We start from the raw sequence: 72,089 nt of genomic DNA, 5'->3' as shown, positions 1-72,089 counted from the left end.
AGGTGTGGGGGGGAACGGACGGGCGGCAGCAGCACATTCTCTGCTAGAAACCAACTCACCGCCCGTATGTTTAAACGTCTCCACTCCTGCTCACACACAGCCCCACCTCCTCCTAAGCCCACGCTGTAATAGACAAAACACATCAGCGCATTGGACGCGCATTCTGTCTATCACAGCGTGGTTAAGAGCAGGCGGGCTGTGTGCAAACAGAGCGGAGACAATTTCAATGTGTTTTTTACTGCTTTGCTCTGCAGTCCCGCGGCACGCCACGGATCACGTCATTGATCCATGCGGATCACGGATCAATGACGATCCGTTGCACCCCTACTCTTCATGCACCTCGATCTACACTTCCGTGGCACCCGCGGGCCATTTAAAACCGGTCCGCGGGTCGGTACTTTGAGACCCCTGGGTTAAACCTTTATTAGGGAATATTAGGTCCCTATCTGGGACCAACACTAACTGCCTAATGCTAAAGGGTTAACTGGGGGAGGGGGGTGATCAGGGGGTGAAAATATGTGCCTACGTGTACTGGTGTCAGTGTAATGTAGGTGCTTTCTCCTCGCTCGCTGGAACCGAAAAGGGCTTCACGAGGGGAGATTGCATCACTTCCTGTGCCTGTGTTAAAATTACACAGGCATATGAGGTTTGTACATTGATCAGCAGGTCCAGGTCATTGGCATGGACCGTATGAGTTATCGGTTCTGAACCAAATCGGATCGCCACGGTGATGGCGGGTGCGTGCGCCCCTGATCCACGGGCACGAATCACGTACCTGTAGGTGACTTTGCGCAGCCCAGCCATTCTGCTGCAGTATATGTACGTGGGGCAGTCTGGAACCGGTTAAGGATGATCTCAGTTCCAAGTAGACTGAACAGCAATAAGCGGATATTCTTCAAAAAAATATTATGCACTACATTCAAGGTTTGCTTACAAACATTGCCATTTGTCCTTTGTACATGGAAGAAACACTAATAGATTATAATGAACATTTGTTCCCTCCAGTATTCCAGCTTACGCTCTACTTATCCTCCTTTTCCAGAACCCATCTTGTACTGCTACTTCTTTTATAGTAATCCCTTCTATTAATTTACTTCTTTCCCTTTATCTACCCCCTGTCTTCTATTTTTATGAAGTCCGCCATTGTACTGTGCGTTTCCTCCTATTATAGTGCCCCTTCTATACTGCACCTATCCCCAATGATTCATGGCTGCGACCTGCTGATTGGCTATGTCAAATCACAGCCTAGAGCTCTGTTAGTAAACAACACAGAGCGAGCAATCACTTTGTTTCTTTTCCCTGCTAGGTAGGGAAAATAAATCGATAGTACAAAGCAGCACACAGTTAACATATTAACACTTGCTGGGCACAAAATGAACCCCTTGATGTTCCTGGCCAGTGTCATTAGTACAGTGACAGTCTATATTTCTAGCACTGATCACTATTAGTGTTACTGATGATGTCAGTTAGTCAGTGCCCACAAAGTTAGTGTCAGATTGTCCGCTGCACTATCACAGTCCTATTATAAGTCGCTGATCGCTGCCATTGCTAGTAAAAAAAAAAAAAAAAAATCAGTATATATCCTATAGTTTGTAGACACTATGGCCCGGATACACAAAGCACTTACGCCAACGTATCTCGAGATACGCCGCGTAAGTCTAACTATGCGCCGTCGTATCTGTGCGCCGTGCCCACAATCTGAGATACGCCTAGAAATAGGCTTCCTACGACCGACGCAACTTGCCTACGCCGTCGTATCGTGGACGCATATTTACGCTGGGCGCATTTGCCGCTCCCATTGATTTTCTATGTACATATGCAAATGAGGGAGATACGCCGATTCACGAATGTAGTTGCGCATAATATACGCGGTTTGCGTAAGTCGTACATTCGGCGTAAATGTATTCCCCATATAGGAGGCGCAACTCATGCAAAGGTATGGACCAGGGAACACAAGCCGCCGTATCTTTGTCGTTTACGTTGTACGTGAATATGACTAGGTGTAGGTTACGTTCACGTCGTAGGCAGTGATCCGTCGTATCGCAGGGAGTAGTTCCGACGTGATTCTGCGCATGCACACTGGGATGCGTCCACGGCACGGCGCATGCACCGTTCGTTTTAAGTACTTCTATGGCGCTTGGCCTATCATTTGCATGGGGTCACGCCTCATTAGCATGGCTCACGCCCACTTCCACCTACGCTGGCTTACGCCGAGGAAACCCAGCATATATTTGAGAGCGAGTGGGAGCACTGGCTTCCTGAATACTGTGCTTGCCTCTGTGCGCTGCGTTGGCGTAGCGTATATTAGATACGCTACGCCTGCATAAATATGCGCCGATGTATGTGAATCCGGGCCTATAACTTTAACGCAAACCAATTTATATACACTTATTGTGGGTTTTTTTCACCCAAAAATACAGTATCTCACAAAAGTGAGTACACCCCTCACATTTTTGTAAATATCTTATTATATCTTTTCATGTGACAACACTGAAGAAATAACACTTTGCTACAATGTAAAGTAGTGAGTGTACAGCTTGTATAACGGTGTAAATTTGCTGTCCCCTCAAAATAACTCAACACACAGCCATTAATGTCTAAACCGCTGGAAACAAAAGTGAAAATGTCAAAATTGGGCTCAATTACCATTTTCCCTTCTCGGTGTCATGTGACTTGTTAGTGTTACAAGGTCTCAGGTGTGAATGATGAACAGGTGTGTTAAATTTGGTGTTATCGCTCTCACTCATATCATACTGCTCACTGGAAGTTCAGCATGACACCTCATGGTAAAGAACTCTCTGAGGCTCTGAAAAAAAGATTTGTTGCTCTACATAAAGATAGCCTAGGCTTTAAGAATATTGTCAAGGTCCTGAAACTGAGCTGCAGCATGGTTGCCAAGACCATACAGCTGTTTAACAGGACAGGTTCCACTCAGAACAGGCCTCACCATGGTCGAGCAAAGAAGTTGAGTGCACATCATATCCAGAGGTTGTCTTTGGGAAATAGACGTATAAGTGCTGCCAGCATTGCTGCAGAGGTTGAAGGGGTGGGAGGTCAGCCTGTCAGTGCTCAGACCATTTGCTGCTCACTGCATCAAACTGGTAGGCATGGCTGTCATCCCAGAAGGAAACCTCTTCTAAATATTATGCACAAGAAAGCCCACAAACAGTTTGCTGAAGACAAGCAGACTAAGAACATGGATTACTGGAATCATGTCATGTGGTCTGATGAGACCAAGATAAATTTATTTGATTCAGACGGTCAAGCTTGTGCGGCGGCAACCAGGTGATTAGTACAAAGACAAGTGTGTCTTGCCTACAGTCAAGCATGGTGGTGGGAGTATCATGAGATGGGCTGCACGAGTGCTGCCGACACTGGGGAGCTACAGTTGATTGAGGGAATCATGAATGCCAACATGTACTGTGACATACTGAAGCAGAGCATGTTCCCCTCCCTTTGGAGACTGGGCTGCAGGGCAGTATTCCAACATAATAACCCCAAACACATCTCCAGGACGACCATTGCCTTGCTAAAGAAGCTGAGGGTAAAGGTGATAGACTGGCCAAGCATGTCTCCAGACCTTAACCCTCTAGAGCATCTGTGGGGCATCAAACAGAAGGTGGGGGAGTGCAAGGTCTCTAACATCCACCAGCTCCGTGTTGTCGTCATGGAGGAGTGGAAGAGAACTCCAGTAGCAACCTGTGAAGCTCTGGTGAACTCCATGCCCAAGAGAGTTAAGGCAGTGCTGGAGAATAATGGCGGCAAAACAAAATATTGACACTTTGGGCCAAAATTGGACATTTTCACTTAGGGGTGTACTCACTTATGTTGCCAGTGGTTTAAACAGTAATGGCAGTAATGTGTTGAGTGATTTTGAGTAGACAGCACATTTACACTGTTATACAAGCTGTATACTCACTACTTTACATTGTAGCAAAGCGTTTTCTTTTCATTATTGTCGCATGAAAAGATAATAAAATATTAACAAAAATGTGAGGTTACTTTTGTGAGATACTGTATGTAGCAGAACACATTTTGGCTTAAAGGAACACTAAAGGTACAATTTTTTTTTTTTAAATAACATACATGTTATACTTACCTCCGCTGTGCAGATCGTTTTGCACAGAGTGACCCGGATCTATGTCTTCTGGGGTCCCTCGGCAGCTGTCTCGGCTCCTCCTTGCAAAAGCTTTCCATGTTCATGCGAGCTCCCTCGCATGGTGGAAAGCTTTTGCGAGCGTGCTCCCGTGATACAGCAGCGGCCATAGCCGCCGACTGTATCACTCAGCCCCGCCCCCCGGCGCGCCGCGTCATCCGTTGTGATTGACAGCAGCGCCAGCCAATGGCTGCGCTGCTATCAATCCACCCAGCCTAGCCAATCAACGGCCAGGCTGGGAACGGTGCTGTCAGATGTTTTTTTACCCTAATGCATAGGATGCATTAAGGTAAAAAAAACTTTTACCTTCACAACCCCTTTAAATGTATGAATTATTGAATATATTTAATAGCAGAAAGTAAAAATATTGTTGTTTTTTTTCTCCAAAGTTTACAGTCTTTTTTCCTTTATATATAAAACAACTGTGGTTTGTGGGAAAACATTATATAAATTTCATTTGGTTACAGTGTTGCATGACAGCTCATTTGTCAGTTAAAGTCGTGCAGTGCCATAAAGCAAAAAAACTACCTTGTCATGAAGGGGGTAAAATCTTCCAGAGCTTAAGGTCTTTTGTAACTGCTTTTGTGAGTTTATTGTTTACAGAGCTCAATAGCTGAAGCTTGGTTTACACACATACCCGACTTACATAATTAATACAAATAAATAAATGTTTAACACACTAATATTCAAACTTAAAATTTTTTAAATAAAACTGATCCTCAGAACAGTATCGTTCCCCATTAATTGCAACTGATCATCTCTATAAATTGTTACATTAAATACTTACTCAAGTCAAAATGTTTTAGTAGATCTTGATGAAGGATCTGTCATTATGTGGACCAAGCCTGTTTTCTGTTCTGCAAAGCTAGGATACCTAAATTAGTGAGTTAGCTGCCTGCCAGAAATAATTGCATGGCATCCTCAAATGGACTGGCAGCTTTGGGAGTATTGTGATTTGGGTGCTTTATTGAAATGCTTACCCTTAAAATGCACTGTTTTTATAAATAGAATTCTCTACAGCCTCTTAGCATTTTACAGTTAGATCCCAGTTCTATATTGTCATCAGTGGTGGTAGTTTATGGCTTAACTTTAAGAGGATATAATTAAATCCACTGACCTGGTGCTTTTTATATACCAGTAATAGTGATGTTCCGATAAAATAAGGGTATTATAGATATTATGGATAATTGTAAATGTTTGGAGAACATTAGAGAAATGAGATCCTGCCGTTTTGTGACTCACCATCATCAATTTCAGTATGCAACAGTTGTCCAGTACATTTTAGAACTCAATGTCAGCATACAAACTCTGATGGAGGGGGAGTTTTGTGCCCCAAAAGTGCTTTGGATCTTCGATCTTTTATTGTGTAAAATAAAAATCTCTACTGGACTTGTTCAAGCTTTATGGCACTCTCATATTTCTAGTGTTCTCCAGACAACTCCACTGACTCTCTGGGACAATATGGTGGACCCACAACTGCCTCTGAAAATTGGATACCGATTCCTGATTTTTTCATACTTTAGCGTACCACCAACACACATTATCTGTATATGTTGGAAGTAATCTTTGATGTGTGATCATTAAGAATGTGGAGCTAATATGATAAAGCAGGAATCACTGTGTTCATCTTAAAGAGTAATCTGTAACATTGTTTTTCGATGCAAAGTTCCACTTTAATCCCAGTGGCAGTACATACCTAAATATACCTGGAATATTTTATATAACATTTTTCACTTTAAGAAATTGTGCTTTCTCTTTGTTTTGGAACTTATATGGGCTGATTTATGAAGTCTGGAATAAAGGAAAATGAACACATCACTATTCATTTTATGAAATATTTAAAGAAGAATTCTAGCTGGATGCTATAGGCAATTGGCCCGGATTCAAATACATTTTTGTATCTATCGGCGGGCGTAGCGTATCTCAGATACACTACGCCGCTGTAACTTAGGGCGCAAGTTCCGTATTCAGAAAGAACTTGCGCCCTAAGTTACGGTGGCGTAGTGTAAATGTGTCGGCGTAAGCCCGCCTAATTCAAATGTGGATGATGTGGGCGTGTTTTATTTAAATTACTTGTGACCCCACGTAATTGACGTTTCTTGCGAAGCGTAGTGAACGTTTCCAAGTGCGCATGCTCCAAATTACGCCGCAAACTGTCAATGCTTTCGACGTGAACGGAACTTACGTACAGCCCTATTCACGAACGACTTACGCAAACGACGTAAAATACGACGCTGTTCGTTCGTTTCCGACGTCCATACCTAACATGACTTACCCCTGCTTTATGAGGGGTAACTTTACGCAGGAAAAGCCTTACGTAAACGACGTAAAAAAATGCGCCGGGCGGACGTACGTTTCTGAATCGGCGTATCTACCTAATTTGCATATTCAACACGGAAATCTACGGAAGCGCCACCTAGCGGCCAGCGTAAATATGCAGCCTAAGATACGACGGTGTAAGAGACTTACGCCAGCCGTATCTTAGTAAAATTCGGGCGTATCTTGAATACAGAAAGAAGATACGCCGGCACTTCGTAGAACTTACGCGGCGTATCAATAGATACGCCGACGTAAAGGCTATCTGAATCCGGGCCAATAACTTTTTCTTTTGTACTCGTGGTTTTTAACCACTTGCTTACTGGGCACTTAAATACCATCTCCTGACCAGACCCATTTTAAGCTTTCGGCGCTCTCAAGCCTCGTACACACGCACGTGTTTCTCGTCAAGACAGCTGCTGGCAGAGCTATCTTGCAGAGTAAACTGCGCGAACGTCCGAGGCTTTGAGGTTTCTCGTTAAAAAAACTGGCCAGAATCTGGACAAAAAAAATAGAGAACCTGCTCTCTATTTTCTTGTTGTGATTCTCGCCAGTGTTTTCCTGCCGAGAAACCCAAGCGTCTGTATACTTACCTGTCACCATGGATACCCGCGCATGCTCGAAATGACTTTGACGCATGTGCGGTAGCTTCCAAGGCATAGGTAGGGTGTAGCAAGATGGCGACAACGGCATCGATTGCGATGAGCGCATGCTCGTCGCAGTCGATGACGTCACCACGTTCATGCCATTCAAAAGCCGGGAAGAGATTCTTGCCAAGAATCTCGTCAGGAAAAACACAGTGGCCCAGATTCAGGTAGAACCGCACAATATTTGCGTGGGCAAAGGGCAACGATTTTTGCTCTGCGCCCACGCAAATATTTCGATTTGCCCGCGATTCACGGAGCAGTAGCTCCGTAAATTGCGCGGGCGCTATGCTAATTTGCCCTGCGTAAGGGCGCCTAATGTAAATGATCCCACCGGGGGCGGGAATCATTTAAATTAGGCACGCTCCCGCGCCGAGCGAACAGCGCATGCTCCGTCGGGAAACTTTCCCGACGTGCATTGCGGCAAATGACGTCGCAAGGACGTCATTTGCTTCTAAGTGAACGTGAATGGCGTCCAGCGCCATTCACGAATCACTTACGTAAACGACGTGAAATTTAAATTTCACGAGCGGGAAGGGCGGCTATACTTTAGCATTGGCTGCACCTACTATGAGTAGGAGCAGCCTTACGCTAAAGTCGCCTTACGGAAACTCCGTACCTTGCGTGCGCAGGGCCGGCGCAACTTTTGTGAATCGGTGGTAGTATGCAATTTGCATACTATACGCCGATCACAATGGCCGCGCCCCCTAGCGGCCAACGCAAGAATGCAGCCTGAGATATGAAGGCATAAGGAGGCTTATGTCTGTCATATCCTAGGCTGCAGTCCGCGTAGCGATGTTCCTGAATCAGGGGCATTCGCTACGCGGGAGCAAAACAGCTATTGCGCCGCGCAACCTATGGTTGCGCGGGCGCAATAGCTTCTTGAATCTGGGCAATTTTTTTTCCTGACGAGATTCTGGGCCGTGTGTACAGGGCTTAACTGTTTGAATGACAAGTGCACGTCATACATCACTGTACCCAAATTAAATTTTTAGAATTTTTTCCCCACAAATAGAGCTTTATTTTGGTGGTATTTGATCACCTCTACCGTTTTTATTTTGTATTTTATTTTTTAAAAAGACCGGTTTAAAAAAAAAAATACAAAACCGTTTTATATTTTGTTATACAATTTTGCAAACAGGTAATTTTTGTCATTCATTGATGTATGCTGATGGGGCTGCACTGATGGGCACCGATAGGCTGCACTGATGGGCACTGATGGGCACCGATAAGGCGGCACTGGTGGGCATCGATAAGGTGGCACTGGTGGGCACTGATAAGGTGGCACTGATGGGCATTGATAGGTGGCACTGGTGGGCACTGAGAAGTGGCACTAATAGGTGCCACTGATAGGTGGCAGTGGTGGGCACTGATGGGTGGCAGTGATGGGCACTGATTGGCACTGGTAGGTGGCACTGATAAGGGAATGATTGGCACCACGGGTGGGCAATGATAGGTGGCACTCCTGGGCAGTGATAGGTGGCACTTTTTTGCACTGGTGGGCACTGGCAGGTGGCACTGACAGGCAATACTGGTGGATACAGATGAGGTGCCTGTGTCCTTTTCTCTTTGAGATCGATGTCCCTTGCACAAGAGCCGGTGGTCGGCTTTTTTTTTTCTCCTCATGCTGTCAGCGTGAGGAGAAAAAGAAACAGATTACCGAGCATTTGTTTACATCACATGATCAGCTGTCATTGGCTGACAGCTGATCATGTGGTAAGGGACCAGGAACGGCCCCTTAATCGGATCTGTGATCACCCGAGTCTCAGTGACTCAGTGATCACAGTACACGCCGTACGTCATACCGACAAAGCAGGTCCGCGTTTTAGCCGTCATTCGGCTATAGCACGGATCTGAAGGGGTTAATCAGTCTATGTTTTCTGTGTTTTCTTTTTTCAAGTATTGGGCATTGCTACTTACTTGATATGATCCCATGTATTGTTTTTTCTGCATATTGTTGCTTAAGTAACTAATGATCATTTGTATGTTGCATTCAAATTGATGGGCTTATCGTTTTGATGTGGTGTGCTTCGGGTTATATAAGATAATAAAACAAAAGAGAGCAATTCAGTTCTTGTATAAATTCTAAGACTTTAAGGATGACAGCTTCCAAATGACAAAGACCGAGCAGTGTCAGAAGACTCCGGGGCTAAAAGATTGGACTTTGCTAGAAACTGACACCAAGTAACAGAAGGAAAATTAACATATCAAAGGCAAATGTGGATTTGAAATTGGAATTTTTCATGGCCAAATAAGTCTGTAAGCATATTGCTTGGTTATGTGTCCAGTATAGTTTGCCAGACTCATCTCTACGTTACCAGAATCAATTATCTTACTCACTACTAACAGGCAAGTCTTTTTGAATAAAGTATATATGCAGGTGTATATATATATAGATATATAGATAGATATCTATCTATATATCTATATAGATAGATAACTATACTTATCTATATATATATCTATATATAGCTATAAAATTGTCAGGGGTTAGCTCATAGGGGATCACCTTCCCTGGGGAAAAAGGTGCAAAATGGCAGGCTTTCTTAAAGTCTGAAGCCTCGTACACACAACCGGTTTTCCCGGCAGGAAAACTGCCAGGAGAGCATTTGATCGAGAATCCCGGAAAATAGAGAACCTGCTCTCTATTTTCCCGTCGGGTTTCCCGGCAGAGTGTTTCCTGCCGAGAAAACCGGTCATCTGTATGCTTACCTGCAGGGTAGAAAAACCATGCATGCTCGATAACACTTTGACACATGCGCTGTAGCATACAACGATAGTGTTGGGGTGTAGCAAGCTGGCGGCAAAAGAATCGAATGTGACGAGACACCGGCTTGTTATAGTCCATAACGTCACCGCGATCTTGCCATTCAAAAGAGTGGCGGGTTTTTGTGTGGCCGTGTGTATACACAGCTTTTCAGGGCAAACCTGTAGCCAGTTTTATTGTAAAAAGGTTTTCTCTCAGAAAAGCAACCTTCATATAAACAGCTCTCTCAGGTTTTTGGTTTTCTGAGGCCCCATACACACGAGAGGATCCATCCGCTGAAAAATCTCAGCGGATCGGTTTCAGCGGATAGATCCCCTGGTGTGTACGTCTTAGCGGATATTTATCCGCGGATATTTCTGATTTCCAGCAGATAAAAATTTGTAGACATGCTAACAAATCTAAAAAACAAAAAAAGGGGGGTGAATCCGCGCTTAGGATTTGTTTTATTTGCTGCTGCCTCCCTAGGTAATCACAATAAGCGATTAATGTTAAATAGTGCTGGTAATAGGATGATGGCGCTGCAATTGAAATTCCACTGAGTTGATTCCAAATACTATGGGAAGTAACACATATTGGGTAATCCGATTCAGGGGTAGATCCAATATAGTGAACCTCCCCTATTGGAGAACGCAAGTGGATTTTTGTTACCCTGTTTGCTGGTGCCAAAAGTGTATGGCTACCACATAAGTGGTGGGTGGAAAAAAGGAGAGGCCCTATCCAAGTCCTTACATTAGTCTGGTACCCCAGTAGTGTGGGCGTTCGTTGTGAATGTTATTACAAGTGATTAGTATGTGCCAGAATTGTGTAATCGAAAAGAAAAAAGAAAAAAACAAAACATGAATGAGTGTCTGTTAAAGACTCGACCCTATGTGGGTATCCTGGAGATCACTAGTGGTAAATGCACTGTGTTAATATATATAATATAAAATGCCTTAAGCTAGGTGCATCTGCATGCACTGCAAGATAAATAATTGAATCACGCGCAATAAGTGGTCCCTAAGTGCTTAAGGGGTGTCCAAGAGGTAGGGCACACCTTAATGTGAATCCCTATTACCTAATAATATCCTAAGCGGTGCTTATTAATTAGGTGTAGCTATACCATAAAAAATATATATATATAGGTGGATATCAAAAACATATAAAAGAAATATTGTGTAAAAATGAAAGTGTAAATCCTACTGTCCCTCCTGGGACTAGAAGATTAAGCAAAAAATGTGTCAAAAATCACAAAACGAAAAAAAGAGTATAGAAAGAGACACAAGTCCCATATATTCAATGCTAGTAGCAGGTGTAGTAATTAACATCCACTCTAGAGTCCGATCAATCAAGAGCGGTGTTTAAACTAATTGCATAGGAGCTCAACAAAGTCTATCAAGGCAGTTTTCTTCCTTTAAGATGTTATTCCTGCATGCGAGTTGACAGATTCAAACTTGTGACTTTAGGGTGTCGCTACACATGGTTAGGGCGGTGACATCTGTGCTCCCCCACATAGGTCCCCACTTACCGAATGTCGTCACCCCCCAGGGGGCAAAAAGCGGATGGTAGTGGTACCTCGATGTCTATGGTGTCATGACCTTTTGGCTTAGATCCTCAGCTATCTCCTTATCCAGGGGCTGCAAGGTGAATGTGATCCTTTCCAAGTTGTCCTCCAAAGTCACTCAGTGGTTAAAAAGGAAAAAACAAAGGGAACCACATAGTGTGATATGTTTTTAGAGTTTAATTGGGTAATACCCAAAAACTGTATTTATTTAAAAATGAAAAAGTGACAAAGGCAGTAGTATGCCTCCACTGGAAGCCCTGCGCAGAGGGGGGCTCCAATGAGCCGATATAAAATATACGTGCACAAGAAAAATAAAAAAATATAATAAAAATAAATAAAACACAAGTAGAGAGACACGCTGCACTGGCCTATGGGTCTCACACTGAATGGTGTGGCTGCTGCTGCTAGCGCCGTTTAAAATCCTCCTTCGGCGCTGTCGGTTGTGAAGCAGAGAAAACAGCTGAGACAGGTAGGCGTGCTGGCGATTAGCGTGTGTCTCAATGAATGAGCTGTGTGTAGGTCACCTGACGCGTTTCGTCATGTGACTTTCTCAAAGGCGATAACATACTACACACGCTCATGTTGTTATATACGCTGCTCCATATGTGTCCCGCCCCCGGGCCGTGCGGAGGAAACAAATTTGGCTGGATTATCCTAATCATTTGGGGAATCCCAGTTTAACCCATGGAGATGTCCAATGCGAGGGACGGGAAACCATATGCTGCCGCTGATAGATACTAGAAACCTTAAATGGACTCTATTAGTTGATATTACCCAATAATAATAAGAGTGCAAAGTAAAAAATAATACAAGTGAGAAAATGTAAAAACATTATATAATAAATAAATCATTTGTATAAATAAAGATGCCTTGAAATAGAGATTTTTATATTGGCATAAAAGTGGCTATATTCATTCAGTGTGAGACCCATAGGCCAGTGCAGCGTGTCTCTCTACTTGTGTTTTATTTATTTTTATTATATTTTTTTATTTTTCTTGTGCACGTATATTTTATATCGGCTCATTGGAGCCCCCCTCTGCGCAGGGCTTCCAGTGGAGGCATACTACTGCCTTTGTCACTTTTTCATTTTTAAATAAATACAGTTTTTGGGTATTACCCAATTAAACTCTAAAAACATATCACACTATGTGGTTCCCTTTGTTTTTTCCTTTTTAACCACTGAGTGACTTTGGAGGACAACTTGGAAAGGATCACATTCACCTTGCAGCCCCTGGATAAGGAGATAGCTGAGGATCTAAGCCAAAAGGTCGTGACACCATAGACATCGAGGTACCACTACCATCCGCTTTTTGCCCCCTGGGGGGTGACGACATTCGGTGAGTGGGGACCTATGTGGGGGAGCACAGATGTCACCGCCCTAACCATGTGTAGCGACACCCTAAAGTCACAAGTTTGAATCTGTCAACTCGCATGCAGGAATAACACCTTAAAGGAAGAAAACTGCCTTGATAGACTTTGTTGAGCTCCTATGCAATTAGTTTAAACACCGCTCTTGATTGATCGGACTCTAGAGTGGATGTTAATTACTACACCTGCTACTAGCATTGAATATATGGGACTTGTGTCTCTTTCTATTCTCTTTTTTTCCTTTTGTGATTTTTGACACATTTTTTGCTTAATCTTCTAGTCCCAGGAGGGACAGTAGGATTTACACTTTCATTTTTACACAATATTTCTTTTATATGTTTTTGATATCCACCTATATATATATATTTTTTATGGTATAGCTACACCTAATTAATAAGCACCGCTTAGGATATTATTAGGTAATAGGGATTCACATTAAGGTGTGCCCTACCTCTTGGACACCCCTTAAGCACTTAGGGACCACTTATTGCGCATGATTCAATTATTTATCTTGCAGTGCATGCAGATGCACCTAGCTTAAGGCATTTTATATTATATATATTAACACAGTGCATTTACCACTAGTGATCTCCAGGATACCCACATAGGGTCGAGTCTTTAACAGACACTCATTCATGTTTTGTTTTTTTCTTTTTTATTTTCGATTACACAATTCTGGCACATACTAATCACTTGTAATAACATTCACAACGAACGCCCACACTACTGAGGTACCAGACTAATGTAAGGACTTGGATAGGGCCTCTCCTTTTTTCCACCCGCCACTTATGTGGTAGCCATACACTTTTGGCACCAGCAAACAGGGTAACAAAAATCCACTTGCGTTCTCCAATAGGGGAGGTTCACTATATTGGATCTACCCCTGAATCGGATTACCCAACATTTGTTACTTCCCATAGTATTTGGAATCAACTCAGTGGAATTTCAATTATGCTAACAAATCTATCTGCTGGAATCGGCTCCAGCGGATCGATCCGGTGGTCTGTACAGACTCACCGGATCGATCCGTCCGAACCCATCCCTCGCATGCGTCGTAATGATTCGACGCATGCGTGGATATCCTTATATGACAGCGTCGCGCACGTCGCCGCGTCATCATCGCGGCGACGGCGCGACACGTCACCGCGATGGGAATTCGGCGCGGATTTTGATCCGATGGTGTGTACACTCCATCGGATCAAAATCCTCAGAGGATTTATCCACGGATACGGATCAATCCTATCGTGTGTACCAGGCCTAAGTCTCAGGCCAAGAGAAACTCTTTGCTCCAGTCCGGCTTTATTTATACCACCTGTTGGTGGACACAAATAGAGCAGGTTCTAAATTTTAATGCCCATTTTTCTTGTCGAGAAAAATGCTCTGGCGCATACACATGACCGTTCTTCACGACCAATTAAAAAAATTGCATTTTTCTCCTAATGAAAACGGTCGTGTGTACGCGGCATTAGAATCAAGTCATGTAATTGACAAACTAACAACTGTCAGCCCTCAGGGGACCTTTGAGCTTCAGTGTTGTCCCCGGACAAAATAGGATAAAGTATATTGTAGAAATAAACCTAATCACTCAATTTTCACAAAAGCTCTAAAGTGTTTGTTTCAAAAGCTTTTTTCAATCCTTTAAAATCTGTAGCCTTATTAACTGGGGATCCTGCCATGCAGGTACTTGTTGAGAATTTCTTTTATAAGGTGTTAGCTTTCAGAAAATTGTGATCCTACATTGTCATCCTGTCAAACGTACTTTTTATTGAAACTATAGGCGGTCGTGCTGAAAGGCATTTTGTAGGCATGGTCCACTGTTGTCACCATCAGGAAGCTGACCTAGATAATAATAACAAATAAATTATATATATATATATATATATATATATATATATATTATATTACCAAAAGTATTGGGATGCCTGCCTTTATGGCATCCCAGTCTTAGTCAAGTGCCTTCACCCCAAACCCACTCATCCATGTCTTTACGGACCTTGCTTTGAGCACTGGTCCAAATCATTTGGTGGAGGGGTATTATGGTGTAGGGTTGTTTTTCAGGGGTTGCTGGGCTTGGCTCCTTAGTGAAGGGAACTCTTAGGACATCAGCATACCAAGACATTTTGGACAATTTCATGCTCCCAACTTTGTGGCATCTTCCTGTTACAACATGACTGTGCACGAAGCAAGGTCCATAAAGACATGGATAAGTGAGTTTAGGTTGCAGGATTTTTAGTGGCCTGCACATGGTCCTGACCTCAACCTGATAGAACACCTTTGGGATGAATTAAAGCTAAGACTGCGAGCCAGGCTTTCTCTCCAACATCGGTGCTTGACCTCACAAAGCGCTTCTTCAAGAATGGTGAAACATTTCCAAAGACACACTCCTAAACATTGTGAACAGCCTTGCCAGAAGAGTTGAAGCTGTTATAGATGCAAAGGGAGGGCCACCTCAATATAGAACCCAGCGGACTAAGACTGGATGCCATTAAAATTCATGTGCGTCTAAAGGCAGACCTCCCAATACTTTTGGTAATATAGTGTATATTACAGTATATACTATATTGTCAAAAGTATTGGGATGCCTGCTATTACACCCACATGAACTTTAATGGCACCCCAGTCCTAGTCCATAGGGTTCAATATTGAGTTGGCCCACTCTTTGCAGCTATAACAGCTTCAACTCTTCTGGGAAGGCTGTCCACAAGGTTTAGGAGTGTGCCTATGGGAATGTTTGATCATTCTTTCAGAAGCGCATTTGTGAGGTCAGAACTAATGTTGAATGAGAAGACGTGGCTCGCAGTCTCCTCCTCCCCAATTTTGCTCATCTCTTTACAGACCATGCTTTGTTCACTGGTCCACATCATTTGGTGGAGGGGGGATTATGGTGCGGCATTGTTTTTCAGGGGCTGGGCCCCTTAATTCCAGGGAAGGGAACTCTTAAGGTGTCAGCATACCAAGACATTTTGGACAACTTCATGCTCACAATTTCTGGGCACAGTTTTGGGATGGCCCCTTTCTGTTCCAACATGACTGCACACCAGTGCACAAACAAGGTCCATACAGACATGGATAAGTGAGTTTTAAGTGAAGGAATTTGACTGGCCTGCACCCCAACTCTATAGTACATCTTTGGGATGAATTAGAACAGATACTGTGAGCCAGGCCTTCTAGATGTTACCTTTTGTGTAGAAAAATTCAATGTAATCCTTTTATCCTGCTGTTATTTTTCAACTTCCTTTAAAAGATCAAGATTTCCAGCAAAAGTAGAAGTTGGAGGGTTTAGACGTTTCACAGCAACAGGGGTAAAATCAACTTTTATTCATTTCATTAAAACCTTTATCCCAAGAGGAAAAAAATAAAAATCTAATGCAGATATTACTTTTAAGGATTGGTAAGCTGAAATATATATACATTTTTAGCCAGATTCAGGTATCTTAGCTGTCTAAGATGTCTAAGCTGTCTATTTACGCCAGCCGCTAGGGGCGTGTACGCTGATTTACGCCTAGAATGCATAAATCAGCGAGATATGCCTATTCATGAACGTACGCTTGCCCGTCGCAGTAAAGATACACCGTTTACGTAAGGTGTTTTCAGGCCTAAAGATATTCCACCAAAAAGATGGCGCAGCCAATGTTAAGTATGGATGTCGGAAAGCGCGTCAAATTCTTTAATTTTTACGTTGTTTGTGTAAGTCGTCCGTGAATGGGGCTGGGCGTAATTTACGTTCACGTCGAAACCAATAAGACTTTGTGGCGTAATTTGGAGAATGTGCACTGCGATACGTCCACGGACGGCGCATGCGCCGTTCGTTCAAAAAGTCATTTACGTGGGGTCATGCTTTATTTACATAAAACACACCCACCTCTTCACAATTTGAATTAGGCACGCTTACGCCGGCACATTTACGCTACGCCGCCGTAACTTAGGACGCAAGTGCTTTGTGAATACAGCACTTGCTGCTCTAACTTACGGCGGCGTAGCGTATATGAGATACGCTACGCCTGCCTAACGTTAGGCACGTGTACCTGAATCCAGCTATTTGTTTTTAATACCAGTTTAAAGGAAATGAGGGAGAAAATATGCATTTTTCATAAATATAATTATAAAACAAGAAATAGTCAAATAATTACATAAATCTACTCATTACTAGATGTCTTAAAACATCTTTCTGTTCATCATAACTTTTTCCAAGCCAAAGGTTTCTAACTCGATTCAGCAAATGCTGTGCATTTTGGGGCAAGCACATCACCTTGAGGAAGGATATTTATTACTACATGCAAGTAATTGTAAGTTCCTTATAGATTTTGGTCAATAATATCTTGTAATTCTTTCAGATTTGTTGTACCTACACCCATGCTCTGAACCCCCTTTTCTGCCATATCCCAAAGGCTCTCTGTTGGAAGCATCCATTGAATATTGTGACCACAAAAGTGCACATAATTAGCATAATCTGGTAAACTGCAAAATTCTAATTATGTTGTTATTAAAGCCCTTTCAGTTTAACCACTTAAGACCCGGACCAATATGCAGGTTAAGGACCTTGCCCCTTTTTGCGATTCAGCACTGCGTCGCTTTAACTGACAATTGCGCAGTCGTGCGACGTGGCTCCCAAACAAAATTGGCGTCCTTTTTTCCCCACAAATAGAGCTTTCTTTTGGAGGTATTTGATCACCTTTGTGGTTTTTCTTTTTTGTGCTTTAAACAAAAATAGAGCGACAATTTTGAAAAGAATGCAACATTTTTTACTTTTTGCTATAATAAATATCCCCAAAAAAGATATAAAAAAAAAACATTTTTTTCCTCAGTTTAGGCCGATACATATTCTTGGTAAAAAAAATCGCAATAAGCGTTTAACGATTGGTTTGTGCAAAATGTATAACGTTTACAAAATAAGGGATAGTTTTGTGACATTTTTATTAATATTTTTTTTAACTACTGATGGCGGCGATCAGCGATTTTTTTCGCCACTGCGACATTATGGCGAACACATCGGACAATTTCGACACATTTTTGGGACCATTGTCATTTTCACAGCAAAAAGTGCATTAAAAATGCATTGATTACTGTGAAAATGACAATTGCAGTTTAGGAGTTAACCACTAGGGGGCACTGTAGGGGTTAAGTGTGACCTCATATGTGTTTCAAACTGTAGGGGGGCGGGGCTGGACGTTTGATGTCATTGATCGTCTTTCCCTATATCAGGGAACAGACGATCAATGACAGTGCCACTGTGAAGAACGGGGAAGGTATGTTTACACACACCTCTCCCCGTTCTTCAGCTCCTGTGACCGATCACGGGACACCGGCAGCAATCGCACACAAGCCCGTCTAGGGGGGGACCTTGCTAGAGCAAATACAAAAGTGGGGCTGCATTCATATACACAGTGGGACTGCATTCATATACAAAGTGGGGCTGCATTCATATACAAAGTGGGGCTGCATTCATATACAAAGTGGGGCTGCATTCATATACAAAGTGGGGCTGCATTCATATACAAAGTGGGGCTCCATTCATATACAAAGTGGGGCTGCATTCATATACAAAGTGGGGCTGCATTCGTATACAAAGTGGGACTGCATTCGTATACAAAGTGGGGCTGCATTAATATACAAAAGTGGGACTTTATTCATAGATAAAAGTGGGACTGCATTAATTTACAAAAGTGGGGCTGCATTCATATACAAAAGTGGGGCTGCATTAATATACAAAAGTGGGGCTGCATTAATATACAAGTGGGGCTGCATTAATATACAAAAGTGGGACTGCATTCATAGACAAAAGTGGAACTGCATTCATAGACAAAAGTGGGACTGCATTCATAGACAAAGTGGGACTGCATTCATAGACAAAAGTGGGGCTGCATTAATATACAAAAGTGGGGCTGCATTAATATACAAGTGGGGCTGCAATTATATACAAAGTGGGGCTGCATTCATATACAAAGTGGGGCTGCATTAATATACAAAGTGGGGCTGCATTAATATACACAAGTGGGACTGCATTCATAGACAAAAGTGGGGCTGCATTCATAGACAAAAGTGGGACTGCATTCATATACAAAAGTGGGGCTGCATTTATATACAAAAGTGGGACTGCATTAATATACAAAAGTGGGACTGCATTTATGTACAAAAGTGGGGATGCATTTATATACAAAAGTGGGACTGCATTCATATACAAAAGTGGGGCTGCATTTATATACAAAAGTGGGACTGCATTAATATACAAAAGTGGGACTGCATTTATGTACAAAAGTGGGGATGCATTTATATACAAAAGTGGGACTGCATTCATATACAAAAGTGGGGCTGCATTCATATACAAAAGTGGGGCTGCATTTATATATACAGCGGGGCTGCATTCATATACAAAAGTGGGACTGCATTAATATACAAAAGTGGGGCTGCATTCATAGACAAAAGTGGGACTGCATTCATATACAAAAGTGGGGCTGCATTTATATACAAAAGTGGGACTGCATTAATATACAAAAGTGGGACTGCATTTATGTACAAAAGTGGGGATGCATTTATATACAAAAGTGGGACTGCATTAATATACAAAAGTGGGACTGCATTTATGTACAAAAATGGGGATGCATTTATATACAAAAGTGGGACTGCATTCATATACAAAAGTGGGGCTGCATTCATATACAAAAGTGGGGCTGCATTTAAATATACAGCGGGGCTGCATTCATATACAAAAGTGGGACTGCATTAATATACAAAAGTGGGACTGAATTTATATACAAAAGTGGGACTGCATTTATATACAAAAGTGGGACTGCATTTATGTACAAAAGTGGGAATGCATTTATATACAAAAGTGGGACTGCATTCATATACAAAAGTGGGGCTGCATTCATATACAAAAGTGGGGCTGCATTTATATATACAGCGGGACTGCATTCATATACAAAAGTGGGACTGCATTAATATACAAAAGTGGGACTGAATTTATATACAAAAGTGGGACTGCATTTATATACAAAAGTGGGACTGCATTCATATACAAAAGTGGGGCTGCATTCATATACAAAAGGGGCTGCATTTATATATACAGTGGGGCTGCATTCATATACAAAAGTGGGACTGCATTAATATACAAAAGTGGGACTGAATTTATATACAAAAGTGGGACTGCATTTATATACAAAAGTGGGGCTGCATTCATATACAAAAGTGGGACTTCATTCATATACAAAAGTGGGGCTGTATTTATATATACAGTGGGGCTGCATTTATATACAAAAGTTGAACTGCAATTATATACAAAAGTGGGACTGAATTTATATACAAATGTGGGACTGAATTTATATACAAAAGTGGGACTGCATTTATATACAAAAGTGGGGCTGCATTTATATACAAAAGTGGGGCTGCATTAATATACAAAAGTTGGGCTGCATTAATATACAAAAGTGGGGCTGCATTAATATACAAAAGTGGGCCTGCATTCATATACAAAAGTGGGGCTGCATTCATATACAAAAGTGGGGCTGCATTTATATAAAAAAGTGGGACTGCATTTATATACAAAAGTGTGACTGCATTTATATACAAAAGTGGGGCTGTATTTATATACAAAAGTGGGACTGCATTTATATACAAAAGTGGGAGTGAATTTATTTACAAAAGTGGGACTGAATTTATATACAAAAGTGGGACTGCATTTATATACAAAAGTGGGACTGCATTTATATACAAAAGTGGGACTGAATTTACATACAAAATTGGGACTGCATTCATATACAAAAGTGGGGCTGCATTCATATACAAAAGTGGGGCTGAATTTATATACAAAAGTGGGGCTGCATTTATATACAAAAGTGGGACTGCATTAATATACAAAAGTGGGGTTGCATTCATATGTACAGTGAGGCTGCAATGATGGACACTGATGAGGCTGCATTGATCTCTTGTACCATGTCTTCAGTCTCTGACCATCTCTTGTACCATGTCTCCAGTCTCTGACCATCTCTTGTACCATGTCTGCAGTCTCTGACCATCCCTTGTACCATGTCTGCAGTCTATGACCATCTCTTGTACCATGTCTGCAGTATCTGACCATCCCTTGTACCATGTCTGCAGTCTCTGACCATCTATTGTACCATGTCTGCAGTCTCTGACCATCTCTTGTACCATGTCTGCAGTCTCTGACCATCTCTTGTACCATGTCTACAGTCTCTGACCATCTCTTGTACCATGTCTGCAGTCTCTGACCATCTCCTGTATCATGTCTGCATTCTCTGACCATCTCTTGTACCACATCTGCAGTCTCTGACCATCTCTTGTACCACGTCTGCAGTCTCTGACCATCTCGTGTACCATGTCTGCAGTCCCTGACAATCGTCTACAAACTATGGGATAGATTTATGGCATTTATATTTAAAACATTTTTACTAGTAATGGTGGCGATCATTGATTTTTTAGCGGTACTGCAACATTGCAGTGGACACACCGGACACCTAATTGAGTTCTGTAAGCAACACCTTATTTTCTGGCAGTGCTCCTCCTGAGACTAGACTCTGGATCCGCCCTTGCATGGATGACATATTAATTTGCAAGATAGATTGTAAGTTTATGAATATTCCTGTCTCAGTAGGTCAATTATCTTTGAACTCTCTGATACAACATACTTTCTGATGGGCAGAATGAGTGAGACAAAACATAAATCCCTACACAAGAGTGATGTAGTGGTTCCTGTTCCTCCAGGAATATAAGTTTGTGGTAGAGCACAGATCTAGGCATGGGGGTAGAATATGTACAAGATGCCAGGGATGGGTCCTGGATGGGTGATACTTCTCTCCCCTATTTGTTTTATGGACCCTTTAAGAAGTAAGGGGTTAATGTACCACAGGAGAGGGTTAATATTCAGCAAACTTTAAAAAGCATGTGCAGAGTAGTGGGAGACTGTAAGCAAGACATGTACCAGGGTGTGAGCAGCAGAAGTGCTGCCTCTTTTTTGGAAAACACCCCATAAAACCAGGGGACGTGATACCTCTCCTACGGGTACAAGCTTTTAGTCAGTGAGACGCTGTTATATTGCTGTGATGTGGATAATTAGATGAATTGATGGCTATTTTCATAGACACATATTTGTATTTGCTGCTGAAGCATTATTTGTTTTGCATTTTGGTAGAAATAAAGACCATTTCTGTTGTCATACGGCCGTGCGGGTGATCCCTGATCCCCTGAACATTGCAATATACAGGTATTTATATATATATATATATATATATATATATATATATATCGCTACCCCCGCAGGAGCCGCTGGATAGAATAGGGATGGCGTGTTACCTCTGTGAGCGTCTAGGGGTAATGATGAGGATGAGATGATGATGAGAGCAATAATGGAATGTCCAAGCAGCAGGTGTCTTTTCTGGTAGTTTTATTTCACCCAACACGGCAAAACAGTAACTTGAGGTAGATAGGAAAGATGAGTGAAGAGGAGAAGTTGCAGATTCAGGCTTGAACAATACATAAGCAGTCCTGCTTCTAGTGGCACTTTTACTTTGTCGCCACTCCTGCCAGAGTGGGTATAGTGTACCTGGACAGGCCTCTCACACCGACCTGGCAGCCAGAGTATCACTCGGAACTTTGAGGAGAAAATCAGTCTCTGCCACAGACTTAGTAGAAATAAAGGTCAGAACGGGACCTCTGCCACAGGCCCCTTCTCCAGAACGTAGATCGTGACGTAAATCCTCCTTAATGAATCTAGTGCCCGAATCTCCCTCAGGTAGTCTTTTCAAAATAGTCACCGACTGACAGGTTGCCAACAGACAAACTCTCAGTGTCTGGTTACCTTGACCCCCGATGGCTTGTCTAGGCCCTATTGGACTGCCTGTCTCCGGGGCTCTCCTCAGACTGACTCCCCACCGAACAGCACAACTTGCTTGGGATCTTCTTTCAGGATTTGGGGGACCGAATCGAACACGGGGGCTCCACCATAGCTTCACTCGCTCCGGGCCAGCATGGTCCCGGAACCAAGAACACTGCGTTGCACACGCACTGCGGCCTGGAAGGCCATATCGCCAGGGGCTGTGATGTGTGCACACCCTGAAGGTGGGTGCCACACCCGGAACAAGAAGAGAACCCAGCCAAAAGGCGTCTGCCTCAGAAATACCCTTCCCAGCATGCCCCGTGAGGGAAACACCTCACCGATTGGCTGCTGGAGAGAGGCACCTCCGCTTGGACCCCTCTGGCGCCATCTGTCTCCCCGAAGTGGAAAAGCATCTCCTTAACACAGAATGAAACCACAGCGCAGCCCAAACAGCAGAGACCCAATTTATACAAATTAACCGGATGAGAGCCAAGTAACTCTCTCATCCCCCTCTAAATTTAAGACAGCACCTGGACTGAAAGTACACAGGCGCTACATATACAGTACATATACAATTTCTGTATGGCCCTACCTTTATTTTAAATATAAGAAGCTATGCTAATATTTAATGTTTCATTTTTACATTTGGACTACTAGCATTTATGTGCATGAATCTTCAAGTGCAAATTTCAGGGACTCCATTTAATTATTTAATTTAAAGAAAACTAGAGCTAGAGGGGGTATTTCATTACCCAGACTACGCAAAAATAAATTCAATTATCTTTTTCAGAAGTCATTTAAGATTCTGCAATGGGAAATGAAGTAAGTATTGTTTTCATTCCGAAGATATATTAGTTGCATGCTGCTCTTGTTCTAAAGTCTCTTTTATCTTCCTGCATATCTAAACAGCCGAATAACATTTAGGTTCTATTTCTATACCATAATTTTTTTCTCTTTTTTTTATTGGATGTTAATTTATCAGTGTATTTGTTTCCTACATTGATGGCTTATGTGAAATAAGAAGGAACAAAAATAATGAGGATCATGGTAATTACTCAATGAATCACATTTGTATAGAGCCCTCCACATGCCTCCACATCCATACAAACTCACTCACCCGGTAGCGGGTAGGCTACCGGGTGAGTGAGTTTGTATGGATGCCCACTGCAAAAAAGCTTGCAAATTTCTGCCACGTTTTACCTTACAGCAGTAATTGCACTACTCTGATGTATTTTCCTGCTCCACAGCTTAAACAGGGGGTCATCCACCAATGCTGAGAGTTATTTAGATGCCGTCAGCGTGGAGATTTAAAGAAGAGGTCCGTGGCAAAGCTTGTTTTGATACTGGGAGCTGCTGCCAGTGTGATTTATTGGGAGGCTTAAGGTGAGAGGCTGGGGGAAACAGGGTCACTTGGAGTGGAGCACCTGCTAGTTTGCTGTGGATTGTGAGCACTCTACACCTCAGGAATCATTTTGGACATTGAATCTATCTGCATGATATTGGACTTGGTTCATTTGCATTTTTTCACAGTTGCACTTTATTGCATGAAGAAATTGTAATTCATTTTATGCATCATTATTTATTTATTCATCAATATTAGGAATATTTGCAAGTTTTTTGCACCTTATTATTGTCAGCGGGTATACTGCTGTATATTATGTGTGTTTATTTTACTGGATGTTATATGCACAGTTTTTTGCACGTAGCACTTTTGAGTATTGTGTTTCTGTAAAGGCCTCAACACCCCATTTATACATTCTATAATTTACAGTTTAGCCAACATTCTTTGTTTTTTATTTGTTTTTTTATTTTGGATAAAATGAGGAAGGATTAAAACCCATGTTGGATTATTTTTATGCCTTTGTCCCTTCTCTTCTTAACTTGAAAACAACAAATCTATTTGTGTGTGTGTATATATAGTAAGAAAATAATAATAATAATAATTAAAAAATTATATACAAAAAAAAAAAAATATATATATATATATATATATATATATATATATATATATTGTAAGGGGTTAGCTCGGTAGTGGGGTGTGTGACCCCCTGAATTATACAGAGAAACAGCCGAAGACGGTTGAAAGCAAAGATTTTGGTTTATTCTTCCATCTTGCTGGAAACAAGTGCAAGCATCAAAACAGCATAAACAAAATCAAACATAAAATAAACCCTGGCCACTTGGGGCGACTACCTTCACCACACAGGAACCCATCTATGGAGTCTGGCACAGCCTAGTGGACTTCAGGAAGGGGCCAACCAAGTCCATGACTGGCTGTTTTATTTTGTTTTATATGGTTTAAAATGATCAACATACAGGGTGTCTAGGTAAAGTAAAATACATGTGCACACACCAGAATAACCCTAATAATATTTAATAATACCTCTCAATCATTTTTGCTGCAGGTGTCAAACAACTCCCCCTCCCATTCCCTCTCTACACACCACTTTTTCGGGCGTCGCCCAGCATCCGGTGATCTCCTGTAGAGTCACACTTGATCACTTGGCAATCACGTAGAGATACAATAGTGGGGGAGCGCCTTCAGGTCAGCACATCATCCAGGGGACCAACGGGTCCTCCTCTGTTGCGACGAGGAAGCTTGATTTGGACTGTTCCATACTCATCAACTTGTAACAACCAAAACCTCTGAAGAAGACCCTTAGGGTCGAAACGCGTTAGGACCTATTTGTATATGCTTATGTTCACAGTATCAAGCCTTACAAATATTTGTTGTGTACTGTCAATGTATGGAATTTTAATGCTTTTGTAATACCGCAACTCATATCTTAATTTTACTTCCCTTTCCCCTCTTTGTACGTGTTATCCCAAATAAAACCTTTTATACACATTGCATCCAAAATGTTTTACTTGAGCTGCCTAAAAACCCCATTGGGGAAAATTTCTCTGATACCAAGTCCATGGCGATCCTCTCAAAAGGGACCTCGGTAATGGGCAGGGGTACCAACGGACTGCGGAAATGTGGCATGGGTGCAGTAATCTGACACACTGGACAGGAAGAGCAGTACAATTCCACTTCCTTAGTGATCCCAGGCCAATAAAACCTCTGGGTGATCCTCTCCCGGGTTTTTTCTGCTCCCAAATGTCCCCCAAGAATGTGCCCATGGGCCAGTTCCAGAACCATCTTGCGGTACGGTTTAGGCACTACCAGTTGCTCAATGGTGTCCTCTATCCTCTGTGACACTCGATACAACAGGTCCCTTTCAATAATGAAGTAAGGGAGGGCAACCCTCTCGTCATGGTTAACTAACTCCCCATCTATCTTCACTACATTCTCCCAGGCTCTTAGCAATGTGGGGTCCCTCAATTGCTCAGTGACAACATTTTCTCTGTGCACCTTGAGGTCATCAAACCCTATTGGCCGCTGTTCCTCTTCTGATGTAGCAGGCTCCTCCCTAGGGACTGGTGTTTCCCCTGCTAAGACTGATAATGGAAACTCAGGAGAATCCTCACAGTTAGAGGTTTCTGGAGTAGATGGTTCAGGCTCAGAAGAACCACCTACTGGGGAATCTGGGCAGTCCCAGAGTTCCCAGAATTTTGTGAAATCCCTTCCCACAATGGCGTCATGTGGCAGTTTGGGAATTAAACCCACCCGGTGACACAAGTTACCGAGGGAGGTTTCAAAGGAAACCGAAGTCACCGGATATTCTCGAGTGTCCCCATGTACACAAACTACAGCCATTTTCCTAGGATGTAAGGTTTTTCCACCACTAGATCACTTTTCACTAAGGTGACCAGGCTACCTAAATCCAACAATATCACAATATCTTTACCATCTAAGCACATTCTATATAAAGGTTTCTCATTTCCCTTTTCTGCAGTGCATGTGATTGCAAAAAGGGACTGTCGTCTCTCTGTCAGAAAGTCACACTGCATGGGTTCATCACCCGCTGGGCAAACCGCTGCTACATGTCCCTCTTCCCGGCAACGATAACAAATCAACCTTCTGGTCCTCTCCTGTGGGATGGGTCCTCTAGGCCGCTCTCGCCAAAAATTAGCAGTAGTCCCGATAATTCCTCTAGTTGCTCCTTGGTCCCTCTCTCCACCCCCATCCCTTGATGCAGTCTTACCTATAGGTGGGGAGGGTCTGGTTTTGGGGTGAAAAGTCTGTGCGTCTCTGGTGGAAGAGGACAAATTCTCTGTTGTTAGGTACCTTTCGACCAGATCTACAAGTTTGTCTGCGGTTTCCGGACCACCATGGTTCACCCATTTCTGCAGGGTGTTAGGAAGAGACCTAAGAAATTTGTCCATGACTACTCGCTCCAAAAAATTTGGTCCGGACAGAGTTTCTGGCTGCAGCCATTTTTTAGCCAAATGGATGAGGTCATACATCTGCGACCGAGGTGGCTTCCTCTGCTGATAAATCCAATTGTGGACCCGCTGAGCACGGACATCCAGGGTTACACCGAAACGTGCCAATATTTCCAATTTTAACCGATCATAGTTTTTTGCATCTGCAAGCTCCAAATCAAAATATTCCTTTTGGGCTTCTCCAGATAATAGGGGGGACACTAGTCCAGCCCACTGTTCTTTAGGCCAACTCTCTCTTTCCGCTGCTCTCTCAAACATGGTCAGAAACATCTCAGGGTCATCATCTGCAGTCATCTTTGGCAATAACTGTCTTACCCGAAAGGTCGGTATGTTACTGGCCTGACTCCCAGCCTCGGTCTGCTGTCTCTGAAGCTGTGTCACGATGGCCTCCATTTTCTGCTGGTGTCTCTGTTCCAAGCCTGCAATGCTCTCTCAGTGAGCTGCAAGGCTCTCTTGGTAAACCTGTTGTTGAGCTGCGTGAGCCTGTTGTTGAGCTGCCATGCTCTTGGTGAGCCTGTTGTTGAGCTGCATGAGCCTGTTGTTGAGCTGCAAGGCTCCGCTGCAAACCTGCGTTTGTCTGCTGTTGATTTGCATTTGCTAAAGCCAGCTGTTTCAGTATCTCCTCCATTTGTAAGGGGTTAGCTCTGTAGCGGGGTGTGTGACCCCCTGGATGGGTTCACTACACACTGAATTATACAGAGAAACAGCCGAAGAAGGTTGAAAGCAAAGTCTTTGGTTTATTCTTTCATCTTGCTGGAAACAAGTGCAAGCATCAAAACAGCATAAACAAAATCAAACATAAAATAGACCCTGGCCTCTTGGGGCGTCTACCTTCACCACACAGGAACCTATGGAGTCTGGCACAGCCTAGTGCTGGGCAGACACTGCTGGTCATACAGCAGAAAAATCAACAGCACCTCACCTCTTCAGAAGTATTTCTGATCACTGCTCTCCTTCACTCAAAAAGCCTCAGGATGCAGCCATCAGTAGTAATCCTCTGGATTACTTATATAGGCCTTAATTGCCTCATTCTGAACAGCTGAAGTTTTCCAACGCCCTTAAATCTTACTGGCTACATCTGCAGCCGACACCTAATAATAATTGGTGTATTGTCTAAACAAGGCAGAAATGTATCTCCCGTCTGTGACAACACCCACAGATTTACCTGACTTCCTGTCACAATATATATATATATACATACTGCAGCCCTCAAAAAATCCACTCGCCTGCTCGCATTTTGCGAGTGGATTTTGAGGTCTGGCGAGGAAGGGCTGCCTGGGAGCCGGGGGCGAGCACCGCCGGCAGCCTGTGTGTAATGGGAGTCCTTCTCCCAGTGACCGTGGAGGGGGAAGAGAGAGAGAGCCGCCCGGATGTTTAGAGCGCAGCGCGGGGAACACAGGATAACAGTTTGAATTTTAATTGCCTTGTCCCCCGCCGCTCGCTATCAGATCCAGCTCCGCCTCCTGGTCCCAGAACTTTGATAGACAGATTACCCATCCAATCCTGGTGACAGGTGATCTGTCAATCAAAATTCCCCCGGCCAGGGGACGGGACTGAATATGACGTTGAGCGTCGGGAACATGGCAAGTAAAATTACACCTGTTATCCTGTGTTCCCCACGCTGCGCTCTGATCACCTACGCGGCTCTCCTGTTCCTCTCCTCCCCTGTACATAGAAACCAGGTAGGCTGCATAGTGGACACAGACTGCATTTGAGAACAAGGGATAAGAAAGGTGCACAGCTTAGAGATGTCAGTGCACAGCAAACAATGCAACAATACGGGTCCCCCTGCTTGGGGAGGAAACTAAATACACACAGCTGTTCCAAAGTGTTCTAGTTCTCATCCATCTCACGTTGTATGTCTTTCTCTAGCTGGAAAGTTTCCTGCTCTCTCTCCATCTCCACAACACGCTCATTGTAAATCTGTCCACAGGCTGCATGGTGAACACGGGGTGCATTTGGTGGACACGGGCTGCATTTGGTGGACACGGGCTGAATTTGGTGGACACGGGCTGCATTTGGTGGACACGGGCTGCATTTGGTGGACACAGGGCTGCATTTGGTGGGCATAGGCAGCCTGCATTGGTGGGCACAGATACAGTTGTTGTTAATATTTATTTTTATAACTTAATTCTGCATAACACATTTAAGTGTCATTTCATGAGATTTATGAGGGCGTGTTTAGCTGCGAAATTAGGGGTGGGGCGGGCTGGGTGGGGCAACTGGTGGCGAGTAACCCTTGAGGCCTGACTAGTAGCTCAGGACTTGAAATTTTGAGCCCTGCATACTGTATATCTAAATATAGATATATATATATATATATATAGATCTATCTATCTATCTATCTATATATATATATATATATATATATATATATATATACACACACACTTTTTTTTCAGACATACAGTGCCTTGAAAAAGTATCCATACCCTTTAAAATTTTCCACATTTTATCATGTTACAACCAAAAACGTAAATGTATTTTATTGGGATTTTATGTGATAGACCAACATAAAGTAGCACATAATTGTAAAGTGGAAGGAAAATGATAATTGGTTTTCAATTTTTTTTTTACAAATTTTTACAAATTGTTTATGTTTTTGGTTGTAACATGACAACATTTGGAAAATTTCAAAGGCTATGAATGCTTTTTCAAGGCACTGTACTAGTATACCAGTGTCGCTGAATGAATTGAATATTCTGACACCTGTGAACATGCGTGATTTAGGGATGATTTTCCTAGCTTGAGAACTCACAATTTAGAAACGATTGCAAGTGATGATAAGACCTACATCAAATGTCAGGCAATTGCTTGAAATACCACTGCTTGCAATCCTTTTAAAGGAATGACACTTGATGAGAACAGCCATTACAACTGACGCAGATAACGAAGACTATAATAAACGTCCAGTGTTATTCATAGGATTAATAAAACCCATTTAGTGATTGTTTCTATTTTTTAGATTCTCAAACGGATCCTCAGGCTTGAGCGTTGGATGGTATTTCTCTGATAATCACCTTTAATTCTATTTATATGCAAATTACATCAATTCATCTGTCTAGACAAGCAATGGTTATAATTTCACTATAAGACTGAAAGTATTGAGGCAGGGGTTGCAGTACTGAATTGTTCAAGCTATTGTAAAAGCTATATTGAATTACTTACACAATTTATTTGAAAAGGTAGAAATGGAAACTTATTATTATCATGATCAGCTGCTTACAACATGCTTGGTCAGCATTAGAACCTGCAAGAGCACCTATGGCTAAAGGTATTCATGACACAGATGTATTCAATAAAGCAAACAGCTATGGTTTTAGGGCAATACATGAAAGATGATTGGTTGCTATGGGTGCTTATACATTAGCATTGCTCTTTGTATTGTGTAACTGTATTTGATTTCTGAATATTAAATAATAGTTGGTGAAAACCAACAACTGATATTTATATTTTTATTTTTATTCATTCACACATAAACAAATATACTTAATAAACTATGAAATGGGTTGCCATGTTTCTCTTCTCATCAGCATTGGAAAACAATGCAGGAACACTTTCAGTTCAGTAATTTACTAAGGTTATTCAATCTCACAGAACATCTGAGGGTCAGTTGGGGTTGATAAATTTGCTGATACTGGAAGATGCAAATGAAACTTATTGGGATGTAATGTCTCTCTGAAGGCTGAAATGGCCTTTATTGTAAGCAAATGATCTGTATGTTCATAGGATAATTGGGTTAGCACTGTGCTAGAAATTAGACCTTTAAACAATATGCTGCATATTGTATTATATTATATGCATTAAGCGCAATTCACAAACCTAACACACCAGGATAGGGATCCTAATTAACAAAAATGAGTCCAATGAGAGCTAAAAATTACAGTCTCTATGATGAAACCACTTAATGCCCATGCTATAGCTGAAGGTTTGCTGGGAGGGCGTACACAGAAATCCTCCCGTGCTCGCCCTGCCCACGCGCCCCCTGCGGCATGCGGGTGGCACACTCTATGATCACCAAGTCCTTGGGACTTGACTGATTACAGATCAGAGTAAAGGGCCGGTCAGCTGGTCTCATGATGTAAGCAGAAGCCGTTATTCAGCCTTTTATTCCCCTCATGCTGACAGTGTGAGGAGAAAAAAAATAAGCCAATTACCGGCTTGTTTAAATGGGACACAGTGACAGCCACTCCTGCTAACCAGTGCCCACAGTGCTACCTATCAGTGCCCACCAGTGCCACCTATCAGTGCCCATCAGTGCCTCATTATCAGTGCCACCTATCAGTCCTGCCTATCAGTGCCACCTACCAGTGCCTATCAGTGGCCATCAGTGTCATCTATCAGTGCTCATCAGTGCCATGTATCAGTGCCCTTTAGTGCCTCCTATCATTGCCCACCAGTGCCACCTACCAGTGCCACCTATCAATGCCCATCAATGCCACCTATCAGTGCCTCCTGATCAGTGCCCACCAGTGCCACCTATAAGTGCCCATCAGTCATGCCTTATCAGTGCACTTCAAGTAAGAAAAAAAAATCACCCGTTTGCAAAATTGTATAACAAACTATGAAAACTTGTTTGTTTTTTTCAAAATTTTCGGACTTTTTTTGTTTGTTTAGCAAAAAATAAAAAACCCAGTGGTGATTAAATATCACCAAAAGAAAGCTTTGGAAAAAACATGCAATGAAAACAGTGCTTACTACAAATGTGCATTTATGTATTTCATAATGCTTTACAATATCATTCCATTTATAAAGGAAAACTTAATGTGTATTCCCACCTTTGCAGCCATTCACGTAGCGTAACTAAAAGAAAAAAAAAATTAACAAAATGCTGTTTACCCTTATCTTTGCTGAAAAACCCTTGCAAATCCTACTTAGCTTTGCCCTTCTATGTAATGTAAGGAGGAAAGGTGGGGTAGGTTTGTTTACCCTAACCACCTCAATACCAAACACTTTTACCCCTTTCCTACCCAGGCCAGATTTAAGTCCTATCGCACTCTGAGGGAAGTTTAAGGAAAAAAACTTTCCACAGTCCCCTTTACCTCCACGGTACACAGCCCCTCTTTCCCTGTACGGTACACAGCCCCCTTTCTCAGCACTGTACACAGACTCCTTTCCCTGCACAGTACACAGCCCCCCTTTCCCTGCACAGTACACAGCCCCCCTTTCCCTGCATGGTACACAGCCCCTCTTTCCCTGTACGGTACACAGCCCCCTTTCTCTGCACTGTACACAGCCTCCTTTCCCTGCACAGTACATAGCCCCCCTTTCCCTGCACAGTACACAGCCCCCCTTTCCCTGCACGGTACACAGCCCCCTTTCCCTGTACAGTACACAGCCCCCTTTCACTGCACGGTACACAGCCCCCTTTCACTGCACAGTACACAGCCCTCTTTCATTATAAAGCCCTCCAGTCTCCTGGGACAGCACTGCCAGCATACTCTGAAGTTGAGAAAACATCACTGGCAGCCCCTTCTCATACACTGCTCCTCCTATGTCACTGTGGTAAATCAAAGCTTTTAAATACCTCAATTAATGCCACTCTTTCGTGGACCCGGTCTTGTGACTGCTCTCCTCTGCTGTTTCATTGATGGTCACATGACCGCTCTCCTCCTCCGATCAATAGCTACACTCAAGGAGGCAGAACGGGAGGAGAACAGCGACCAAAAAGAGCTGCGTTATTTGAGGTATTTAGAGGCTTCCATTTACATTGAGGGTGACACATGAGGAGCGGTGTATGAGAACGGACTGGAAGTAATTTTTTCATAACTTTACAGTATGCTGGCAGCGCTGTTCCAGGGCCAGAAGAGGGAAGCCAGCCGGTCAGACACCTCCCCATGGGTGGCACCTGGGGTGGACCGCACAATCCCTGCACCCCCGTTGGTAAAAAACATAAAACATGTTGGTGTATAACACGCAGGCTCAGTTTACCCTCTATTCGCCAATAAATACAGTACTCATTTTAGTAATACAACACTGTACCCAAATTAAATTGATAATTTTTTTTTAGACAGATAAAGCTTTCTTTTGATGATATTTAATCACCACTGTTTTTTTTTCTATATAAGTTAAAAAAAAATAACAAAATATTTGTAAAAACACATTTTTGTTTGTTTCTGAAAATTTTGCAAATAAATAATCTTTCTTTCTAAATTTAGACCAACATGTATTCTGCTACATTTCTTTGGTAAACAATAACCCAAATCAATGTATATTATTTAGTCTTTGTGTAAGTTATAGAGTCTACAAACTATGGTAAATATATTTGAAAATTGATCAGTCCCGATGTACTGACTGCTTTTCTCATTTATTGAGGCTTTAAAATGGACAGGACACATACCCCCCAAATGAGCCCTTTTTTGAAAGAAGTCAGCCCAGGGTATTTAGGTAGAGGCATGGTCAGTTTTTTTTAAAGTTGTAGTTTATGGTAAAAAAAAAATTGGAAATTAAGACATTAAATGTTGTTTTTCAAATTGTTTTAATTCTATCACCAGAGCAGTACAGCGTTAGGCATATTGACTGGTGACTGTATGCAAAAGAAAACAAAAAAAAAATAAAACATTTTTTACAGTTAGTTTTACACTGTAGGAATTTTGGAAGATGATCAGAATTTGTTTTACCCTAAGATTGCTTATAACAGGGATTATCCCTGTTATAAGCAATCATTTTTATGAATGGCATCCATTTATAAACAAAGATGTGCTATTGTGATAGCTGTGACTTGTTACAGCTATCACTTAGTACGGATGCGCTGTGATTGGCCCTGTATGTACCATTTGATCACTGTGACCAATCACAGAAATCATCACAACAGTACACAATGGATGACTATGAATGAAAACCAATCATTGTGTACAACTCTCATGTTATTGCTGTGATTGGTCACACCGATCACATGGTACTGGGCCTGGCCCATTACAGTAGTCTGTCATCCGGACACATTAGGTGACATCAAGCTGCAGTGCTGCTGCTAGTGGGCCCAGGTGGTGTGCAACTGAGAGGACGTCATATGACATTTCTCCAGGGTGGGAGAGCTGCCGTTTGGCCATAATTCTACTATAGGTTGAGTGGGAAGCCATTAAATAACCCTGTATGTTCTCTTTTGGCAAATCTTCATTATCAGTTGTACCCTAGATGAGAACACTGTCCTGGGTGGTACATTATATGTTAAAATACTTAAAAAAAGTTCCTAAAGTTGTTCTGAAATATGTTAGCTGCCTATGAAGCCCTTTGTATAATCTTGCCCCATAGAAACAGCTAGAAAAGTAAGAATTATATGTTTTTAATTATTTTTAGGTATGATTTTTAATTGGAAACCCATAACAAACATATAGTGGGTGTATCTCAAGTGTGGTTATAAATGTGAAAATACAATTTACGATTACTCCAAGCAACACTGCAGTGGGTTGTAAGAAACCATACAGAATCCTTATCTCTTTATGTTTTTATATGACTTTTACTGGCTTTTATTGTTCTAAAGGATTTCCTGTCTGATTATTTTGTTCAATATTATTCTACCCTTGTATTTGAACTATGGAAGATCACGCTGGAAATTGTTCAACAGATCTGAGCTGAAGGATCAGTGTCTTAATGCTGCTGATTCCACACTTATTAAAGGGCATAAATTGCCATATTCACAAATTCATTATTTTGTAGATTTCAGCAAGTCATAGAATCTATGCTCCTATTTCAGAAAGACACATAATATCTTGATCTGTTACAATTTTCACTAGTGTGTTAAAGTTAAACTCCAGGCAGATATTATTAAAGGCAATGAATGCAGATTGCCAAGAAAAAGCAACAGGGGAGACTAATGCCTTGTACACGCCATTCAAGCTGTCTTGCATACACACTGTCAGACCAAATTCCAACTGTCCAAAACGCGGTGACGTAAAACACTATGAAGAGTCAAGAAAAATGAAGTTCAATGCTTCCGAGCATGCGTCGATTTGATTCTGAGCAAGCGTGGGTTTTGCACACAGACTATAGGAATTTCCTATCGTTTTTTTTTTCCATCGGAAAAAAATAAAACATGTTCTATTTCTAAACACCGACAGAAAAAAAGTCTGATGGGGCCCACACACGATTGGAATTTTTCATGAAAAAGTCCATCAGACTTTTTTCATCGGAAATTCCGATCGTGTGTGCGCGGCATTGGTGTATTGCCGTATCTGTTTAAACTATCTTCTTAGCTCAAAATTTACCAATTATTATTCAATATAAGAATTTTTTTTATTTATCTTACAAAAAGAAAAGAGAATTATAGACCAACAGACTTCCAAAATTAAAATTAAAAAAAATGTTATGTTTGTTAGTTCTCAATAATATTAATCAATCACATAAAACTGGTTATATTGTTATGATTAAAGAATATTCTGTTCTCTTTGTATTGCTCGCTTTGTATAAAATCCCTGGTTTCTTTGACATTTTGGTTGGACACCTCTTGACACTTTTTGATATACGTTTTTGAACATATTTCTTAATACATTTTTATTCGGGGAGTTTATTACTTTACTACACTCTTCACTCTATATTTGCTCATTAGTTCACTTCTCTAACCCCCCTCTGGTGTGGCCACCTTTTTTTATCATGATATAATTAGACAGAGATTCTCTATATGTTAATATATATTTATGTATTTTCTTTAGTTCATTAATTGTTCCAGCGGTTGGGAGTTCACATGTATGGTATACACAGTCCCATATATGGTGTGTGTTTTTTCTCCCCCCTGTCTGGGTCATTGTAGGATATTCACTTGGAATTTGTTATTATTAACAATTCATTCTCTCCATTGGTTATCATGTAACCATAAGACATATGTACATGACTCAGGTTTATTTTGCGTTCATATTCTACATGATTTTCATGTGTGCATTATGATTGCTTACTACATTACCACAGATTATTCATGATTTTATATGTATTTCTTGGCCTCATTTCCTTTTTGTTTTGTGTATATGGAGCTTATTTTCTTTTCAATTATTTTCATTTATATGTGCAGTATATTTATATGTGTATATATATATATATATATATATATATATATATATATACTGTACAAACAATTTTATCCTTGTCTAATGTTTCGGGGTTCTTTATCGTGGTCAATTATCTGTTGGTATCCACGTGCATCTGTGTTGTGTCTGAGTTGCAGGGGGTGGTTAGCTCTTAGTGTTCTATATTTATTGACGTGTATCCCCCTCCCTTGTTTCTCAACACACAGCACTTTATACAATTGGGACAGGTGGTGTGTCTACTGATACCCACCCACATCTGTGTCAGTGGCAAATCTCAAGGTGATGAGTAAGCACAATGTAGTTGTGTGAAACACGTCCACCTCTGTTTCGGCTATTGCACTTGCGGTTTGTGTCATGTACTTTTTATGGAGCATTCAATAAATTGACTTCTGCTATGTTTGTGTGCAGCCAATTTCTGTCCTCTGCTCTCCAAAGCAGCCAAACAAACTGAGATCGGTTTGATCGGCTGCTTTACAAGCCGGTAATGGCTTTCGGTTTCTGACATCACAAAGGAGGAGAAATAACAAAAGTTCCTCTCGCTCTGTCTAGTGCATAGGTGTCAAACACAAGGCCCGCGGGCCGAATCCGGCCCTCCAGGCCATTTCATGTGGCCCTCGCACCTCTCCTGCAGCTGCAGTAGAGCTCCAGCCCTCCTCAGGTCCTCTTCCAGACTATTACTTTCTGTTTTTAAGCAATGCATCCAGCTTCTTCCCATCAGCAGCATAAGGAAAGGGGGTACACTGTGATGTAAGGGAGAGTAGGGGACCCAACTTCTGATGGTGGGGTGGCTCTTGACATCTAATGTAAAGGGGAGGGGATGCGCTGGACATCTAACCTTACAGATACAACTGGCCCTTTTGAGGACAATCATAATGCTGATGCGGCCCACGATGAAATTGAGTTTGACACCCCTGGTCTAGTGCATAGATTTTACTGACCATCCCCTCTTCCTCAAAAAACTCCACTCTCTTTGCCTTCAAGACTCTGCTCTCTCCTGGCTCTCCTCCCACCTGTCTCAGCGCTCCTTCAGTGTGAACTATAATTATACATCAGACAGGAGGCTCATATCTTATGCATTATCTTTCTTTAATAATGCCCATAGCAGAAATACAGTAAACATTTATTGTAACTTAAAAAATTCAAAGAACTACCCTTCCCAGCAGTCCCTGGGCCAGTGTAGCCCCTCCCAGACCGTAATCTATATAAGGGACTGTCTGAGGTAACCTATTCCTCTTTCTTTCTGCTCATAGCCAGAACTCAGATAAGTACATTACTCTATGTTTATAATTTTTATGTAGGCTTGCTTGTTATTTGGTTATCAGCAGCCTTTTTTAATTTGTGTAGATCCTAATGTCACATCGTCTTTCCACAGGGTGCTGGGGATCCCCCCCCCTCCCACCCCGGCTTTTATTACAGCTACGGAGGTTTTTCCCTCCTCCGCTATTCCCTTCAACTTCCACCTGTATCTGTATATACCCTCTGATCCCCTCAGACCTTCATCTGTGTGTTGTTCTATCAACCTTCTGTCTTATGAAGCACAACTGATATTTCTAAAAATGATAAACGTTTAGTTTTTGCTGTATGCTTTTCCCACTTTGCTATCTGTGCCACCCGTTTTGTAGAGAACGCGGTTTCCTCTGATGTGTACATCTTACAGTCATTGGGCTTCTTTATTTGTTTATTTTACAATATACCGCTGCTTTGCTTCTTTTGTTTCCCCCCGGTGCGCTCTGCACACTGCTCGTTTTCTGACTGGAGGTAGGACGGCGCCATTTTAACATCTCGGCGCCTTTTTTCCTACCTCCCTTCTTCTCCTCAGAGCGTCTCATCTCTGAGGGGGGCGTGGCGGTGAGGATCTCCCTGCACCAATCGCGCTATTGTCGCAAATCGACGGCGCCATTGCTGCGGACCTGTCCTGGGGACCCCATCCTCCGTGTGCTAGGCCGTCTCTCCCCATCGCCGCCACGCCAGGGTGCGGGCGGCTGTATGGTTGGAACTCTGTGTAGATCTCACTGATCTATGCGAATCACGTTAGGCCGTAGTCTCGCGAGACTACTGCCCCTAGCCTCACGTCTAGCTCCCCTTGTGGTGGGGAATATCTCCCCTCATCTAACCTCTGTCACTCACACCTAGCTGGTGGGGAATTCCTCCCCTCCCCTGCTTCTGTCACTCCTTCACCTTCAGTTACATTAAACATCAGTTCTTGTTCTGGGAATTTATTCCCCTGTAGTCTATTCTACATATAATGAATATATTAATACATGTAAATAAATAATAAATTTAAATAATTATACGAATGAATAAATTATTGACCTATTAAATAAATATAAATAAATCAATGAACATAAATGTCTATAAATAAATAATTTATACAATCTATATGATTGATTGAATAAATAAATAAATATATAAATATATATAATAAACAAATTTTAAAATATAAACTATTAAACTATACTTTATATATAATTGAATAAATAAATACATATATATATATATATAAATAAATAAACAAATTATAATAATAATTGAATGAATTATAGAAATTACTATACAAGTTATAGTACACAACTTCCGTATCTTCCTGTGCTGCACGGCCGTGCTGTCCGCAGACAGCTGACTCCTCTCCTGTGGCTGGCGACAGATCCTTTACTCCCTACTGGTGCCACTGAAGTGGTGGACGCAGCCCTGGAAGCCCCTACCTACCTCAGTGCTGCACTGGTTCCTGAGCTGGTCGGTAGGTCCGTCCAGACTACCAGGGCATCGGTTGTTCCAACCCACATGCACCCCTATGTCCGGATCTCCCGGCAAGGATATAACGCCCCTGAGTAGGGCATGGCGTCCCGTATGCGCCGTCACATTAATGTGGCCTCCGTCTCCCCGGCAGGGGAGGTAATTAACATGCCCCAGGCAGTACCCTCCCAGGACTGCCGACCCATTGACTCCCCGGCAGGGGAAGTACATAACATGCCCCAGGCAGTACCTTCCCAGGACTGCCGACCCACGGACTCCCCGGCAGGGGAAGTAAATAACATGCCCCAGGCAGTACCCTCCCGGGCCTGCCGACCCACTGCCTTCCCAGACTCCAATCGACCCCCGAGCCTCGGGGAGATGCACATGCAGAGGCAGCGATCCGCTAGACGGACTGAGCCAGACTCCTCGTGGACTCTTCCAGAGTCGTCCGCGGAGTACGAGGCGGCTAACACCTTTGAGTCTGAGGATGAAAATGATGATGATAATGATGATGATTATGTGAGCAGTGGGCACATGGCGCTCCATGACGACGCCAACCCTAGGTCCCAGGGTAAAACCTTATTGGACTCTTGTGGAGCACCATTTTTCGATCAGGAGGTGATTGGCCACCCACACTCCGGTGACTGGGCACCTCTACCTGAGGTGATCCAATAGATCGAATGCTGGACCCGGAGATCGATCGGTACGCTAACCGGACAAGTTGAGGGTGGAATACTCACCCTTCCATTACCAAATACGGTGGTGCTCACTCCAGAGGTGGATCCCATAATCATTCAGTATTCCAGGAAGGGAATAGAGAGGGCCTTTGGGACCTCACAGTACTGGGTCTTAGATCTCTGGACCTATCACCTAACCCTACGCCTTAGTGAGCAGGCTACCGCCTCTGAACGCCGGTTGACCTAGCACAATGGGATCACGCTAATTGATGATATCTTTAAGACGGTAGGACAAATGGAGGTATATTACCAGGCGTATACCTGGTTCACCATCCCATTCGGTTTTTCAAACCTAAACACCGTCCTAATGGACGACAGGTTGCTAGACCTTGGACCAAACAGCCGATAGTAGAGATGGACCCGCTCTCTTTGAACTTCCTCAACAACATCTTCCCGATCAGGAAGAAGAAAGGCGGTTTTTCGTCCGGTGGGAGCTTGAGAAATCTCACCAACTTACTGCCCTGTGGAACAAGGGTGAGGTTGAACATCTACTTGAATGACCTACTTCTAATGGCTGGTTCCCCTCGCCTAGCGAGCGAACACGCCTCCTGGATGGTCGGATCGCTTCGCGATCTGGGACTCCTCATAGATCACGAACACCTATTATCTACCCATTTCAGGAGATAGAGTTTTTGGGGTTCTTGGTGGACACCAACCGAGCGATCCTTCGGCTACCCATACCCAATTAGCCGCCATCCGCAAAGACATCAGTATCATGCTGGGCAGCAGCGGGTGTCCTTACGCGGACTGACTCGCTTAGTCGGCCTGTTCCCGGTGTCAATCCAGGCCACTCTCCAGCCCCTCTTCACTGTCGAACCCTCCAGAGACTCGAGACTCTACATCTTCGCTAGGGGCTTCGCTATACAAACTAAGTGAAGCCATGGTGGACCTACGGTAGTGGTTACGTCATGCCGTCAAACGGAACGGCGAGACATTTTCAACTCCTCACCGGATTTCGTCATAGGGTCGGATACCAGCCGCCTCGGCTGGGGTGCTCGGTGCAGTCCCTTGTCCTCCGGTAGGATGTGGTCCGCAGAGAACCCTCGGCTGCACATCAACACGTACACCCCTGACGGCCTTTTTTGCCATCGGAAGTCTGTTGGCACGCACGTCCATCTGCTGTGTGCTATTGCGTTCGGACAAAGTACCCGCAGTCCGGTACGTCGATCGCATGGTGGACCCCTGATCCAGAATCCTAGCGGATCTAGTAAGACTTCGGGCAAATCTGCCTGGAATACAACATCGTCCCGATTGCGGGATATGCCACAGACTATCCCTATAGGGTGGCAGATTGGATTCTCGTTACCTGACCGATTCCAATGATTGGCGACCGCACCGGTCAGGGTCCCTGATCCTCGCTCACTTCGCGGATCCTTCTCTATGGACCTGTTCGTTCCCCGTATCAACCACCAGTTTCCGCGCTCTTACAACCGGAGGCCGGATCCGGAGGCGCACCATGTGGACGCCCTCCACCAAACGTGGTCACAGGGGACACATTACGCGTTCCCCTGTTCCCGGTGACCCTCAGGGTCCTCCTTCACTTAGCGAGCCGGAGGGCATCAGTCGTGCGGTTCACTCCGTGGTGGCCGACGCAGCCATGGTTTCCCCTCCTTCTGAGGATGACGGTGGAACTCCCCAGGTTGTTTCCTCATTCCCCCACCTCCTCGCTGGTCCGAACGGGGATCTGCACCCTCTACTCACGAAGCACATCCTACCACTCCTCACATGGTTAGTATCGGGGTTCCGGTCGCAGACTACGACCTTTCGGGAACAGCTAGGGATTCCCTGCCTTGGACTGGGCCCCGGGACTAGATCGGCATCTCGATCTACCTGGGGACTCTGGGTTACTTGGTGTGATCAACGACGGGTCGACCCCGTTCAAGCGCCAGGGTCTGTAATAGCCAATTATCTGGCGGACTCTTTGGATCCGTTGGTGTGTCAATTTTGAAGGCGTTAAGTTAAATCGCCCAATGTACCAGCACACTTGGGATTTTTCCAAGGTCATGATCATGTTCTCGGGCTGGGGGACGTTGACACTCTGTTTTGAGGTTACTGTCTTTCGAGCTTACTGTCTTCTTGTGTCTGATTTCCATCATCGTGGGTCAGACGTCAAGGCTTTGGACATATCCAGGCGTCATTCCTCGCCTCAGAGACTCAAGTCTTTTTCCGTCGTGCGTTGGACCAGACGGTACTTCGATCGGTTTTCTACCCGTTCTTCCCCGCACATCCACAACTGTATGTGGTCCGCTGTCTACAGACTTATATGTCCTTGACAGCCTCGCTGCGATCTTCGCAAGTCTTTCAACTCCTCGTTTCCTACGTTAATCCTCTCTTCCCGGTTTCCTCTGTGACTTACTATAGCGGCGGACTGTTGTCAGCGACCGCTTTTCCGCCAATCCCGCTTTGAACAGGAGGTACACATATCTATGTCAGTGTTGTGGATTATTTTGATTGTTATTGGTCATATGCATTGTTATAGCTTTGAACTTGCATAAGATATGAGCCTCCTGTCTGATGTATAATTCGAGATTTTCCTAGCTTGTGACGGAAAATATTAATTATATGAAGACAGGAGGCGAGTATCTTCCCTCCCAACCCAACCCTGTCACGAGGTTGTCTCTCTCTCGTTCTAGACTGATGATGTTTAGTTCACCGCAGATGGAGGCTCCTACTGCGTTCCAGATCCGGAGTCGGGATGCCGTTGACTGAATCCGTTGGTCCATGTTCCTGAAGACGACTGACTGATCGGCTCCGAATGGTTTTGGTTTTCCTATAGTCCCCGTTGGGATGAAGTTGGTCCGGATGAAGTTGGTCCGTGTTGGCCTTGTCCTTTTCGTTCCCTCCAGATTCGGATGTTGTGTTCCGGTCGGAAGGTTCCCGGCAGCCGCGGAGATGTCTAATTGGACTTTCGGTTCCTGTTTACACTAATTCGCATGAAGAAAGAGGAATAGGTTACCTCAGACAGTCCCTTATATAGATTACGGTCTGGGAGGGGCTACACTGGCCCAGGGACTGCTGGGAAGGGTAGTTCTTTGAATTTTTTAAGTTACAATAAATGTTTACTGTATTTCTGCTATGGGCATTATTAAAGAAAGATAATGCATAAGATACTCGCCTCCTGTCTTCATATAATTAATATTTTCCGTCACAAGCTAGGAAAATCTCGAATTTTGTTTCCTCCTCTCCACTTCCTCATTCTGTAGGGGTACCTCAAGGTTCTGTCCTCTGACCCCTTCTCTTTTACATTAACATCCCCTCCCTTGGTCTGTTAATAAACTCCCATGGCTTCCAGTACCACCCCTATGCTAAAGGGTGGGGTGATTGTTAGTGGGGGAGGGGCAGTAGTTGGGGTGGTGGTGGTGTCTGTCAGTGGGGGGAGGGGGCAGTAGTTGTGGTGTGGGGGTCTGGCAGATAGTAATTGCAGACTGTAATATTCTGAACCCCATCTATATTTCCTCTGATTTTTAATTCAGCCCAAAAAATTCTGTTCCCCATGAGACCCCTTCCCACACAGACTGACCCCCCATATTCCCCCAGACTGACACCCCTCATCCTCAACTACTGACGCCTACTTGCCATGTACAGATCCCCAACTACCAACCCATGCCTTCCCACAGGTAGACCCCACCCCCACACTGACCTTCTCACTCCCCACACTAACTGTGAGAAATGATAGGTGTAAAAAAACTAGCGAGCTTTAAGTAGTGGCTGCTGGTTACATGATAAAGGTGCCTGGCAATGGAGAGGTTAATTGTGATTCTCCCACTCGGCTCCCTCCCCAGAAACTGTGGGGCTAAATCTGCGTCCATCTGTGATACGTTCACTGCTCTACTTACACCATCCACTGCTCTACTGGCACCGACCTGTGCCCTACTGACACCGTCCACTGCTCTACTGATACCAACCTGTGCCTTACTGACACTGTCCCCTGCACTACTGATACCAACCTGTGCCTTACTGACACTGTCCCCTGCCCTTCTGACACCGACCTGTACCTTACTGACACTGTCCCCTGCGGTACTGACCTTATTTACTGCCCTACTGACACCATCTACTGCTCTACTGACACCATCCACTGCTCTACTGACACCATCCACTGCTCTACTGACACCAACCACTGCTCTACTGACACCAGCCTGTGCATTACTGACACTGTCCACTGTGCTACTGACCCCATCCACTGCTCTACTAACACCATCCACTGCTCTACTGGCAACATCCACTGCTCTACTGACACTGGCTACTGCTCTACTGGCACCAACCTGTATCAGCCTTACTGACACTGTCCCCTGTGCTACTGACCCAATCCACTGCCTTACTGACACCATCCATTGCTCTACTGACATTGTCCACTGCACTACTGACACCAATCACTGCCCTACTGACACTGTCCACTGCCCTACTGACACCATCCACTGCTCTACTGACACCATCCACTGCTCTACTGCAGTGTTGCCAACCTACCAGATTGAAATTTACTGACACAACACCCAAAATTTACTGGCACAGACAAGTTTTTACTGGCAGTTCCAAAAGTAACAAAATTACAATTTTAAGTGAAAATTCCAGTATTTAGGCTACGTACAATATGCAATTAGCAATGTGATTTAAGGTAGATATTAAGGCAAAAGGCATATTTCTTATTTTATTTTCGATATAGTAAGTAGCTAAGGGACAGGACATTAGAATGGGTGATGCACTCATGAAATTGACTCTCGGAGTGATACTGACAGCAGTGTGTAGCAGCACAGATGATGCTGACACCTCACTGACATGACACATCCCCTCCTGAGTCACAGTGGCAGTGTCTCTCCATGCCAGGTGGTCCCTTCAGTCCAAACAGCACTGACAGTCGTGCTCCTGGCTTGCCTTACTCCCATCCTGCAAACCCACACACAAGGCTTTGGCCGATCCGCTTGGCTCCCTTGTACCATGACATCACATGACACACTCAGGCTCTGCCTCCACCAAACCTGCCCCCGCCAGCACCACCTGAACATACTGCAGCAGGCACATGGATAGTCTCAGATGGCTCCGGACCTGAGCTGCATATGTACATTTTTGAGCCGAGTGTCACAGCCATATTTTTTACTGGCAACCTTTTCCTCTTACTGGCATTTACTGGCAGAAGAAATGTGCCCATTTTTTACTGGCTGCCAGTAAAAATACTGGTGGTTGGCAACACTGCTCTACTGACACTGTCCACTGCCCTACTGACTCTAACCTCTTTCCTACTGATATTGTCCACTACCCTACTGACACAAACCTATACCCTACTAACACTGTCCACTGCTCTACTAACACCAACCTCTACCCTACTGACACCATCCACTGCTCTACTGACACTGTCCACTGCTCTACTGACACCAACCACTGCTCTACTGACACCAACCACTGCTCTGCTGACACCAATTACTGCTCTACTGACATCAATAACTGCTCTACTATAACCAATCGCTGCCCTACTGACACCAATCACTGCCCTACTGATACCAATCACTGCCCTACTGACACCATCCACTGCCCTACTGACACCATTCACTGCCCTTCTGACATCGTCCACTGTCCTACTGACACCATTTACTGCCCTAATGACACCATCCACTACCCTACTGACTGACACTGTCCACTTTTAAGGTAATTTAGCGAGTCCTTGTTAGTTAATTTCTTTAAAAAAAAGGGCGCAGAACTTTGATCTCTTTCATGTTGTTCAGGTATAGATCTCCACTTCTCAAAGGTTGCCTACCCCTGCTTTACACGGTGTTGCTGGGTAAAAGAGATTTTCTCGTCACCCTGCATAGGTTATTCAGTAAACTCAGAGGGCCCGGGGCAAGCGTGCAGTGGACATAGTGGGGGGGGTGTACAAGCTTCAATCTATGCATATTTCCTAGTATCTCTCTTTGTCTGCATGGTTTTAATTAATTTCTGTTCATTGTTGCAATCCACTAATGTTCTCTCACCTGTTTGTTCACATATATATGGTTCTTCTCTATATCCACTACGCATTGCTCATGCATGCATCTATATGGAGCTTAAAAAAATGGTTAAATGTGCATACACTATGCCATTTCCTCTGCCCGAAAACCATTGAGCGCCTGAAGCAGCCAGAAACACTGACAGACCAAAAAGTAGAATGCATTAGTATTCTAGCGTTTCTTCAAGGTGTGCGCGAGTGAGGAGCTACAGAATGCAACTTATGTCCTTATAACCAGTCCACATACCCAATCTGCTACTATGTAATGTATTCCAAAAAGAGGTTGAATAACTGCCATAGCAGCCCAGCCCACATATAAAAAATAAACATAACACTGTCTGGGCAGTCTATTAACAATCTTATTTTCTGCTCAGTATTGGGTGAAGGATAGGCAAATTATAAATCTGTAGGCGAGAAGGCTCAGCAGTTTTTCTTCATTATACTAAATATTCAATTGCAAGTATGTAATCCTATCTCACATTAACCTCATCACTGCAGAGGAGACTCAGACATAAGCGTTGTTATCATCAGGAACAAAGAGCTGTCATTCAGTATAATTATACTGTAATATTCACTGGATGCATTCACTCGTCTTTGGTGACTTCACTTACAGTTCCTAGACAATATCTTATGTCTTGAATATGATGAACATCATTTTTCAGTGCCAGCACTAGGTGCCCTTGGCTTAGGCTGTAAAACAGACTTTGGGCTAGATTCAGATAGCCCTGCGTAATGTTGTGCGGGCGTAACCTATCTCCGATACGTTACGCCGCCGTAAATTAGGGCGCAAGTTCCGTATTCAGAAAGAACTTTAAAATTGCAACTAAGATATGACGGCGTAAGAGACTTATGCCGGTCGGATCTTAGTCAAATCTATGCGTACCTGATTCTAAGAATCAGGCGCATAGATACGACGCCACAACTCAGAGATACGACGGCGTATCTGGAGATACACTGTCGTATCTCGTACCTGAATCTAGCCCCTTGTTTTTAGTGTGAAAGTGTATTTCCACTTTTGCAGCCAAATTGGGATAACAACTACTTTATAATTGTTACACTTCTCATTCGCTTATCATAAATTGCTGTTTACATTTTACATGCTCTTCTCTGGAAACGTCAAACATAACTTTTTTCTGTGCTCTGCATAAGGGGCTATAGAGAGTTAATGTGCTTCCATATTTAGCACTCACTTTCTAAGGAGCCGTTGGATTGCATTTTCCCTGCACCTTTGATGACCCACCCTTACCTGGACCCAACTACACCAACACACCTGTAAACCTTGCAATGGGCTTTTTTTAACCACTTAAGGACCGGAAAGGATTTGCCCCCTTAATGACCAGGCCATTTTATGCGATACGGCACTGCGTCAATTTAACTGACAATTGCGCCGTTGTGCGACGTTGTACCCAAACATTTATAGAGCGATCAGAGCTAAAAATAGCCACTGATTACTGTATAAATATCACTGGCAAGAAAGGGGTTAACAAAAGGGGGCGATCAAGGGGTTAAGTGTTCCCTAGGGCTGACAAGGCTTAGCTGGATAATCAGTCAGTGTCAGTTCAGTGAGGGAGTAGGACGCTTCCCGACGAGTCTGCTCTCTCCAGGGACCAGACAGATAGCCAGCTAGACACCGCAGACAGGCAGGCAGGCAGGCAGGCTCCTACAATCTTTGCTGCATGAATCAACTTGCAGCCCATAGGACCGGCTCCTTCCTTCCCTTCGTGGGCCCCTCTCTTCAGGTAAGACCCTGTCTTTCAGGGCCATCTTTCCACCCCCAGGAATCGCTAGTGACCGTCCTTTTCAGGACAGCCACTCCAGCGATCCAAATTGCGGCTGTTTACCTTCTCTTAGAGCCGCATGCACCCCAATCAGTCACCCATAATCACCCCGGCCACCCGCCGCGCATAGCAGCGCTTTTTTCTGGCGATCTGCGGCTCTTTCCCGCATCCGCGCCAGACCAGGCCTTATTCGCGGCCGCCGCAATTAGGAAAGACCGCGGCGCGCCGCAAAAAGGAGCACTGATAGCCTGGAAATTTTCCTGGAATTGTCAGGGATCATCCCCCTATCCCTGGAGGATCCCATCCTCCCCTGGATTAACAACCAGCTCATACCCACCAAGTCAAACAGCCCCCAAACCTGAGGCCTGTGGTCCGGTCGGCGGCCATCTTGGTACTCCTCAGCTACAGTGACACCCTTCTTCCCCCCTTCCCCCCCCATTCCAAACAGTACTTGATCCAGGGTTTCGTCCGATCGCCTTTCAGGGATCAGGAAGGAATTTTTTTCCCTGCGGCAGCGAATTGGCTTAGCATTGCCAGGGTTTTTTTTGCCTTCCTCTGGACCAAGGCCAAGCGAGAGGATTCAGCGAATCTTCCCTCTATTGAAATTAATCCCCCCCCCCCCCGGTGACTGGCAACAATGGTTAAACTGTGATACTCTGCAGAAACGATTTGGGGTCTGAGACAATTCGCAACAGTATTACCAGCCGTCACCAAAAAGGCCTTAAAAATAGATCAACTTTTGAGATTCGATCAACGATCGACCATCAAAAATTTCAACCATTTAACCCAGCTCAAGCACATATCATGTGCTTTGATCAACACAAGATCGGCAGTAAAACACCGATCAGAAATCCACGATTTCTTACTACAAAACGATCTAGACTGCCTCTTTATCACAGAAAGCTGGCTTTCAGACGACTGCAACACCATTCTTGGAGAATTGGCGCCAGAAAATTATCGAATTATAACGGAAAACAGAATAGGGCAAAGAGGAGGAGGCCTGGCGGTGATCCATAAGTTTCATGTTGCAATCACTAAGCCGGTCCTTCAAAATCCTCTTCCATTTATGGAAACCCTTACTCTTCAACTTCAAACTAACCCCCAGGAGACTGTTCACATTCTCCTCTGCTATAGGCCACCTGGGCCAAAATCGCAGCTTCTACCATCATTAACGGAGTTCATATCCACTTATACCCTTAACAGCAAACATCTTTTGCTGCTCGGGGACTTCAATCTGTGGGCCAACTCCTCACAGGATCCCATTGCGGATGCCTGCATTGATCACCTGGAAGGATTAGGACTACAGCAACTTATATGCAGACCCACGCATGCTTCAGGTCACACACTCGACCTAATTTTCAGACAAAATCTGAAAATAAACATTTTGGGAAATGAACCTTTGCCATGGACAGACCACCATGCAATTAGTTTCATAATTTCCAAAATTCCACCAGTTATAAAAGCACCCAAGCCGGTGACAATACACTGGGCTAGATCTCAGAAGAAGCTCCATTCGGAACTCTTCAAATCTACCTTGGGAAACCGAATCGAAACTATTCATCCTCAGTTAACAGCCTCAGATACACTGGATGCCATAAATGCAGCTCTGCTACAATCAGCCGACTTAGTAGCACCGAAACGCAAAGTCCGCATCCGGAAAAAAAAGTCCGGCTGGTTTAACAACCAGCTGTCCCTACTGAAGCAAGAGCGCAGAAGGGCGGAAGCCGCCTGGAAAAGAAGCCCTTCAGAAGATCACCTCATCATCTACAAGGCAATAACAACACAATATCATAAAGAAATCTTCAAAGCCAAGAAACATCATTTTTCTATGACGATTAACAGCGCCATGAACCGCCCCCGAGAACTCTTCAAGATGGTCACCCAGACCATGAATCCGGGATGTCTTGAAGTCCCCAATTCAGACACCCAAGAGTTCTGTAATGAACTATCGGATTTCTTCATCGACAAAATCGAAAGAATCCGGGTAAGTATTCTGCAAAATAATACCCCCCTCAGCCCCCTCTTCAATCAACCACAAAACACCAACAGAAACCTTCTACAATCAACTAAGTTCACTCTGGAACCCATCTCCATCGATACCACCAAAGATATCATTGGTGCGTTGCGGAACAGCACAGCACCCAATGACATCATTCCCACCAAGCTGCTGAAGGAATGCGCCGACATTCTGGCACCTCCCATCACACAGCTTATAAATCAGTCATTTAAGGAAGGCATAGTGCCATCCCTGCTGAAAGAGGGCACAATCCAGCCCATCTTGAAAAAAACTAACTTGGATCCCAAGAACCCAACTCACCGCCGTCCCATAACAGGCCTAAATATTCTCTCCAAGATAATGGAGAAAATAGTGGTACAACAGCTGCAACAGCATCTGGATACCCACAATCTACTCGATCCATTTCAATCAGGTTTCCGTCCCGGACACGGGACAGAAACGGCCTTACTCAAAATATGGGACGATGCCCTCGAGGCCGCAGACGAGGGAGAATCCTGTCTCCTGGTTCTGCTGGACCTAAGCGCAGCCTTTGACACAGTAGACCACAAAATGTTACTGATGCGACTGGCCGAGGTAGCCAGAATCGCAGAAGGTGATTTACCATGGTTTTCCTCCTTTCTTGAAAACCGATCACAAACAGTGAAACTGGGATCTTTCACGTCGGAAAAACGCACGGTGCCATGTGGAGTCCCCCAAGGATCCCCCCTGTCACCGGTACTGTTCAACATCTATCTTCGCCCCCTCTTTGATATTATCAGTAGCCAAGAACTACTTTATCACTCTTATGCAGACGATACGCAATTGTATTTTCGCATCTGCAACAAAAAGGATCATCATCTCAGTTTAGAGAAATGTCTCTCTTCGATAGAAAACTGGATGACTAAGAGTTATCTTAAACTCAACAGTTCCAAAACAGAACTTCTTATGTTTCACGCCAGCCGAAAGAGTCAACTGGCAACAACCTGGACACCGCCGCCCATTCTGGGCCAAAGCATCACCCCTAGCTCCAAAGTCAAAAGTCTAGGAGTCATTTTTGACACCTTCATGACAATGGACGCACAAATAGGGTCAGTAGTCAGCGGATCGCACCATTTGTTGCGCCTACTACGCAGACTTATTCCATTTATCCCCAAAGAAGACGTAGCAGTCGTGGTGGGAACAATCGTGAATTCCAGACTGGACTATGCAAATGCCCTTTACCTCGGGCTCCCAAAGTACCAAATCGCTCGTCTGCAAGTCGTACAGAATACGGCCGCCAGACTGGTGACTGGGAAAAAAACATGGGAATCAATCTCACCTTCGCTGAGAACCCTTCACTGGTTGCCAGTAAAAGACAGAATTGTATTTAAAGCACTCTGCCTGACACATAAGTGCATCCATGGGAAGGCGCCACAATATCTTTGCGACAAGATAGAACCTCACAATTCTAATCGCGTTCTGCGATCCACTGACCAAAATCTGGTCAAGGTGCCAAAAACCAAATACAAGTCCAAAGGAGAAAGAAGGTTTGCTTTTCAAGGTCCGAGACTATGGAACGCTTTACCAACCATCGTTCGGTTGGAGGAAAACCACCTGACTTTCAGAAGACAGATTAAAACTCTGCTCTTTTGATGTCATGAGACACGAAACATCAAGCGCCCAGAGGCGATTCAGTTCGCATGTGCCGCGCTATATAAGTTTTTCATTCATTCATTCATTCATTCATTCAGGGAAGTGTTTCTAACTGTGGGGGGAGTGCACTGACTGGAGGAGGAGACAGATTGCTGTTCCTGGTCATTAGGAACAGCAGATCTCAATTTTACTCCCCTGTCAGAATATGGATCTGTTTGTTTACATACACAGATCCCCGTTCTGGCTCTCTGTGGAGCGATCGCGGGTGGCCGGTGGACATCGTGGTTGCTGTCCACGCGCACCAGGTCTGGTGTCGTGCTGCGGGCGCGTGCGCCCCTAAGGCCCTGTACACACGCTCGGATCGAACCGATGAGAATGAACCGAAGTTCAGTTTCATCAGACCAAACCGACCGTGTGTAAAGGCCATCGGTCTGTTTTCCTTCGGTCCAAAATTTTAAAACATGCTTCAAAACCGAACCGATGGACCGCTGCCCCATCGGACCAAACTGATGGTTAGTACAGAAAAGCATCGGTTCAAAACCCGCGAATCAAGTCGACGCATGCTTGGAAGCATTGAACTTTTTTATTCAGCACGTTCAGCACGTCGTGTGTTTGATGTCACCGCGTTCTGACCCGATCGGATTTTGGACTGACGGTGTGTACACATATCAGGCCGTACGGCCACTTCAGAGGTGAACCGATGAAAACGGTCCGACGGACCAGTCACATCGGTTTGGTCCGACCGTGTGTACAAGGCCTAACGCTCTTAAAGCGGCCGGTTCACACAGCCGTGCCAACCAGGCACAGTATAATGACGGCGACTGGTAGGGCAAGAGGTTGAGAGGCAACGTCTGGTAGAAGGAAGGGTAGGTTAAACTAAAAGAATAACAGTAGGGCAAATACAGTATGTCACTAACTGACAAAAACGACACTGTTTGTTTCCCACAGCATCCTTTGGAACGGCCCAGCCAGAACACACTAAGCAGGTTTGGAGGAATGACAAGCCCACAACATTTATAAAGGTAATGTAAGGGACAAGGCAACAATACCAACTACTAGTTATTATGAACAGACTGTCTTATAACTGACCAGTGAAACTCCATTTCAGTCCTTCTAGTGAAGGAGGCCTTGCATATGGAGCCCTATGAACAAAATGGTGGCCAAAGGCCTCTTACCACTAATTTCACCAGTGACACCAGGAGTCCCACAGTGACCAATAAAAGGATCCTCTCACTCAAGCAGCTCAGCATGTGGTCCTGGCTCTCAGAAGCAGCAGACAGTCTCATACAGTGGCACAAATCTCTCAGGTTCACTCGTCCAGCAGTGGAAGCAACAGCAGCAGCCTCTGTATAGCGTAGCACAGTACTTACAGCAACCAGATACTCTCTGCCAGGACTCTCAGTAGCAAAGTCCTCTTACAGCTTACCAGGGCTGTCTTAATGAGAGGGCACACCTGGGCACTTCCCAGGGGCCCCAGCTGCATGGGGGGCACCTGCCCTTTCCCCAAAGCAGCTGGTCCTTGAGCCCCGGGCTGCCCCTCTACATCCCAGATATCCCCCCAGCACTCTGACCCATCTACACCCTAGATAACCCCTACCTCCTACCTACTTGATTTCTGTGTACCTGCACTGTCTCTATTGTAGGGGCCCCAGAGAATTGCTTTGCCCAGGGGCCCATGATGCTATTAAGACGGCCCTGCAGCTTACCTCCTATTGCACAGATTAGCAGCAGGTAGTCTTTCACCCCAGAGTCCTATACACAGGCTCTTAGTTCCAAAGTCATGGGCACATGTTCCTGGGGTCACTATAAAACAGCCCTGGCAACAGCTCAGTCAAGTAGCACTAACTGCTCTCCTCAGGTCTTTGCTCTCCCAAGCACACATGGAACATCTCACCAGGCTCTATGAAGCAACAGTCTCTGAGACCTGTACACAGACTCCTGGGGTCGTAGTGCTCTCTTCCTGGTTTCCACCGTTGTGATCTGGACCCTGCGTGGGCCCCGTACTTCTCCTAGTGGAGGGTGAGGCTAAATACAGCTATCTTGGTTCTACCAGTCAATCGGAAGTCTCTTTTTCCCCTGTTGCTAAGAGCAGGTCCCCTTCAGCTGAAGTAACAGCCAATCACGACACAATTAATCTTCCTTCTCTCCTTGCAGCTGCCCATCAAAGGGGAGGGAAAGAGAAAAATTGTTTGCATTTATTTTGTGAGTGCTGCTGGACTAAATTTAAAGAGCTGTCAGGAATGGGTTCACCTGCTGGTGGCAGTGTGGCTCCCACTCCTGTAGGTTGTTGTTCCGGTGTACCCCAGCAGGTGTTTCTTAGCAGCCAGTGGTTCATAACAATTATTTATATCCTTATTCTGACTGCTGGGAACATATTTAGTCCCTCCTCTGCTACTCCACCTGGCCTTGGTGTTTTGCCCATGTGCCTTTAACCTGCATATCCTGCATTGTGCTCCTGGTCCTGTTCCTGATCACGTTCCTGACCCCTTACCAGCTTGTTCCTGCTCCCGTGTCCTGGCTTGAACTTCCATGTATCACCCTGGCTCTGATACTGACTACTATTTCTAGTTTGTCCTGCCATCTGAACATAGTTAGATGGTTTTTTTTTTCAAATATAAAGTTTATTGATTTTTGAAAGAAAAAGTCAGAGAAAGTACAGTACAGTGACAACCATCACAGAAGATGTACAAGGGTGATTACAGCTATCAGAACCAGCTATCTATCCAGATTGTAAAACACAGAACAGTAGTGTCAACAAAGTTTGTGGTAACAGTTACAATGACAGTATAAGACACTCAATCTGATTTATGTAGATGAGAAGTATCAGGGTAGCTACTTAATGAAATGTTTATTCAGACTATCCGATCCATGACCAATAGAATAGCAATTTTTTTTAGAGAGTAAGAGAAAAAAAAGAAAGCACCAAAGTACCGAAAAGGATATTATGAGGGAAAGAAAGGGAGATGGGGGGAATGACCCAGGGGTGACGTACGCAGCAATACTTGCAGGGTTGTCAAATAGCTGTTCAGAAGTCGAGCATGGGTACTTCATCTCTTAGAATAAACATATTCCAGAGCCGCCAAGCCATATGCCCTGTACACACGATCAGAATTTCCGATAGGATAAAATCTTATGGAATTTTCCGTCGGAATTCCCTTCAAGCTGTCTTGCATACACACTGTCAGACCAAATTCCGACCGTCCAAAACGCAGACGTAAAACACTACGACAAGCCGAGAAAAATGAAGTTCAATGCTTCCGAGCATGCTTCGACTTGATTCTAAGCATGCATATTTTTTTCTCAGTCGGAGTTCCACACAGACGATCGGAAATTCCATCGGAAAAAAATAAAGCATGTTCTATTTCTAAACTGCGACGAAAAAAAAGTCTGATGTGGCCCACACACGGTCGGAATATCTGATGAAGAAATAGATAGATTGACTTGCCATGTTAAAGTATGGCCGTCGTTCCCGTGTCGAAATTTGAATTTTTTTTTGCGTAAGTCGTCCGTGAATAGGGATGGACGTAAGTCACGTCTAAGTTCAAAAAATGACGTCGTTGCGATGTCATTTTGCGCAAAGCATGGCGGGAAATTTCGAAACGGAGCATGCGCAGTTCAATCGGTGCGGGGACGCGCTTCATTTAAATCAATCACGCCGCTACCCGCCGATTTGAATTCCGCCGCCAGAAATACACTACGCCGCCGTAACTTACGGCGCAAAATCCTCCTGGATTTGACTTAAAGCCAGGTAAGATACGGCAGCGTAGTGTATCTCTGATACGCTGCGCCTATCCAATTATATGTGGATCTGGCCCTTAATTTTTAATAGATGTTTAAAAAAAATAAGAACAGGATAGATAAAGCACAGAAAGTCAGTCTATTTCATAATGAAATCAAATGCATGTTGTGAGCCACGATTGTCTGAACCTAGCCTTATGCCGCGTACACACCATCGCTTTCTGCGATGGAAAAATGCGACGCTTTATGTGCTTTAAAAAAACGTCATTTTTCAAACTTCAATTTGAACAACGACGTAGCATACACACCATCGCTTTTTCACAACGCTCTAGCACAGCGCAGTTCCGTCAATCACGCACGACGTCACTATAAAGGGTCGTTTCCATGCGGAAGACGGCCTCTTTTGCTGATATCGTGTTGCTGCGTGTTAGTAAAAGTTTGGTGAGATACGATTCGTGATTTTCAGTGACTGTGCTTTAAATTTCGTTTTCTGTCGTACAGTTTGTCTATTTGTTGTCGGATCTGTGATACAGTGCTTGTACTAAGGACGTATTTGTTTAGGCATTACGTTTTGTGTGCACGGTGCTGTTTAGCAGGTCGTTCTTCAAAGGCCATTCTTTACTTCAGGGCGTAATTTTTAGTCTGATCTGATTTGACGACCGTTTTCTAGCCATGTTGCGGGTACGAACTCGTCGCCGAGATCGTGCTGTGCTTGTTGTTAGGATGTGTGCTGCATCCCAGCGACGGTCCATGAACAGGGTGAGGAGGAGGTTGTGGACCAAGAACTGGTTGTTACGCAGGGACCAGTTCTCTCATATGCCTCTGCTGCGGGAGATCCGAGAAAATAACCCTGATGATTTCAGGAATTTTCTTAGGATGTCTGACCCCGTATTTCAGCAGCTTTTGGCTTTGGTGTCGCCATATATCACCAGGCAGGACACCGTTATGCGGGAAGCCATCACTGCTGAGCAGAGGCTAGTTGCTACGTTGCGCTACCTTGCAACAGGGAGAAGTCTGCAGGACTTGAAGTTCTCGACGGGCATCTCCCCCCAGGCTCTGGGCCTCATAATCCCTGAGACCTGTTCGGCCATCATTCAGGTTCTTCAGGAGGACTATGTTAAGGTAAGTGGTGTTCTTTCAATGGTCAAACTATGTCCCAAAAAAAAAAAAAAAAATTAACTTTTCTAATATGCTCAGAATGCTCACTTTGTCTCTATGTATGCTGTTCTACACAATTAGCAAAGCCCTACATGTTTATTTAATTTAGCCAACCTGTCCATCATTCTATGTTGTGGCCAAACCCACCTAGCATAGTCCCTATATCCCCGTTTATTTGTGGCCTCCATTGTAGTGCTGCATTTTGTGTGTCCCTATATCCCCGTTTATTTGTGGCCTCCATTGTAGTGCTGCATTTTGTGTGTCCCTATATCCCCGTTTATTTGTGGCCTCCATTGTAGTGCTGCATTTTGTGTGTCCCTATATCCCCGTTTATTTGTGGCCTCCATTGTCCAAACCCCCCCCCCTAGATTTTTGAACTACATACTAATAATTATTTTTCTTAGTTAGATTTTTTTTGGGGGGTTGTTTCTCATGTGAGAAACTCATCTTGAGCCCCACTCCCCCTAAATATATTTTTTCAACATCAGAGGGGGGTGATTAATATGCTTAAGTGTTCACCTGTTATTTTTTAATACTAACCTTTTTTGTGGAATTGTTGGTGGGATCCCTTGTAATTTTAGCTATATTCTGTTCAAAATCTTTGTTTTAATGTATTTTTTATTTTCTTTCTATCCAGTTCCCCACCACGCCACAGGAATGGCAGACTGTGGCAGCGGACTTCTCCCAGCGTTGGAACTTTCCGAACTGCGGAGGAGCCATTGATGGCAAGCACATCCGCATTGTGCCCCCACCCCATAGTGGATCCCATTTCTTCAATTACAAGGGGTTCCACAGCGTTGTTTTGATGGCGGTGGTCTCTGCAAATTACGAGTTCTTGTACGTGGATGTTGGGAAAAATGGCCGGATGTCGGACGGCGGTGTGTTTGCGGAGACGGAGTTCGCCCAACGGCTTCGGTTGGAGGACCTAGGATTGCCACCTGCGGAGGAGAACGAAGAGGGTCTGCCCTTCGTGTTTGTAGCAGATGAGGCTTTTGGTTTGGGTCCCCACCTCATGAGGCCATTTCCCGGACGCACCCTCACCCATGAGAGGAGGGTTTTTAATTATCGGCTGGCCAGAGCAAGACGTGTGGTAGAGAATGCCTTTGGAATCATGGCCAGCCGATTCAGATTGTTTTTAACAGCAATAAACCTGGCGGAATACAAGTGGAATTACATCATCCTATCTTGTTGCATTTTGCACAATTTTTTGAAACGAAATTCTCAAACTTACCTGACGGTATTGCCTGATGAGGCTGATGTTGTGGCTCCGGAGCCGGGACATCAGGCTAGCCATAGAGGCTTGGCCCCCCAAACCGCACGTGCAGTGCGTCAATCATATGTGGACTATTTTATGGGGAGGGGGGCCATTGAAATGCCTGATCTTGGCTAAAGAATTAAATTTACTTTTTGTTTGATGAAACAGTGTTTATTTGTTTGATTTTAGTTATTTGTAAGTTTTGGGGGGTAATGTTTCTTTTTCCTAGGTTCTCATCCAGCCATGTGTTTGGGATGTCATAAATTCCCATGAGTGTTAAATCTTAATAACTCTACAAATATGCCTGACTAATTGAATGAGTCTGCATTGATACCAATAACTACACACAAATTGTTTGGAGTCCAAAATGTTATTTATTTGTTACTTTTTTCTTTTTGATTAGTACAACAAATAATTTATTTTTTATTTTTTTGGTCTTTTTTGATTAGTACAAAATATAATTTATTTTTTTGTTTTTTTGGTCTTTTTTGATTAGTACAAAATATAATTTCTTTTTTTTTTTTTTTGGTCTTTTTTGATTAGTACAAAATATAATTTCTTTTTTTGTTTTTTTGGTCTTTTTTGATTAGTACTAAATATAATTTTTTTTTTTTTTTTTTTGGTCTTTTTTGATTAGTACTAAATATAATTTATTTTTTTGTTTTTTTGGTCTTTTTTGATTAGTACTAAATATAATTTATTTTTTATTTTTTTTGGTCTTTTTTGATTAGTACAAAATATAATAATTTTTTTTTTTTTTTTTTTTTTTTTCAAATTCAAGGAAAAAAGAAAATACACAAACAATTAAACCCTCCCCAAAACATTAATAACATTTTTAAGCTGCCGTTCCAGCGTCTTTGCTTTGTGGCGTATTTCACGGCAGGCCAGACGTATGTCCTCGACTTGGGCCCTGCAGGTGAGAACCTCGCCGATGAGGAGCTGGGCACTATACGTGTCCAGTCCCTGACCAGCCCGATTTCCTCCTGAAATGTGGAACCAAAACATGTGTTAAAAGATTGTATGCCTATATCTATATTCACAGAAAATGTGGTAGATGTTACTTTACCGGATGTTGAGGCAGGTTCCTCTTCCTCTACATCCTCGGGGGTGTGGCTTGATTGGCTTGTGCCTCCTGCCTTTCTGCTTCATTGTGCCCTACAAGATTGAAGAAAGGGAAAACATGAGGTTCAAACATTACGAGCGGCCTGAAATGACACCCAAAAATTAAGAAATTATAAACAAAAGGTCAATATTGTTGATTTTTAAACAATTATCAAGAAAATAGACCAGTATTTAATCCATTCACAAAGTAATGTCAAATCTGTTAACCAAATGTTTAATTTTAGATATGTAAGCTAACCAAGTCTCCCCTGGATCTGCTCACCCCTGTGTGTGACCCAACATAGGTTGTGATTGTGACAAACAATTGTGCTACTGAGTACACATGTTCAATAAAAAAAGGAGTAGCAAACGCTCCTTTTTGTGAATCTCAAGGTATTTACGTTTCTTCTAAAATAAGCTGAAACACATTTCCATCTATTCCAGAATTGAATACACCTTTTTTTTAAGCCCCAAAAATGTCACAACTTTCATATTTGTGTCGACTAATTGGTCATAGGAGTCGTCGTTCATTCGCCCACAATTCCTAAATTTACGATTTTTGTTCAGATACAGTGCTTCAACTCCCCTTTGCACATGCAAACTAGGCATGATGCCATTTCTCATTAATATGGTCTTGGATTATTGGAATGAACGACGACTACGACGACTGCATCATGCGTCCACATTCATAATATTCATTTTATGGTCAACCTGGAAAAAAAAAAAAAATGGCACAAAGAACACACCAAAATAATTAATACACATGGAAAAAACTTACTTCTTCTTCGAATCACCCTATTAATTCTGTAAAGTTGGTGGGGTTCCCTTTTTTTTAAATCCGACCACCTTTTGCGCAGGTGCTCTCTGCTCCTGGTTTTCCCAAACTTCCGCTGGAGCCTACGGATGACCTTCTCCATAATTTGGGCTTTTACTTTATTGGGATGCATGTAGGGGCCATGCTTGGCATCATAGTCCTCCCTCCTCAATATGGTGACCATCTCCACCATTTCCTGAAAACTCATATTGGAGGCTCTGCACCAGAATCTGCGGCGTGGTTGGGCCTGGCCTGCCTCCTGGCTTGAGCTAGAATACACCTCCATGTTGTCCATCTTTTCTCACTCACCAAACGACAGAGAAGGGGCGTGGAAAGGACCATACCGAACGTCAGGGGCGGGGTGTCGTGCGGAGCGTCACGCGTGCGTAGTGTAAAAGGGATGGGACGTGTTTGTAAACGGCGTGCATAGTCTGTGGAAGAAGGCGTAAATCACGATCTTTCCTAACGACGAGACGTAAGTTTTTTATTCCGACTTTATTATAGTGAATAGGGAATGAGTTTGTGGGCTAGTTAGGGGAAGTAAGCTAGTGGCTTTAATTACATTATGTTTTGGCTTCTGTTTCATGTGCAGAAAGAATGGATCCCTTCAAGGATGCGGAGTTCCTGACAGAATTCATCCAAAAATGGAAGGAACATCCTGTTCTGTGGCAAACCAAAAGCACAATAAATAAAAACAAAGATGCCAGGGAGAAAGCTAGACAGAGCATGCTTGTTTTTCTGAAAACAAGGGTCCCCAACGCCACAACAGCCACTGTGAAAACCAAAATCAATTCCATCAGGGGCACCTACAGGGCCCAACGGGTCCAAGTCCTGGCCTCAATGAGGTCTGGGGCTGCAGCTGACTCCATATACAAACCAACCCTGTGGTACTATAGTCAGCTGCAGTTCCTGGACGACCACATTGAGACCAGGACATCCATGTCTACCCTTCCCCCAAGAGGTAGCTCCCAGCTTCCCAGCAGCCAATCCTCCAGTGTTCCCTGCAGACAAGAGCAGGCAAGCTCGGAGGAAGAGGAAGAGTTCCTGGAGGACCCCAATTGTGAGCCATGGAGAATGGTATGTGTTTTTTGTATGAATTTAGTTAGTATATGACAAGTATAGTAATAATGGTAAATGTATGTTACTATTGTTCTAAATTCTATGTGAATCTCGTAAGTTTAGGGATAGGATCAATAGTCAGTAGTGGGAAAACATGATGGGGTCAAAATGGGCAAATTAATAATGTTTATGAAGGAGTGGGTGGCATTTTCAGATAGGCCAGTAGGGGGGAGTAACGCAATACACCTGCAAGGGGTCCCAGATGGAAGACACCCTTTTTGAGTACTATCTAGTTGACACTAAATTGAATACATTAATTTTTGGGGAAAAGGCCACTTATTTACTAAATTAGGCATGCAACAACCCACATAATTCCAGGGGGACCATGTCTGAAGGTGTTTAAGGGGCCACATAATTAAGGATGGCGACCCTGTGTGTAATATATATTGACATTCAATTTGCATCACTCATGATTGTAAAAATGTGTGTGATTAATGACAAACACAAATAACATATGTTCCTTTTTTTGATACACAGGCAGACCCAAGCCAGGAAGAGCCAGGGCCCACAGGGAGCCAGGAAGAGCCAGGGCCCACAGGGAGCCAGGAAGAGACAGGGCCCACAGGGAGCCAGGAGGAGCCAGGGCCAACTGCAAGGCAGGAGGTGGCAGAGCCCACTGGGAGCCAGGAGGTGGCAGGCCCCAGTGGGACCCAGGAGGCACGCCGGCGGGATACCATCTCCCGGATCCCTCCATTCCGCAATCCCAATAAACGGCTCAGGAGTATGCGACAAATGGAGGAGGAGACCCAGGGCCTGCTTCGCCAAGCTACTGCAGCCATCCGAGAGCCACCCAGTGAAGTTGAGGGGTTCGCAGCGCTCATTGCAGCCAAGATGTACAATCTGGAGCAGAGCCAGCGTGTGCGCTGCGAACTCCTCATCTTCCAAGCCATAACCATGGCATCCCTGGGGCAGCTCGATGACGACACCCACATTGTGCGGATTGCTCCTCCTGTCCTTGCTGCTCCTCCTGCTCCTGCTCCTGCTCCTGCTCCTGCTCCTGCACCTGCTCCTGCTCCTCCACCTCATGAGGCTGCTCTGGCTCCTGCCACCTCATCTCCTCCAGGAACCCAGCCCCCAAGGACTCGGGCTACAGGGAAGGCTGCAGGGAAGACTGCAGGGAAGGCTGCTGGGAAGAAAAAGGCGAAGAAATAATACGGTGCCCCTGATGGAATTTTAATGTGGACTCACAGGCTGTATTTGTGGCTTCGGGGACCCTTGTTTTCAGAAAAAATCAAGCATGCTCTAAAGTGCTGCCTACCTTGGCATCTTTGTTTTTATTATGTTGTGTTTTTGGGTTGCCACCTTTTTTGTTTGAAATTTTTAGGAAGACTAAAATAAATGTTAATTTTTCAGCCAAATTTCACCATGTTTCTTTATTGTAGATTTGAGAGATCATTATTGAGTGGGCAGACCCATTACAAAATAAATAATGCAAACATTAACAAGGTAAAAAAACATGCTTGTGGGTGAGTTAACTAAAAAATTAGGTTGTTGCAGACACTTCACACACTCCTAAATAAAAACAAAATAGAGATTACTAATCAAATTGGTGACAAAAATTAAAAAAAAAAAAATAAGGTGGACCAATATATATATTTAAAATGTTTAAGATGGAAGATACAACTAAATAACAGAACACAAACATAAACATTATCAAACAAGAAAGAAACTAATTAAAAGCTTGTCATAACTATGTAACAAGATCAGCCGCAACAAACGTCCATTTCTGGGTAGCAGTTAAAAGCAGGGGTTAAAGAAGCGCTTTATTTTCTTGTCTATAAGCTGAAAAACACCTTAACGAATGTGCTGATTCCATTCTGAACAGTCGTTTTACATGAATGAGCGCTGCCGTCTCCTAACTTGCTTCTGAGCATGCGCGGGCTTAAATCGACGTTTTTACGTACACACGGTCAATGTTTAGAACACAGAAAACGACGTCGGCCAAAAACGACACATAAAATTGAAGCATGCTTAAATTTTTTTCTGTCGTTTTTTAGAAGACATAAAACGACGTTTTTGCCCACACACGGTCAATTAAATTGACGTTTTTGAAAATGACGTTTTTTTCCATCGCAGAAAGCGATGGTGTGTACGCGGCATTACACACTTTCCATTTTAGATTCTGGGGTGACGGCACTGTCTCACTCTACTGTATCTATGGAGGAAGCAGCAAGTCTAACCCTAGGCTGGTTGTTTCAAATTTGGACTAGAGAACACGCCCCCTCTCCTCATTTCCAAAATAGATGAACCGGGCTGGGCTGATTACATTGCTTCAGATTTCATTGCAGAAGTGAGTACACAGGAATTTAAAAGCTCACTGGATTTCTGACAAAATAAGTGGATATTTTTGCCGTACTTGCTGCATTTCTAAAGGCAAAAAATGTATTGCAGAGATATGCTAACAATATACAGTATATTTGTTAATTTGACAAGACATTCACTTTAAATCATGCCAAATTAACTTGTCCATGTGTAGAATCTACATTATAATTTTACCAGCTGCTGGAATGCAGATACCGTACCTGGAGTTAACTTTAAGCAACAACATAGAAAATTTTAAAAAATGTGTATCTATAACGTTTGGAGCAGGGTGCAGCTGCAGATCTGCAGTGTTTGTTCAGGTTTCTTAAAGTGGTTATAAAGCCAAAATATTTTTTCCCTTAATACGTTCCTTGCATTAAAGCGGAGGTTCACCCAAATAACATGTATATAAGATCATATTCTTTATACTTCCAACATGTACAGTAGGCCCTTTTTTATTTTTTTGGCTGTACAAACCTTATTATGGCTATTTTCCACCCGGCTTCCGGGTACTCACTCCCGAGGGAGTAGACATTTCTATGCTGTGCCGCAATGTCATCTGGGACTTTGCCCAGATGATTGACGTCCTTGAGAAAAAGTTCCCCCCCTCGTATAGAGCTGACTCGCAGTTCGGCTATTTTCGGAAACTCTGTGACTCATGGTGCGCCTACGCAATAGGGGGGGGGTCCTCTTATCCGCCAGGGGGAACTTTTTCTCAAGGACGTCAATCATCTGGGCGAAGTCCCAGATGACATTGCGCCACAGCATAGAAACGCCTACTCCCACGGGAGTGAGGACCCGGAAGCCGGGTGGAAAATAGCCATAATAAGGTATGAACAGCCAAAAAAAATAAAAAAAAGAGCATAATGTACATGTTGGAAGTATAAAGAATATGATCTTATATACATGTTATTTGGGTGAACCTCTGCTTTAAGGTAAACATTTTTTAGGTGTTAGCATACCACCTATTGTCAAATAGACTAGAATTGGAAGGTGGTTACAATTATACATGTTGTATAATTCCTCTGTCGAAAATAAGCATGATTGGATGCAATATAGTCTAAGAACATTTGATCTTAATTGAAATACTTTAAGAACATTTGATTGAACATTTGATCAGAAGAGAAAATACATTAACATTAATTTTTACTCTATTTAGCCAACAGACACAACTTCATCCATTACGCTAAAAATCCCTAAAACAAATGAACAAATGCTAATGTTAATGTTAATTCATACCAAGCAAATGTACATGAATTTTCACTTGACAAAGAGCTATGTGATTTTTTTATTTTTTTTTAGATAAATAGTTATCTAATTGATTACTGTGCTGTAATGCAAAGCTTGTATTTGAAATGAGCAAATCAATGTAAGACTAGACTGTGACTCTACAAAGTAGAGAAAGACGACTTGAAATGAAATTGGACACACACTTTGAATGCTGCTAGTACTATTCGTTTCCATTGTAATGCTGTCATGGATCATTTCACTTTTACAAAATAGGCATTACACTGCTTTAAGTTAGAAGAAATTGTTCCAAGATCTTCTGTTCATTCAAGAAGTTGAAGATTATGGTGGTTTTATTGAAAAAATAAAATTGTACCATGATTGAATCAAAGCATCACATGCAATGAAGATGATATGATTGTAAAGGCTCAAATTATATTTCCCTAAACTGATAAAAATGAGCATATTGAAATGATGTCAGGATGACATTATAGGCTTGAGAGATAAGACTGATATGAAACAAGTGCTGCCAAAAACTTTTTGTGCTTATTGAAACAAGAACAATTTTGGTCTTGCAATATTTGACAGGATCTTTTCTTCCTCTGGAATCTTGGGCACTGTTCTGTATATTTGATAAGCATAGAATGAAAGACAATAAATCTCATCTGTTTTTCTCTTGTCAGTGTCAACTACATAGCTGACTACTACATATTAAATGCAGTTGACGGGTGAAATCAGCAGAAACTGACCAAGCTGTGAAATATGAGAGATTGCTGAAATTCCATGTGCCACATCCTTACAGTGAATGGCACAAAATGTGGTCTGCACCCTTATTATAATTTTTATGTCATATGACATGTGTGTAATGTCTCTGCATGGAAAACTGGATTACATTCAGTAGCAAGTGATTAGAGAAAACAAATCTATGTATGTTAATGTATTGCATGTATAACAACTTTATTCCCATTTTGCAATGTGAATAGTATTTTTTTTATTTAAATACTAAGAAAATACATTTTATTTTAACACATTACTGATATAATTCAAACAATATTGTCAAACTCAACAACAGGTTGCAGGAAACATCATATCATTGATAATGCTATATTTAGACCAGGTCATCAAGTTTTCTATTCCATAACCCCCATCCACAAACTTTAAATCAAATGTATTGCTACTGCATACAATTCAAGCAGCTGGTAAGAAGCTGCCAGCCAAATAAGTTCCACTAAGTGGAAACAAGTTTTTTCCCTCTAGTGACAAAACATATAATACATTTTCATCTTTTAACTGGAAAGCTTAGAGCGGAGGTTCACCCAAAAGTGATCCTCCGCTTTTCGGAACCCTCCCCCCCTCCGGTGTTACATTTGACACCTTTCAGGGGGGAGGGGGTGCAAATACCTGTATAAAACAGGTATTTGCACCACTTCCGGGTATTGACTCCCGCGGGAGTCCGGCCCCTCTGCGTCACCCCCCGTTGTGTTCTGGGAAACACTCGGCTCCCAGAACACAACGGGAACCAGTGGAACTGAACAGCGCGACTCGCACATGCGCAGTAGGGAACCGGGCAGTGGAGCCGCATCGCTTAACTTCCCCATTCCCTTACAGAGGATAGCGACGGGGGAAGCCGAGAGCCGAGCTGCTGCTCGGCTTCGGTGGACGCGCTGGACAGGTAAGTGTTACATTTTTTAAAGTCAGCAGCTGCTGTATTTGTAGCTGCTGGCTTTTAAAAAAAAAATTTGCAGGTGAACCCCCGCTTTAAGCTGCCAATCCGTAGAGGCAAGTGCAGTATACTTCCCGTTACAACAAGGAAGAACCAGTCATTAAGATCACTTAGATGCTAGGAAGGGTTCAATGGCTGCTGCTAAGCCACCAAGCAAAAGGTAACCAATGAAAAAAGTGTAGTATACACTGCCTTAAAAAAGTATTCATACCCCTTGAAATTTTCCACATTTTGTCATGTTACATGTTAATGTATTTTATTGAGTTTTTATTTGATAGACCAACAAAAAGTGACACATAATTGTGAAGTGGAAGAAAAATGATAAATGGTTTTCTAAGTTGTTTACAAATAAATATGTACAAATGTGGCGTGCATTTGTATTCAGCCCCCGTGAGTCAATACTTTGTAGAACCACCTTTCGGTGCAATTACAGCTGCAAGTCTCTACCAGTTTTTCACATCTACAGAGTGAAATGTTGTCCATTCTTTGCACGATAGCTCAAGCTCTGTCAGATTGGATAAAAAGCATCTGTGAACAGCAATTTTCAAATTTTGCAGATTCTCAATTGGATTTAGGTCTGGACTTTGACTGGGCCATTTTAACACATGAAATATTATTATTATACAGGATTTATATAGCGCCAACAGTTTACGCAGCAATTTACAATATAAAAGAGAGACAATACAGTTACAATACAATAAAATACAAGAGGATTAAGAGGGCCCTGCTCAGAAGAGCTTACAATCTAATAGGGAGGGACAGGTGGTACAAAAGGTTGTAACTGTGGGGAATGATCTGATGGAAGTGGTAAAAGATTAGTTGGAGACGTGATAGGCTTCCCTGAAAAGGTGAGTTTTCAGGTATCGCCTGAAGGTAGCAAGAGTAGGGGATTGCCGGACAGGATGAGGTAGTGAGTTCCAGAGGATGGGAGAGGCTCTGGAGAAATACTGGAGACCAGCATGGGAGGAGAAGACGAGAGAGCTTGACAGTAGGAGGTCTTGAGAAGAGCGGAGAGGACGGTTTGGGATATGTTTGGAGACAAGATTGGTGATGTAGCTCAGGGCAGAGTTGTGGATGGCTTTGTAGGTTGTGGTTAGTATTTTGAATTTAATTCGCTGGGTGATCGGGAGCCAGTGCAGGGATTGGAGGAGGGGTATAAGAATAAGAATGGTGTTACAATAGTCAAGGCGAGAGATAACAAGGGAGTGAATAAGGAGTTTGGTGGTTTCATTTGTTAAAAAGGGGCGAATTTTAGAGATGTTACGGAGGTGAATTCTACAAACTTTTGACAATGATTGGACTTGAGGCTGAAATGACAAGTCAGAGTCTAGGATTACACCTAGTACCCTGGCGTGAGGGGAGGGACTGATGGTTGCATTGTTGATTTTGATGGAAAAGTCATGAAGGGGGGCACGGGCAGGAGGGAATATTAGTAACTCAGTTTTAGAGAGATTTCGTTTAAGGAAGTTGTGCGACATCCATGCTGAGATGTCAGTTAGTAAGTTAGTAATGCGAGAGGAGACTGAAGGAGTGAGGTGAGGAGTAGTCAGATAGATTTGGGTGTCATTGGCATATAAGTGGTATTGAAAGCCATGGGCGGTTATCAAGTGACCAAGGGAGGAGGCGTAGATAGAGAAGAGAAGTTGTCCAAGAACAGAGCCTTGGGGAACCCCACATAAAGGGGCAACAAAGAGGAGGAGACAGAGTTGTGGGTAACACTGAAGGAGCTCTGTGATAGATAGGCAGAGAACCAGGATAGAGCAGAATCTTGGAGGCCAAGGAAGTAGTTTATTGAGAAGGAGCGGGTGGTCAATGGTATCAAAGGCTGCAGAGAGGTCAAGTAGAAGGAGTATGGAGTACTGGCTGTTGCTTTTAGCAGTTAGTAAATCGTTAGTGATTTTTAGTAAGGCAGTTTCCGTGGAGTGCTGCGAGCGAAAGCCAGACTGTAAGGGGCCAAGAAGGTTATTTTCACTGAGGTAAGAGCCAAAACGGTTGTAGACTAGGCGTTCTAAAAGTTTAGAGTTGAATGGGAGCAATAAGATGGGTTGGTGGGGTCCAATGAGGGCTTTTTAAGTATGGGAGTGATCTGTGCATGGTTTAGAGGGGAGGGGAAGGTGCCACTATAGAGGGAGAGATTGAAGATATGAGTGAGGGAGCATAGGATAGAAGAAAATGGTGACCGTAGTAGTTGTGAGGGAACAGTGTCCAAGGGACAATTGGTTAGGTGGGCATCTGAGAAAAGTTTTTTAACCTCTTCAATAGTAGCCAATTTAAAAGAGGAGAGTATTGAAAGTGCCGTTAGGCAAGTTATGTTGGGTGGTGAAGATTTACGGACAGTGGAGGTGTCCTCACGAATTGCATCAATCTTGTCTTTGAAGTGATTGGCAATCTCTTGGGCAGTGAGTGAGTTAGTGGGTAGAGGGGGTGGGGGACGAAGCAGAGAGTTAAAGGTTGAGAAGAGCAGACGGGGACTGGATGACAAGGTATTAATAAGAGAGACAAAATAGTCTTGTTTGGCAGCATGGAGGCAGGAATTGTATTTTAGAAGGGCAGATTTATATAGGGTGAAGACCTGCAGGCATTTGGTTTTACGCCACAGTCGTTCAAGAGCATAGCAATGTCTCTTGAGATTTCTAGTGTTGTCAGTTTGCCAGGGTTGTAACGGTCGGGGCCTGATTCTGCGTGTGGTTAGAGGAGCAAGTGTATCTAGTGATGATGAGAGTGAACTGTTGTAGACAGAGGTTGCCAGGTCAGGACAGGAGAGGGGAGAGATTATGTCATATAGGTGGTCAGTAGCAAAATAGAGAAGAGAAGGGTTAAAGTTGCGAAGGTTCCTACAAGTAATTGTTTGCTGCTTGGAGGGATGGTTGGAGGCAAGCATACAATGAAACTGATGAGGTTGTGATCAGAGAGAGGAAAGGGGGTGTTAGTGAGGTTGGCAGGATTGCAGAAAATGGAGAATACAAGGTCAAGGGTGTTATCATTGGAGTGAGTGGAAGTATGTGTCCATTGGGCTAGGTCAAAAGAAGAGGTTAAGTTGAGAATCTTAGCTGTAGTTGGGCTGTTAACATTGACACGAATGTTGAAGTCACCAACAATGATAGTGGGTATTTCAGAGGAGAGAAAGTAGGGTAGCCAGGCAGCGAAGTCATCAAGAAAGCGCGATAGTGGTCCGGGAGGCCGATAAATTGCTGCAATCCTCAAAGAAATAGGAGAAAACAGATGGATACAATGCATCTCAAAAGAAGAGAGGGATTGAAAGGGAGGGATAGGAAGAACTTGGAAGGTGCTTTAGAAGAAATCCAACTCCACCTCCTTTCTGTCCGTTAGGTCTGGGGGAGTGAGTCCAATGGAGGCCTCCATGGGATAGGGCAGCAGGAGAAGCGGAGTCCAAATTTTGAAGCCAGGTTTTGGTTAAGGCGAGTATGTTAAAGCCATGAGAGATGAAGAGGTCATGTACTGATGTTAGCTTGTTACAGATGGAACGGGCGTTCCAAAGGGCGCATTAGATTGGTGGGCTGTTTGAGGAAGCAGGGGGATAGAAATTAAACTGAGTGAATTGCGGTGGTTGCCAGATGAGGGGTATTGGACATGTGGCTTACAGTTGGAAAATGGTGGACAAGGATTAGGAGAAATATCACCTGAGACTAGGAGAAGGAGGAGGGTGATGAAGGCACGATGGGAGTGGGATGTGCATAAGCGCACGTGTCTAATGGCCCTGGTGCTTATGTCAGCATGTGGGTTCAGCAATTGCAGGAGATGATGGGTAGAGTAGTAGGGAGAGGGTAGGAGTGAGGGCGATATGTGCATGCTGCAGGGTAGAGACTGGAGGGGTAGAGTAAAGATAATGGCTGTACACACCATCAGATCAAAATCCCAGCGGAATACATCCGCGGTGACGTGGCCGCGACGATGACGCGGTGACGTGCGCGACCCTGGAAGGTAAATACTTCCACGCATGCGTCGAATCATGACGCATGCGAGGGATGGGGATCGGGCGGACTTATCCGGTGAGTCTGTACAGACGACCGGATAAGTTCGAAGAACATATTCCAGCGGATAGATTTCTTAGCATGCTAAGAAATTTTTATCCGCGGAAAATCCGTCGGCTGGATTTTTATCCGCTGGAAAATGTCCGCTCGGGCCTACACACGACCGGATCTGTCTGCTGGAACTGATCCGCAGATCAATCCCAGCGGATAGATCCGGTCGTGTGTACGGGGCCTCAGAGTGGAGCAGAGTCCTTGTTGTATCCTCATCCAGCTTTAGTTATCCTGCTTTCGTTAAACTGCGGCAGTGAAACTGCACATCACTCATGACAGAGCCACTCAGGAAAGAGACACAGTGTCTGCGCCTTGCCCCGTCTGCGCCACCCCATAGAATGCTTTAAATTTATAAGGAGACTGAGCAGGCATGCATTTCTCAATTGCTCATTATGGGGTCAGATTTGAGACATCTGAATATGGAAGAGGAGATGGGCAATACCAGACCAGCTACAGACACAGGATAGGGTCGTAAACCTAATTACCCCTCTTGATCACTCAAGCCATATGGGGTTGAGAATCAATCACCAGTAATGTTGCTATTGGGAGAGTGTTTGTTAGCATTAAATATATAAGTTTAAAGATATGGCAGTAGAAGGCATTTACCAAAAGTTTATGTAGAAATGTCACAATGATCAGCAGACAAGCATGTACAGATGGATTGAAGGCATTTACCAAAAGTTTATGCAGAAATGTCACCATGATCAGCAGACAAGCATGTACAGATGGATAGAAGGCATTTACCAAACGTTTATGCAGAAATGTCACAATGATCAGCAGACACGCATGTACAGATGGATAGAAGGCATTTACCTGTAAAAAGCAGAGAAGACAAGATCAGAATTAATAACTGCGGCAGTGAAACTGCACATCACTCGTGACAGAGCCACTCAGGAAAGAGCCACAGTGTCTGCGCCTTGCCCCCGTCATGAATATGCTTTGATCTAAATCATTCCATTTTATCTCTGGTTGTATGTTTAGGGTCGTTGTCTTGCTGGAAAGTGAACCTCCCTCACAGTCTCAAGTCTTTTACAGACTCAAACAGGTTTTCTTCTAAGATTGCCCTGTATTTGGCTCCATCCATCTTCCTATCAACTCTGACCAGCTTCCCTGTCCCTGCTGAAGAAAAGCATCCCCACAACATAATGCCGCCACCACCATGTTTCACAGTGGGGATGGTGTGTTCAGGATGATGTGCAGTGTTACTTTTCTGCCACACATAGCTTTTGCTTTTAGGCCAAAAAGTTACATTTTAGACTCATCTGACCAGAGCACCTTCTTCCACATGTTTGCTGTGTCCCCCCACAATGGCTTTCTTCTTGCCACTCCATAAAGGACAGTTTTGTGAAGTGCACGACTAATAGTTGACCTGTGGACAGATTCTCCCACCTGAGCTGTGGATCTCTCCAGCTCCTCCAGAGTTACCATGGTCCTCTTGGCTGCTTCTCTGATGAATGCTCTCCTAGACCAGCTTGTCAGTTAAGGTGGATGGCCATGTCTTGTTTTTTTTAGTTGTGCCATACTCTTTCCATTTTTAGATTAAACAGTGCTGCGTGAGATCAAAGCTTGTTTTTTTTTATTTTTATAACATAACCCTGCTTTAAACTTCTCCACAACTTTATCCCTGACCTGTCCAGTCTGTTCCTTGGCCTTCATGATGCTATTTGTTTACTAAGGTCCTCTGACAAGCCTCTGAGGGCTTCACAGAAAAGCTGTATTTATATGGAGATTACATTACACACAGGTGGACTCTATTAACTAAGCAGTTGACTTTTGAAGGCAATTGGTTCCACTAGATTATTGTTAGGGACATCAAAGTAAAGGGGCTTGAATACAAATGCATGCCACACTTTTCAGATATTTATTTGTAAAAAAAATTGAAAGCCGTTTATAATTTTCATTCCACTTCACAACTATGTGTCACTTTGTGTTGGTCTATTACATAAAATCCCAATAAAATACATTTACGTTTTGGGTTATAACATGACAAAATGTGGAAAATGTCAAGGGGTATGAATACTTTTTGAAGGCACTGTATTTTAACAAGCATCACAACAAAGGTTATAGTTAGCATCCAATGGCCTATGCAAGCACAGGGGCTAGAGGGAGGCATAAAAGAAGGAGGAATGTAATATACAGGATTATGCATCCCAAAATATTTTATAGAGTTCAAATTACAATGTTCCATAATATACAATGTAAAAAGCCCATTGACCACCTTTTAAGCAGTACAGTGAGGCCTCGTACACACGATAGGTTAAACAGAGGACAACGGTCTGATGGACCGTTTTATTCGATCAAAACCGATCGTGTGTGGGCCCCATAGGTTATTTAACCATCGGTTAAAAAAAAGCCAACTTGCTTTAAATTTAACCGATGGATTCCTAACCGATAGGTCAAAACAGATCGTTAGTAGGCACGACCATCGGTTAAAAATCCACGCATGCTCAGAATCAAGTCGACGCATGCTTGGAAGCATTGAACTTAATTTTTTTTAGCACATCGTTGTGTTTTACGTCACCGCGTTCTGACACGATCGGTTATTTAACCGATGGTGTGTGGGCGCAACAGACCATCAGTCAGCTTCATCGGTTAACCAATGACAACGGTCCTTTAGACCGTTCTCATTGGATGGACTGATCGTGTGTACGAGGCTTTAGTTTACACTGCCACATCCCAAGTACTACCAAGACTAAAGAAGGACAGAAGGGGAGTATTCTTTCAAAATAAGGGACTTTAAAGGCATCATACCAATCAAAGCAATTGATTTTAAATATTGTGTACAGCATATTAT

This window comes from Rana temporaria, chromosome 1 (assembly GCF_905171775.1).
Source record: "Rana temporaria chromosome 1, aRanTem1.1, whole genome shotgun sequence".
In the NCBI taxonomy this organism is placed as follows: domain Eukaryota; kingdom Metazoa; phylum Chordata; class Amphibia; order Anura; family Ranidae; genus Rana; species Rana temporaria.
The sequence above is the reverse complement of the archived record's forward strand: the minus strand, read 5'-3'. Positions refer to the sequence as shown.